Source organism: Rana temporaria, chromosome 11, assembly GCF_905171775.1.
Source record: "Rana temporaria chromosome 11, aRanTem1.1, whole genome shotgun sequence".
Taxonomy (NCBI): Eukaryota; Metazoa; Chordata; class Amphibia; order Anura; family Ranidae; genus Rana; species Rana temporaria.
The window spans coordinates 30,241,439-30,300,356 of NC_053499.1; the positions used below are offsets into that span (position 1 = coordinate 30,241,439).

Consider the following 58,918-nt stretch of genomic DNA (forward strand, 5'->3'; position numbering starts at 1 on the left):
GGATCGGACGTCTCAGATTCCGAATCTTATATAGAAGATGCTGGGGCCACGGCGCCTGACACGGCCGCCAATCCTGCTACACAGGATCAAGTCCTACTGGACGCCCTTGGGGAACCTTTTTTCCACCCGGACGCGATCACCCATCCGCGTTCGGGGGAATGGACACCCCTGCCACATGTGGCACAATACGTGGAATTATGGGCCAGAAAGTCCTTAGACAGGACCGCACGGAACAAGTTGAGGGCGGAATGTCCTAGACCTTCTATACCCAAGAAGGTGGTAGCCACCCCTGAGGTGGACCCGGTCCTCACCAAATATCTCCTAAAGACGGGGAAGTTCCAGAAAAAAGGGATTGAGCGTTCTTTCCGCTCAATACAGGACCGCATTTTGGACCTCATGGGTCCACTTACAAAGATCCTCAATCTGTCCGAGCAAGCCGTCGCTTCCGGACAATCAGTCGATCTCCCACAACTGAGGGGTTGGGCACAAAGAGCCCTATGCCTGGCCGGCACTGCCAACACGGCATGCTCCGTGGAACGGCGCAGATCAATTCTAATGCGCTTAGATCCCCAGCTTTCACATCTGGCGGAATCTGAACCCGGTCCATCAGCGGAGGGTATGCTCTTTGGTGACATGGTCATCAAAGACATAAATAAATTCGTTGGATTATTCACCAGCCTGGACAAGGCTCAGAATTCATTGAGGAAAACAGGAAACAATAAGGTTTTCAACAGGGCTGGCAGAAGTAGAGGCCGTTCTGCCGGCCGTGCCAACTTCTATAGGCCGCAGGGTAGATCCCCTAACCCATATCACTACCAAGCTCCGTCCTACACCACCCCGGTGGCTCAACCGGCACCCTTTTTCCCGCCACGAGGCAGACCCTGGCGCGGACGCGGAGGACGCGGCTACCCTCGATCCAGACCTCCAACTGGTGAGTATGACTTACACCACATTTCATCACATTCCCATAGGGGGCCGTCTCAGGTTTTTTACCCACGCCTGGTCTGCGATTACGGCAGACGCGTGGATTCTAAACTCAGTAGGGGGGTTCGTAATAGACATTCTAACCCCACCACCTTTCAACATCTTTCCTCCCCCTATCCAATTTACAAAACAAAATTGTCTTCTCATAGACAAGGAAATACAAGACCTGGCTACCAAACAGGCAATTGTAGAAGTGGACCCTTCTTCCCCAGGGTTCTTAAGCAATCTTTTTCTAGTGCACAAAAAAGGGGGAGGTTACCGCCCAGTGATCAACCTCAGGGGCCTAAACCAACACGTCCAATACCGTCACTTCAAGATGGAAGGGATTCACTTCCTGCGAGACCTTCTCCACCCTGGAGACTGGCTCGTGAAAATAGATCTGAAGGACGCATACCTTACAGTCCCCATACACCCGGAATCCCAACATCTACTGAGATTCCCTTGGAAGGGCAGGATATGGCAATTTACTTGCCTTCCATTCGGCCTGTCATCAGCCCCATGGTGTTTCACCAAACTGATGAAACCAGTGGTGGCAGCTCTAAGGAGCAGGGGAGTTCGTCTGATTATATATCTCGACGACATTCTCCTCATGGCCTATTCCAAGAGCCAAGCTCTCCTGCACATGTCCTGGACATTATCCCTTATCCAGAAACTAGGCTTCGTGATCAATCACGACAAATCAGTGCTAATCCCATCCCGACAGATGGAATTTTTGGGGTTCACGGTGGACACTACCCTATCCACCCTCAGTCTGCCCAAGACCAAACTCGCGCTTATCCGCAAAGAGATCCGATCAGCATTACGCAAAGGATACCTTTCCCTACGTATGCTAGCTCGACTGGTGGGCCTGCTTGCGGCCTCTATCCAAGCCATTTTTCCGGCCCCATTGCACTACAGAGCCCTGCAGAGGCTCAAGATTATGCACCTGCGACAAGGCCTCAGGTACTCGGACGAGATCCCTCTTTGCCAAGACACCACCGAAGAACTACGATGGTGGCTTCACCATGCCGTCGAGTGGAACGGCAAGACCATCTTCAACCCCAGCCCGGACATCGTCATAGAGTCGGACGCCAGTCGCCTGGGCTGGGGCGCACGATGCGGCGCAGCCTCCACAGGGGGAACCTGGTCCCCTGCGGAGACTTCTCTGCATATCAATGCACTAGAACTGTTGGCAGCCCTGTTCGCTGTCAAGAGTTTCTTACCTCATACTCCCACATGCTGTATTCTCTTTCGCATGGACAATGTGGCGGCGGTGCAGTACGTCAACCGCCTGGGAGGTACCAAGTCCAGAACGTTGGCGTATATTGCAAAAGATTTCTGGCATTTTTGTCTGAATCACGGCATTACCCCCATAGCGGAATACATTCCGGGAGTCTTCAACTCGGTGGCCGATTGGAACTCTCGCTACCTTCGCGACTCCAGCGACTGGAGACTAGATCGGTCGATGTTTCTTCTCTTACAAAAGCTTTGGGGTCCGCTATCTTTCGATCTCTTCGCCTCCAGGCTCAATCATCAACTGCCCCGCTTCTTCAGCTGGAGGCCGGACCCGGAGGCTTATGCGGTGGACGCTCTCCGCCAACCCTGGCCGGAGGGAACACACTACGCATTTCCCCCCTTCCAGTTGATCTCCAGACTACTCCTACGGATATCCAACCTAGGAGCAAATGTAGTTCTGATTACACCGTGGTGGCCGACCCAACCTTGGTTCCCACTACTTCTGGGGATGACTATAGATTTTCCCAGACTGCTCCCGCAGTTTCCCCACCTCCTCACCGGTCCGAACGGGGAACTTCACCCCCTGATTCAAGAGGACAACCTTCCTCTCCTTGCATGGTTAGTCTCAGGAGCACAACCCCTGATAGAATCCTTTCAGAATCGGCTCAGAATCTCCTCGCCCTGGCCTGGGCCCCCGGGACTAGATCGGCATATCGATCAGCCTGGAGACGATGGGTCCATTGGTGTGATCAACGACAGGTTGATCCCATTCAAGCCCCTATTCCATTAGTGGTCAATTACCTGGCAGATTCGTTCGAATCTGGTAGGTCGTATAGCTCTATTAACATATACCGGTCAGCGATCTCGGCATACCACTGCCCTGTAGATTCCTTGCCTATTGGCAGACACCCATTAGTGTGTCGCCTACTGAGAGGAGCAAAGTTTCAACGTCCCCCTAGGCCTAGATACCAAGCGACCTGGGACGTTTCCAAGGTGCTTGATATGTTCGCCGATTGGGGGGATAACGCGGATCTCTCTCTGAGACTGTTATCTATAAAACTAACGGTCCTTCTTTGTCTGATCTCCATCAAGAGAGTGTCCGATGTTAAAGCTCTAGATATCTCCAGGCGTCAGTTCTCACCACAAGGGGTAGAATTTACCATTGTGCGACGAACAAAAACCGGCATTACTTCAGTCTTTTATCCCTCATTCCCGGATCATCCGCTACTTTGCGTAGTCCGGTGCCTTCAGACGTATGAAGCCCGGACCTCTGTTTTACGTCCCGCGGGCTCTGCCCAGCTTCTTGTCTCCTATGTTAAGCCTCACCTCCCTGTCTCGTCTGCCTCGCTGGCACGATGGGTGAGGACCGCCATGGAAATGGCAGGGATTGACGTCAACCTGTTCGGTGCCCACTCCACCAGGGGTGCCATGGCTACCAAGGTGCTCGTTTCAGGAGGCTCACTCTCCGATCTCTTGAGAGCAGCTGACTGGTCTTCGGAAAACACGTTCCGTCAATTTTATTTCAGACCGCAGGATCATATCTCACTGTCAGTTATCTCTTAGATTACTATACACTAGGTTTGTGTGTTTACATGCTTGTTACTGATAGCTTTAAAATTGCATAAGATATGAGCCTCCTGTCTGATATATAATTTGAGATTTTCCTAGCTTGTGACGGAAAATATTGATTATATGAAGACAGGAGGCGAGTATCTTCCCTCCCTACCCTCCCTATTACGATTGTTGTTTCTTCTCCTTCATAGGTTACTGAACCTCGAGATGCGTCTTCCCGACGGATTCTTCGGTTGAGAGGATGAGGGAATTCCTTTTACAAGCTGACAGTTGCTACTTTGAATCCCCTGTTGGGATTGCAAGCTCCTAGACCCCGTTGGGTCACGGTTCGGGGGTTATCCTTACCTCAAGAAGTTGTTGGACAGCGACCGGCCGGTCTGGACTCCAGAGTTGCACTTCTTCCCTACGTTGGTATTATTATTCCTTCCTCTAGACATCATCGCATCAAGAAAGAGGAGGAACCACCACAGACAGTCTCCTTATATAGAGGTCTCCGTAAGGGCGTGGTTAGAGGCTATATGGACTGCTGGGGGTGGTAGTTGTTTTGAAAAAGTTTTTACATTGAAAGTTTTAAAAATACATTCTGCTGTGAGCATTAATAAAGGAAGATTAATGCATAAGATACTCGCCTCCTGTCTTCATATAATCAATATTTTCCGTCACAAGCTAGGAAAATCTCAAATTAAAATGTAATTTTAGTTTTATTCCCAATTTAGTCTTCTGCAGTTGTTTTAATTTTAGTCATATTTAGTCGAAATCTCCAGGACGTTTTAGTCGACTAAGCCTAGGTTCACACTGCTGCGAATTCAAAATCGCGGTAAAATGCGCGATTTTACCGCGATTTCGCGGCCGCGATTTTGTAAATCGCGGCCCGAAATCGCAAAAAGTAGTACAGGAACTACTTTTTGAAATCGCAGATGCGGCGTCGCACTGATTAGGACAGTGCCATTGCCGACAATTGCCGCCGATTTGAGATGCGATTTGACATGTCAAATCGCATCTCAAATCGTTCCAAATCGTACCCAGTGTGAACCAGGGCTAAAACAAATTTTATTCATCTAAAATCCAATGGGTGTAGTTAAATGCTTAAATAATGCATTAGAATTCATCTACAATTTCCAAACTCATTATATGCGTTCCTGTTGAAGACCTGCTTGACTATGTTCCCTCTGGCTACAAATCCTGCTTGCTGTATTCAGGGCAGCCATCAGGAATTATGGGGCCCCTTACACAGCTTCAGGCATGGGCCCCCTGGAGCAGAGAAGCAGGGGGGGGGAGGGGCTGCCGCAAATTGAGAAGCGGGGAGGGGGGCCCTTTACAAAAAAAAAAAGAAGAAATAAAGAAAAATATATAGAAAAAAGGGGGGGGGGTAGCCATCCGGGGCCCTGGGGACCTCTGTGCCCTTTAATAAAAAGTAAATAAATAATCATATATATATATATATATATACACACAATTTTTTTTCTTTTTTTTTATAAAAAGAAATTACAAAAAAGGGGGGTTGCCATCGGGACCTCTGGGCCCTTTAATAATAATAAAAAAAAAAGAAACCTCTGGGCCCTTTAATAAAAAAAATATATATATAAAAAACATTTATAAAAAAAAAGGGGGGGGGGGGGTTGCCATCCAGGGCCCTGGGGACCTCTGGGCCCTTTAATAAAAATAAATAAATAAACATTTATAAAAAATAAAAAAAGGGGGTTGGCCACATGGGGCCCTGGGGACCTCTGAGCCCTTTAATAAAAAAAAATATATATATAAAAAAAGAAATAAAATAATATAAAAAAAACCTGGGGCCTTTTAATAATAATTATATATATATATATATATATATATATATATATATATATATATATATAAAATATATATTAAAAAAAAAAAAAAAATTATAAAAAAAGGGGGGTTGTCATCCGGGGCGCTGGGATTTCCGGGCCCCCCGTACCCCTAAAAAAATATATATATATATTAGAAATGTATTTTTTTTTTTTATAAAAAAAAAAAAAAGGGGGGGGGTTGCCATCCGGGGGGCCCTGGGGGCCTTCGGGCCCCTTACAGGTGTACTGCCTGTACCCCCCCCCCCCCCTGATGGCGGCCCTGGCTGTACTACTACCTTTATCGCTGACTCTTGGACATTGGCTTGGCCGACTACCCGATCCGGTTACAGAACTCTGGCTATGTTTTGACTACGCTTGCTCTGTTTACCTTTTTATTTTTATTATTAAACAAGTGTGATTTAACTGTACTTCTGTCTCGGTCTGATTCATGGTTTCTGACAGTTGTGCAGTACCGCGTTTGGCCTGAGGTGGGGGGACGCCGGAGCTGAATGTAGCCGATCGTAGCTGGTCGGAGCTGTTTGTAAATGCTCGGAAAGACTCGGAAATACTACATTCTCGAGCCTTTCTGAGATTTGCCGAGGTCAGCCGAGCTGCCCTAGGGCCTTTCCGGCTGTTTCCGGTGCTCTCCAGCACCTTCCCCGCCTCTGGCTGCATGCGGTATTGCATGCCATTGAAGCCAATGGGGAACAAATTATTTTAGTTTCCATTGACTTCAATGGGGAAACTTGCTTTGATATGCAAGTACTTTGGATTACGAGCATTCTCCTGGAACGGATCATGCTTGTAATCCGAGGTCCCACTGTATGTTATTATTTATGGTATTGAGGTATGAACATGCACTACAGACCAATTTTAATTTCGACATCGAATTTCTATTTCGTTTTAGTTTTATGCCCCGTACACACGATCGGAATTTCCGATGGCCTAAAATCTGATGGAATTTTTTGTCAGAATTCCGTTCAAGCTGTCTTACATACACACTGTCAGACCAAATTCCGACCGTCCAAAACGAGGTGATGTAAAACACTACGACGAGCCAAGAAAAATTAAAGTTCAATGCTTCCGAGCATGCGCCGACTTGATTCTGAGCATGCGTGGGTTTTTTCTCCGTTGCACACAGACGATAGGAATTTCCTATAGTTTTTTTTTTCCATCGGAAAAAAATAAAACATATTCTATTTCTAAACACCGACAATAACAAGTCCGATAGGGCCACACACGATTGGAATTTCCGATGAAAAAAGTCTATCGGACTTTTTTCATCGGAAATTCCGATCGTGTGTACGTGGCATTAGTCTTTTTTTGACTAAAATGTCATTTTAGTTTTAGTCGTATTTTATTCATTTCAATTGTTTTAGTCGTATTTTAGTCGACTAAAATGGTTTAGTATGTTCTAGTCGACTAAATTAACACTGGTGCCGACGTAAAACAAGTTGACAGGAGGAGAGAGCAGAAGGGGGGAGAAGGGGGGAGAGGGGTAAAGCTCTGGGCGGCGCGGCGCTGGACCGTGGAACAGGTAAGTGTATGTTTATTAACCACTTAAGGACCGCCTCCTGCACATATACGTCGGCAGAATGGCACGGCTGGGCACATGTACGTACAGGTACGTCCTCTTTAAGTGCCCAGCCGTGGGTCGCGGGCGCGCCATCCCCGCTAGAGTCCCGCGATCGGTCCCCGGAGCTGAAGAACGGGGAGAGCTGTGTGTAAACACAGCTTCCCCGTTCTTCACTGTAGCGCCGTCATCGATCGTGTGTTCCCTAATATAGGGAACCACAATCAATGACGTCACACCTACAGCCACACCCCCCTACAGTTAGAAACACAGATGAGGTCACACTTAACCCCTTCAGCGTCCCCTTGTGGTTAACTCCCAAACTGCAATTGTCATTTTCACAGTAAACAATGCATTTTTAATGCATTTTTTGCTGTGAAAATAACAATGGTCCCAAAAATGTGTCAAAATTGTCCGAAGTGTCCGCCATAATGTCGCAGTCACAAAAAAAATCGCTGATCACCGCCATTAGTAGTAAAAAAAATTTTTTTTTAAAAATGCAATAAAACTATGCCCTATTTTGTAAACGCTAACATTTTTTTGCGCAAAACCAAATGATAAACGCTTATTGAGATTTTTTTTTTACCAAAAATAGGTAGAAGAATACTTATCGGCCTAAACTGAGGAAAAAAAATATTTTTTATATATTTTTGGAGGATATTTATTATAGCAAAAAGTAAAAAATATTGCATTTTTTTCAGAATTGTCGCTCTATTTTTGTTTATAGCGCAAAAAATAAAAACCGTAGAGGTGATCAAATACCACCAAAAGAAAGCTCTATTTGTGGAAATAAAAGGACGCCAATTTTGTTTGGGAGCCACGTCGAACGACCGCGCAATTGTCAGTTAAAGCGACGCAGTGCCGAATCTCAAAAACTGGCCAGGTCCTTTACCTGCCTAAAGGTCCGGGTCTTAAGTGGTTAAAAGCCAGCAGCTACACTTTTGTAGCTGCTGACTTTTAATAAACATAAAAATTGGCGGGAACTCCCCTTTAACTGTTTTCCTGAAGTTCAGCTTTAAGAACCGTCATACTTGCTAAATGGTGATTGCCAAAAATAGGTTTAGCTATGCATGTGGCAGAAAACCACGAACATATGTTTCTCCAAATAATAATTCATACAAAAAAAAATAAAAAAAGATGAAAAATAAATTCTGTATATTTGTGGAGTGAGTGCCGAGGCCGCCTGTCTCTGCCATTTATTAAAGAACAAAAACATTCCAGATCATTAGGCAGTTCCGCATGCTGAATAAAGGCGGACAACTCAGCGATACTTTGTAAAAATGTACACCACCTCCTAACTAGCTACAGAATTTCCAACGCTGTCTGGGAGGGAGAGGATAGATTTTGTAACTGTTTAGATAGAATTGAAAAGAAAGTATGTATTAACTCAAAAAAGTCCCTTCTATTGCTCTCAGCCTCCTCCAAATCTCCAAATCCCCTTTTATTGCTGCTGTGATCTGTCTTCTTGCTAAAGGAGAGCTACATTCATTCTCCATAGTCCCACTGTATGTAGAAACATAGCCACTCTCTCTTGCTGTAGACTAATGGACTATGGGATTTTAGTTAGGGTTACCACCTGTAGGAGAATGACCCGGACAGTCCGGGTTTTGACATCCGTGCCCGGGTTTGTAGGGGTGCAGACTGGCGCTGATTGACTTTAGGCAGTCCCAGTGTGTTTGTTCGGGTGGCCCCCCGTTGAGAGAGATTTCAGTACAGGAATAGTAAAGACAGGAACACGGTGTATCTGAAATCATTCTCTGACTTTACTGATAATATTAAGACAGTAGCGGCAATTGATAGGGCACAGTAGCGGCAATTGATGGGGCACACTGGCGGCAATTGATGGGCACACTGGCAGCAATTGATGAGTACAGTAGCTGCGTTTGATGGCACAGTGGCGGCAATTTATGGGCACAGTGGCTGCGTTTGATGAGCACAGTGGCTGCGTTTGATGGGCACAGTGGCTGCGTTTGATGGGCACAGTGGTGGCATTTGATGGTCACAGTCGATGCGTTTGATGGGCACAGTAGCTACAATTTATGTTTTTTTTTCCAGTTGGTTTGCGCCCCCCAAACATTTTGAGCACTAGCTGCCACTGATTTAGACTTTAAGAACATGGTGCCTGATCCACAAAAGGGATACGCCGGCGTATCTACTGGTACGCCATCGTATTCCTGTTTCTATCTATGGAACTGATCCACAAAGCTTTTACGCTTCGTTTTTTCTCCGTAAGTATTAGTTTGCCGTCGCAAAATTAGGGCTGCTTTTACAAGGCCTAAACTGTTTACACCTTGTAAAAGTAGACCCTTCTATCCCGCGTCGCTGTCATTTTTTTTTTTATTTTTTTTTTTCCCGCCGCAACTCGGTTTTTTTTTTTTACGCCCGTCGCGATTCTCAAAACCCGGCGCAACGTAAAACCGCGCAAAGCACGTCGGGAAAATGACGTCGGGAGCATGCGCAGCACGTCCGGCGCGGGAGCGCGCCTAATTTAAATGGGACTCGCCCCATTAAATTAGGAACGCCTTGCGCCGGATGGATTTAAGTTACACCGCTCAAAATTTCTAGGTAAGTGCTTTGTGGATCGGGCACTTAGGTAGAGATTTTGCGGCGGTGTAACTTAAACGGGAAAAATTAAGTTAGGCAGGGTTTTTGTGGATCAGGCCCATGGTGCTGATGATGTGGAGGCTGGCTGGCAGTAGCAACCACCAAAATCAATAGTTACACATGATCGGAATTAATGATGGGATAAAATCCGATGGAATTTTCTGTTGGAATTCCGTTCAAGCTGTCTTGCATACACACTGTCAGACCAAATTCAGACCGTCCAAAACGCGGTGACGTAAAACACGACGTCAAGCCGAGAAAAATTAAGTTCAATGCTTCCGAGCATGCATCGACTTGATTCTGAGCATGTATGTTTTTTTCTCCGACGGTGTTCCACACAGACGATCGGAATTTTCGATGGGATTTTTTTCCATCGGAAAAAAATAAAACATGTTCTATTTCTAAACACCGATGTAAAAAAGTCAGATGAGGCCCACACACAGTCGGAATATCCGGCTTAACAGGCTATTTAAATTACATGCTGCCATTTTTGCTTTCCAGGTGGTATTCTCCCGTGATGAATCCTCAATGTTTTGGAAGGAGTATACACAAAGAAATGAGTCTCATCATTGGACATTTCAAGAGATACAAGGGGCCATATTCCCGTAGATGTCCGGCGGGCGTCGCGTAAGCCATTTACACTACGCCGCCCCAACCTACAGGAGCAAGTGCTGTATTCCCCAAACACTTGCTCCGTAGTTTGGGGCGGCGTAGTGTAAAAGGCCCGGCGTATCCCCGCGTATTTCAAAAGGGGCGGCTTATATTTAAATTAAGCGCGCCCCCGTTTCGATCGAACTGCGCATGCGCCGGGCTAAAAATAGCCCAGTGCGCATGCTCCAGTTCTCGGCGGAAAACGTCAATGACGCTTACGTGTGCGTCATTGACGTAAAGTCGTATTCAAGAACGACTTAGTAAAACTACGTACCCGACGGGAAAAGACGACGCGGACCCGACGCCATACTTAACATGGCATACGTGGGACTGGCGTAAGGTTACCCCTCATATAGCAGGGGTAACTTTACGCTTACGCAAACGACGTTAGCGACGGTTACGCAACGCGATTTCGTTCGGGAATCGGCGTATCAGGCTCATTTGCATAAACAAATGAGACCTGAACGTAAACGCCACCTTGCGGCCGGCGGCGAATTACATTTAGGATCCGACAGTGTAAGTGACTTACACTAGTCGAATCCTAGCCTAAATCCGGCGTATCTTGTTTTGTGAATACAAAATAATGATACGCCGGCGGGAAATTCGATTTACGCCGGTGTATCAGTAGATACACCGGCGTAACTTGTTTGAGAATATGGCCCAAGAAGCTAGTTCATGATAAAACAGATCACTACTTACCTAAAACTGAAATATCAGTTTATTGGTGGACTTGGACAGCAATACAAATTTGGATAATTTACAGTCTTATCATTGCCAAAACCTCATTGGTGTCATTAGTATTGGGATGTCCAATAGGCATAAGATGTGCTACTTACTGTATATATGAATTTTACAGTGGTATAAATAACTAAATTATAGTTGTGATATTTACAATGTACGTTTGTTTTGGGTGAGTTGCTTTTTGCGTGGTCCAAAAAATAATAATAATAATAATAAAAAAAAAAAGGATCAGTAGACGACTATATTGTTTTATAAAATAACCAATCACATAATTTATTGCATATTTACTTAGGCTCATTACAATGACAAAATGATCGAACATAATAATACAAAAACATCTTAGCTAGCAGACCCTTTTCTTGCCAGGGTTTTATTATAGATCCTTATCTCGGGTGCTGTGCATGTAAGTACCCCAGTAGGAGGGCACATAAATCTGTTTTGTAGGCTGTACAAATCTGCTAGTCCTTTGTTTATGTACAATAAGACGGCTGCAGCTTTTGGGTTCTTTTATGTTCTAATTATGTAGACCAATAGCCAGATTCATAGAGAGTTACGCCGGCGTATCAGTAGATATGCCGTCGTAACTCTAAATCTACGCCGGCGTTAATTTAAGCGTATTCTGGAAACCAGATACGCTTAAATTAGGCTAAGATACAAGCGGCGTAAGTCTCCTACGCCGTCGGATCTTAAAGTGTAATTTTTAGGCTGGCCGCTAGGTGGCGCTTCCGTTGAGTTCGGCGTAGAATATGTAAATGACTAGATACGCCGATTCACGAACGTAGGTGCGCCCGTCGCAGTAAAGATACGCTGTTTCCGTAAGAGATACGCCGCGTAAAGATAAAGCTGCCCCCAGGAGGCGTAGCCAATGTTAAGTATGGCCGTCATTCCAGCGTCAAAATTTTAAAATGTTTACGTCGTTTGCGTAAGTCATCCGTGAATAGGGCTGGACGTAATTTACGTTCACATCAAAACCAATACGTCCTTGCGGCGTACTTTGGAGCAATGCACACTGGGATATGTACACGGACGGTGCATGCGCCGTTCGTAAAAAACGTCAATCACGTCGGGTCACGAGTAATTAACATAAAACACACCCCCCTTCCTCATTTGAATTAGGCGTGCTTACGCCGGCCGCATTTACGCTACGCCGCCGTAAGTCAGGAGGCAAGTACTTTGTGAATACAGTACTTGCCTCTCTGACTTAAGGCGGCATAGCGTAAATACGATACGCTACGCCGCCTTAAAGTTGCGGCGGCCTCTATGAATCTAGGTACAAGAATCCTGAATCACCCACATGCTTTTTTTTCCTGCACCCACTTGTCATAGTTACATCAGAAATCTATCTTCCACAATTGGTCCACCACAGATGTGTTACATAGTTATGTAGTAGGTGAGGTTGAAAAAACACACAAGTCCATCAAGTCCAACCTATGTGTGTGATTATATGTCAGTATTACATTGTTTATCCCTGTATGTTTTGGTCAGTCAGGTGCTTATCTAATAGTTTTTGAAAATATTGATGCTCCCCGCTGAAACCACCGCCTGTGGAAGGGAATTCCACATCTTTGCCGCTCTTACAGTAAAGAACCCTCTAAGGTTAAACCTCTTTTCTTCTAATTTTAATGAGTGGCCATGTGTCTTGTTAAACTCCCTTCCGCAAAAAAGTTTTGTGGGGTCAGCGGCAGGGCCGCCATCAGAGGGGTACAGGCATTACACCTGTAAGTGGCCCGAATGTTCCAGGGGCCCAATCGCCCCCCAGAAAGGATAGGAAAGATAACACTGTCATTCTCGGCAGGAGAAGGTGAGACGGCAGCCCTACCACCCCCCCCCGCCGGTTCTCTGCTCCAGGGGGCCCATACCTGAAGCTGTGTAGGGGGCCCCAACAGTTCTGATGGCTGCCCTGGTCACCAGTATGGTATATGTTAATTGAAATCATATCCCCTCTCAAGCGTCTCTTCTCCAGAGAGAATAAGTTCAGTGCTCGCAATCTTTCCTCATAACTAATGTCCTCCAGTCCCTTTATTAGCTTTGTTGCCCTTCTCTGTACTCGCTCCATTTCCGCACATCCTTCCTGAGGACTGGCGCCCAGAACTGGACGGCATACTCTAGGTGCGGCTGGACCAGAGTCTTGTGGAGCGGGAGAATTATCACTTTATCTCTGGAGTTAATCCCCTTTTTAATGCATGCCAATTTTTAGCAGCAGGTTGGCATTGCATGCCATTTCTGAGCCTATCATCTACTAGGACCCCCCAGGTCCTTTTCCATCCTAGATTCCCCAGAGGTTCTTCCCCCAGTGAGGAGAATGCATTCATATTTTTGCCACCCAAATGCATTATTTTACCTTTTTCCACATTAAACCTCATTTGCCATGTAGTTACCCACCCCATTCATTTGTTCAGATCTTCTTGCAAGGTTTCCACATGCTGCGGAGAAGTTATTGCCCTGCTTAGCTTAGTATTGTCCGCAAATACAGAGATTTAACCGTTTACCCCATTCTCCAGGTCGTTTATGAATAATAGCCAGTTTTTAATCTCTCTTATAGAAACCCAGCATACTGAATCCGACAGCTAACGTCTTCATGTCAGTATTGGAAGCTAAGCAGGACTTCCTTCTCCTTTATCATTCTAAAGTATTTTGCAAAATTCACATAACACGCCGCCACAAATGAATGTCATCGGGTTCAAAGGACTTGAGAAGCAGGAATAGACATGGACTTTCTGTAGATCTTTGAGTCAATTACAGCTCCCGGATAAGGAGGTGGTGGAACTTCATTTGGGGTGACCATTGCCACAGCTTGTTCATAGGTTGGTGGTGCATTTTGAATAGGTGGAGCAGTGGGTTGCAGTTGAATAAACTCTTCTCTTCTGGACCTGATGGAGATGCTACGGCATTGATGTTGTTCCTCTTCTGGGCTGTAGTGGTGGAAATAAATAGTTAATTAGTAAGTAATGTAGGAACATTTAAACAAGGGTACATACAAGTGATGTTACCAGGCAGATGAATGATCTTCTTGATAATACAGATAGCTTTGCAACCCATAATGCTAATCCTGAGCTACCTACTGACTTCACCTGTAGCCTTTCAGGCCTCTCATCGGAGCAGCAATAGCTACTGCAGAATCAAGGAAAGTCCTAGAATTCTTCTTGGCTCCAAAAGAGTGGAGGGGGGTGGGGGTGTTATGTACTATTGACCTCCACACTGTGCATTACATACTAATGACCTCTGCACAGTGTGTTAAATGATACTGACCCCTGCATTCTGCATTTCATATTACTGACCCTTCTACTCTGAGTTACATATTACTGATCCTTGTACTCTGTGTTACATATTACTGACCCTTGTACTCTGCGTTACATATTACTGACCCTTGTACTCTGCGTTACATATTACTGACCCTTGTACTCTGCGTTACATATTACTGACCCTTGTACTCTGCGTTACATATTACTGACCCTTGTACTCTGCGTTACATATTATTGACCCTTGTACTCTGCGTTACATATTACTGACCCTTGTACTCTGCGTTTCATATTACTGACCCTTGTACTCTGCGTTACATATTACTGACCCTTGTACTCTGCGTTACATATTACTGACCCCTGTACTCTGCGTTACATATTACTGACCCTTGTACTCTGCGTTACATATTACTGACCCTTGTACTCTGCGTTACATATTACTGACCCTTGTACTCTGCATTACATATTACTGACCCTTGTACTCTGCATTACATATTACTGACCCTTGTACTCTGTGTTACATATTACTATATCCTTGTGTTCTGCGTTACATATAATTGACCCATGTACTCCGCGTTACATACTACTAATCCTTGCACTCTGTGTTACATATTACTGACCCTTGTTTTCTGTGTTGCATATTACCAACCCTTGTGCTCTTTGTTACATTTTACTGATCCTTGTACTCTGCGTTACATAATACTGACCCTTGTACTCTGCGTTACATACAACTGACCCTTGCACTCTGCATTACATATTACTGACCCTTGTGCTCTTCATTACATATTACTGACCCTTGTGCTCTTCGTTACATTTTACTGACCCTTGTGCTCTTCGTTACATTTTACTGACCCTTGTACTCTGAGATACATATTACTGACCATTTTACTCTGCGTTACATACTACTGACCCTTGTACTCTGCGTTACTTACTCCTGACTTCTGCATTATATACTTCTGACCCCTGCACTCTGCATTTCTTTAGGCCCCGTACACACGACCGGATCTATCCGCTGAAACTGGTCCGACGGACCAGTTTCAGGGGACAGATCCGGTCGTGTGTAGGCCCGAGCGGAAACCTGTCCGTCGGACGTGTTCGGTCGTCTGTAAAGACTCACCGAACACGTCCGACCGACCGCCATCCCTTGCATGCGTCGTAATGATTTGACGCATGCGTGGAAGCTTTGAATTCAAGGCCGCCCACGTCGCCGCCCCCCCCCCCCCGCGTATTGTTTACGCGCGGATTTATGTCTGATGGTGTGTACAACCATCAGACAGAAATCCGGCAGCCGGACGCAGCGGACCGTTTTCAGCGGACAGATCCGATGGTGTGTATGGGGCCTTACTCTTGACCCCTGCATTGTAGCATTATCACTGGAAACACCTGAACTCAATCATTTGGGGGGGGGGGGGGGTGTCCACATGACTATGGCTAAACAATGTAAAAGCTTTCATTGGTGACCATGGCCCGGATTCAGAAAGACTTACGACGGGCGTATCAGTAGATACGCCGTCGTAAGTCCGAATCCGCGCCGTCGCAACTTTAAGCGTATGCTAAAACTGAGATACGTTTAAATGTTGCTAAGATACGACCGGCGTAAGTCTCCTACGCCGTCGTATCTTAACTGCATATTTAAGCTGGCCGCTAGGGGCGTGTACGCTGATTCACGCCTAGAATATGTAAATCAGCGAGATACGCCTATTCACGAACATACGCCCGGCCGTCGCAGTAAAGATACGCCGTTTACGTAAGGCATTTTCAGGCGTATAGTTACCCCTGCTATAGGAGGCGCAGCCAATGTGAAGTATGGACGTCGGGACCGTGTCAAATTTTTCACGTTTTACGTCGTTTGCGTAAGTCGTCCGTGAATGGGGCTGGGCGTAATTTAAGTTCACGTCGAAACCAATGAGTCTTTGCGGCGTAATTTGGAGCATGCGCACTGGGATACTTTCACAGACGGCGCATGCGCAGTTCGGAAAAAGCGTCATTTACATGGGGTCACAATAAATTTAAATAAAACACTCCCACATCTTCCACATTTGAATTAGGCGGCCTTACGCCGGCCAATTTACGCTACACCGCCGCAACTTACGGAGCAAGTGCTTTGTGAATACTGCACTTGCCTGTCAAAGTTGCGGAGGCTTAGCTTAAATAGGATACGCTACGCCCGCACACAAATACGCGCTCCCTACCTGAATCTAGCCCCATATGTTTAGAAGACACCCATAAAGTCAAGAATGCACCAAAATACAATAGGATACAAGTTTAATGCATTCTATGTTCCTGATCACAATTATGTATATTATTGGACATTTATATTATATGTTATGTATGTTAAGTTGGAATAACATTTACATTACATGTCATATATGTTAAGTTATAATAACATATTCACTGTGGCACTGTGGAATTGTTTTTTTCACTGTATTTTTACCACTTAGAACTCTTAGGCCCGGTACACACGAGCAAACATATACGGTGAAACCAGTCCGTCGGAGGGCTTCTGTACGATGGTTGTACTAACAGAAGTCCGCGCGTAAACAATACGCGGGGTGTGTCCGCGTCGTCGACGCGGCGATGACGCGGAGACGTGGGCGGGCCTACCATTTAAAGGCTTCCACGCATGCGTCGAAGTCATTCGACGCATGCGAGGGACGGCGGGCGCTCGGACATGTACGGTAGGTCTGTACTGACGACCGTACATGTCCGAGCGGGCAGGATTCCAGCGGACGGTTTTAAAACACGTCCAGGAATATTTGCCCGCTGGGAAAAGGCCCGGCGGGCAAATGTTTGCTGGAATTCGGCCCGCTCGCGCCTACACACGACCGAACATGTATGCTGAAACTGGTCCGCGGACCAGTTTCAGCATACATGTTTGGTCGTGTGTACGGGGCCTTATTATTAAGAGTTCCTGAAATAGGCGCTGCACTTTTGTTTATTTATTTTGCTACAATTATCCTTTTGTTGTGTTGGCTGCCCACTATAGATATTTTTAGGGAAGCGCAGTATTTATTTATTTTATTCTTTAAAAAATGAATAGCTCATTACTAGAGGAAATAACAAAAGCAGATTTTTCTGCAGTAGTCTCTTTTAAAGTGGTTCAAAAGGCAGCAGTTTTTCCCCCCTTTACAGTCACTTTATTCCAGAGGTTCCCCTGCAGTTCTTTCTTCTGCTGATAGATGTCCTCAGTCTCATGGCCAGCATCATTCAACATGCTTCCTCTGAGCCCAGTTTGTCCTGGACCCTCCCCAGCCTGTGACTAGACAGTGAAAGGAGAAGCAGCACAGTGATGAGCTCATCTCTCTGTGTTCTCTGCTCCAATCAGCGAGCTTCTTGCCAGCACATGAACTGATTGGGCTGGATTCACGTACATCGGCGCATCTTTGTGCCGGCGTAGCGCATCTCTTATGCGCTAGGCTGGCGTAACATTGAGAGGCAAGCTGAGTATTCACAAAGCACTCGCTCCCATATTTACGCCAGCGTAACGTAAATTGGCCGGCGTAAGCCCGCCTAATTCAAAGTAGGAAGGTAGTGGGTGTGCTACATGTAAATTAACCGTGACCCCATGCAAATAAGGGGCCTAACGAATGGCGCATGCTCAGAATCACGTCGCATATACTCCCTAAGATACGCCGGCTCAATGCCTACGATGTGAACGTAACCTACGCCCAGCCCCATTCACATACGACTTACGTAAACGATGTAAAATACGACTGCTGTTCCGACGTTTCCGACGTCCATACCTTAACATGACTTACCCCTGCTTTATGAGGGGTAAACTTACGCCGGACGTACGCCTTACGTAAACGGCGTATACTCATGCGACGGGTGCAAGTACGTTTGTGAATCGGCGTATCTTGTTCATTTACATATTCAACGCGTCAATCAATGGAATTGCCCCTTGCAGCCAGCGTAAATATGCGCCCAAGATACGATGGCGTAGGAGACTTACGTCAGTCGTATCAAGCCAAAATTCAGGCGTATCTTGTTCTGTGGGTACGGCGCATAGATACGACGGGGCACATTAAGACTTACGCGGCGTATCTCGAGATACGTCGGCGTAAGTCGTACATGAATCCCGGCCATTGGCTCTTTGTGTGTCTTTATAGTCCAGCCCTGTTATAAGGGGACTTACAAAGGGTAAGACCAGTTTAAATAAGGTACTTATACTTCTTACACGTTAGTTTGCATCTTTCATATCTGCCTAGAATTTAGCATTAATTCTTTTAATTTTAGCCTCATAAGTGTGCGCAGCCTATAGCATTAGGGTGTGCACCCCAAAGCTCAAACACACATGCATGTATGTGTGTGTGCCTACATATATATGACCCAGGCACATTGATCTCCCTCCCCAGTGAACGAGAAACGGCAGAGCCGATAAGAGGGAGATCTTTCCCATCGACCTGCCTGCCCATAGAGTGATAATACTAATGTGCACAAGGTGATTAGGGTGTTCCCAGGCACATCCGGCACACCCTGAGCACATGCCTAGATGTCTAGCCTTCACTTGCAATATGGCATCTGACTGGCTGCTATGTGGAACATGTTCTTCCTGCTGTATAGAATGGCCTTTAGAATGTGGAAATGGAAAAACTTTTGAACTTCTGCTTGCCTCTTGTGCAGTGGCGGCCCGTCCATAGGGACGCACGGGCGCCGCCCCCCCTCCCACAGTCACAAAAAAAAAAAAAAAAAAATAAAAAAAAAAAACGGGTCCTTTAAGAACTTTTATTCGGCTAAAATGTCATTTTGACATTTTAGCCGCAGTTCTGGCGGCCGTCTATAGAGGGCGCTGCAGCGCCACCCCCTCTCGCACATAACACACATTCGTGCATAAATGCACAAATGTATGTTATTGTTGGTTGCCAGCGCTGCCTGGTCTATTCAGATAACTGGATGCGGGACGCCGGTTACCCGAATAGCGGCAGCTGGTTGGCTGAGGGGAACTGCCTATCAAAGCCAGCGGCTCTGATAGGCTTTTCTCCGGCTCTCAGCTGTCTATACTCTGAGCGCAGGCAATCTGCGCTCATTGTATAAGACAAACGGCCGTTTCAGCCAATCAGGTTCCCGGATTCTGGTTATCAGGAACCTGATTGGCTGAAGCTTCACCACAGCGGCAGAAGACATCGAGGGAGCACATGGAATCCTCAGGTAAGTGCTTTTTACAGGGAAAGGGGCACAGTGACATCATGGGGCACAGTGGTGACAAAGGGCACAGAGGTGACAATTGGCACAGTGGCATCATGGGGCACAGTGGTGACAAAGGGCACAGAGGTGACAATGGGCACAGTGGCATCATGGGGCACAGTGGTGACAATGGGCACAGTGGCATCATGGGGCACAGTGGTGACAATGGGCACAGTGGCATCATGGGGCACAGTGGTGACAATTAAAGGGCACAGTGGTGACAATTGGCACAGTGGCAACAGTTGAGGGGCACAGTGGCTGCGTTTGATGGCATGGCACAGTGGTGACAATTGATGGCACAGTGACTGCGTTTGATGGTATGGCACAGTGGTGACAATTGATGGCACAGTGGCTGCGTTTAATGGCATGGCACAGTGGTGACAATTGATGGCACAGTTGCTGTGTTGCATGGCACAGTGGTGACAATTGATGGCACCGTGGCTGCGTTTGATGGCATGGCACAGTGGTGACAATTGATGGCACAGTGGTTGCGTTTGATGGCATGGCACAGTGGTGACAATTGATGGCACAGTGGCTGCGTTTGATGGCATGGCACAGTGGTGACAATTGATGGCACAGTGGCTGCGTTTGATGGCATGGCACAGTGGTGACAATTGTTGGCACAGTTGCTGTTTGGCATGGCACAGTGGTGACAATTGATGGCACAGTGGCTGCATTTGGTGGCATGGCACAGTGGCTGCGTTTGATGGCACAGTGGCTGCATGTGATGGGCACAGTGAGGCTGCATTTTTTTTTTTTTCGTTTGCGCCCCCCCAAAAATTTTGAGCACCAGCCGCCACTGCTCTTGTGTTATCTGTGAGCAAGCAATGGATGACCATAAACTTCCAAAAAAAGGAGGATGAGGAAAATATTAGATATGCAGCTAGATGTCCCGAGCGCTGTAATTACAGGGGGATAATTGCAAGCTTTATGTGTTTTGTCAGCCAGGCAAAGCTATTATTCTGCTGTAATTACACAGTCCTGGGCTGTCTTACTGCAGGAGCTTCAAGACAACAAGAATGTCTGTGGTAAACTGCACTTAAGTGGGATGTGATCACTCCTGTGAGTATGAAAAGTAACTAAATCCGCTGCACATATCATGCTCCCTTGGCCGTGTATCAAATTCAAAAGTCTCTAATGGACAATAACCCAAGTTACTGTCCATAAAATATGAGCTGCTTGGAAAATGCACTGGCAAAGAATGGCCACTAGAGGTGCTATTGAGCTTCAAAAAGGAATGAGCGCACTATCATCCTCTATGCAGGTGTTACCCTTTGAAGGTGAATATAGAAAGGACCATACAGTGATGTTGTATTTATGCATGTTTTTATCAAACCCACTACAGAAGATGTACAGAACCAAAGACATGTTACTTAATCATTTCACTGGGCTGAATCATCCAGCATGTGTGGCCTCGTTTACATGTGCACCTGTTTTTTTACAGCTCAGAAAAGCGATCTGTGATGGATTTTTTTTTAGATCTGGTTGACAGTTTGGTAGTTTTTCTCAGTTTCTGTCATAAAATTTTGTTTTCCCCTTCACTGACGGGCTCTAATGAGGTGGCACTGATGAGGCGACACTGATGAGGTGGCACTGATAAGGTGGCACTGATAGGCACTGATGAGGAAGCACTGATATGTAGAATTGATGGGCACTGATAGGTGGCACTGATATGCTGCACTGATGGGCACTGATAGGCGGCACTGATGGGCACTGATAGGTGGTAGTGATTGTCACTGACAAGTGGCACTGATGGGCAGCACTGATGATGAGGTACTGATGTGTTACTGACAGGTGTCACTGCTGGGCATTGATTGGCACTGTAATGGGCACTGATTGGCACTGTGGTGGGCTCTGATTGGCACTGGCAGAATCAAGGCACTTAATGCTGGGCACTTAATGGCATGTGATTGGCACATCTGTGGGGGCTGTGCTGATAGACAGCACAGACCTCCCCCTCTGACAGGGAGAGCCCCTGATCGGCTCTCCCTGTCAGCGCGAACCGAGGAATGCCATTCACCGGTGATCTGCCGATATGGTTTCGGCTAACGAGAAAGTTCTTTTAAGGACTGTGCAGGCGCAATCCTTGCCGACGGAAATCTCCGAACCTCGGCCGGCATCCAGGGCGACGTGGACTTTGAGGAAAGTGGCCAGTCGGCCTCACATCCTCGCTTCGCTCGGACGGCTTGCTCCGCTCGCTCGGCCTCCTGGCTGTGTTTTTAACATCCTCCAATCCACGGGGATGTTAAAGAATTAACCTGGATGCCGGCCGAGGTTCGGAGATTACCGTCGGCAAGGATTGCGCCTGCACAGTCCTTAAAGGAACTTTCTCGTTAGGAGAACCTTAACGTTAAGTCACCGGCACTTCCTGGTTCATGCGATGATCAGCTGTGATTGGTCACAGCTGATCACGCGGTAAGAAGCCTCTGACAGAGGCTCCTTATCACGATCAGAGATGTGGTGTGTCAGATTGACACGCCACACTCGCGATCGCCGTGCTGTGCACCCATGTTATCCTGCTGGACGTCATATGACGCCCAGTCAGAATACAGGACCACTTCCCGGACGTCAATATGTTATTGACGTGCGGGAAGTGGTTAACTTACCTAAATTATCCAGCCGAACAGCGCCTGCATCCAGCCACATGCAGTCACTGTTCAGATATTCTGACATCCATGGGTTCCTGTGCACCCCTTAAAGTGTTACTAAACCCGGGACCCTGAATTCACTATATCTGGTCCATTTTCTTCCTTCCCGACCAGTAAAAGTGATCATATATGTTAGTCTGATTTTACAATCTTCTTTTAGTTTTACCAATAGCTTTTTACTGCAAGGTCCTAGGCGACTGGTTGTATATTGATTATTTAGGTAGGTCCTATAGATTAGCTGTTTAGAAATCTAAAGGAGAATGTAAAATTTGATTTTATTGTGTGTAACCTGTTTATAGGGCGATTGAAGACTGGTCAGCAATCAGAAGTAGTTACAGAGCCTAGAACAGATCCATGGTCATACTCCTTGAGCTGCACAATAAAAAGCCTGAAATACTGTCAGAGCCATGACAAGGCGGCTTGTGGCAAGGAGGGTGGACCCAGGGGCGGACTGACAACTAATGGGGGCCCTGGCCAATAGGAGATTATGAGGCCACACAGTATACACACACACATACAGTATACATACACAGTATACACACAGACACACAATATACACACACAGGCCCAGATTCACGTAGGAGATATGACGGCGTATCTCCAGATACGCCGTCGTATCTCTGAGTCTGAGGCGTCGTATCTTGGTGCCTGATTCAAAGAATCAGATACGCCAGAATTTGTATAAGATACGACCAGCGTAAGTCTCCTACGCCGTCGTATCTTAACTGCATATTTACGCTGGCCGCTAGAGGCGTGTACGCTGATTTACACCTAGAAATATGTAAATCAGCTAGATACGCCTATTCACGAATGTACGCCCGGCCTTCGCAGTACAGATACGCCGTTTACGTAAGGCTTTTTCCGGCGTAAAGTTACCCCTGCTCTATGAGGCGTAGATGAGGCGTACCAATGTTAGGTATGGACGTCGGAACAGCGTCAAATTTTTCACGTTTTACGTCATTTGCGTAAGTCGTTCGCGAATAGGGCTGGGCGTCATTTACGTTCACGTCAAAAGCATTGGCTTTTTGCGGGTTAATTTGGAGCATGCGCACTGGGATACTTTCACGGACGGTGCATGCGCCGTTCGTAAAAAACGTAATTTACGTGGGGTCACAATAAATTTACATAACACAAGCCCACATCTTCCACATTTGAATTAGGTGGGCTTACGCCGGCCTATTTACGCTACGCCGCCGCAACTTTGGTTTGTGAATACTGCACTTGCCTGTGAAAGTTGGGGAGGCGTAACGTAAATAGGATACGTTGTGCCCGCACAAAGATGCGCTCTCCTACGTGAATCTGGGCCACAGTATACATACACACAGAATACACATACACACACTGAAAAGGTACTGAAGAGGTGGGGCAGCTATAATCTTGGGATTTCTTTTTTTTAAAACACAGATTTTTACATACTGTCCCTGGTTTTACTGAGGCTGGCAACCCTGATGGGTCCCCTAGTGGCATGGGGCCCGAATGGTCAGTCCGCCCCTGGGTGAACCTTCACGTCCACACGCTGCACATATGTGTACATGGGATTTCTGTGGTCAGAGGGAGTTCACTGCGCACTCCCAGCTCATTCACCTAGCTGTCAGTAACAGCTTCCGATCTCTAGTTATGATTGGTGGGATAGGCTCCTGATCATGTGACCACTGTGACAGCCGGTCAGACCTCTCCTCCCTTAAGATCCAGTTAAAGGACCATGGCTGGTAAGTAAAAATTATATATATGACCAGAAGACTCAAATGCCTCCAGAACTGGGCTGCCAAATCTTGACTCTAGAAGCAGGCTGTCAAAACATGCCTTGAGGTGTAGGCTGTAAAACCTTGCCTCCAGAACCAGGCTGTCCAACCTTGCCTCCAGAACCAGGCTGTCCAACCTTGCCTCCAGAACCAGGCTGTCCAACCTTGCCTCCAGAACCAGGCTGTCCAACCTTGCCTCCAGAACCAGGCTGTCCAACCTTGCCTCCAGAACCAGGCTGTCCAACCTTGCCTCCAGAACCAGGCTGGCAAACCTTGCCTCCAGAACCAGGCTGGCAAACCTTGCCTTTTGAGCTAGGTTAGCAAACCGTGCCTCCAGAACCAGGCTGTCAATTGACTATGCTATCAAAGCAAAAACTGCCCACTATGAATCAGGAGCTCTGTGTGCAGATATACAGAACACAGCAGACCAGCAGAAAACCTGACAGTGGATCTATGCTGATTACACTGGAACATTAATGTCTGAACTCTAGACCAGACATTCTCAATCATGGTTCCATGGAACCCCAGGAACCTAGAACCTCCAGAGGTGTCCAGGTGTTCCCTGAGCAGTGGCTGATTGACCTCCCATCTGATGGCGCCTGCAAAGTTCTAGGGCTAACGTTACTTGGCAGAGCTAGCAGCATGGCAGCAATGGCCTTTATATCAACCTCCATAAGGGTTGTAGTCTTCCCACTAACCACCGACAGAAGGGAAAATTGCTTTTAGTAAGGGTTCCCTAAGGCTTGGAAATTATTTTAGGGTAAAAAGGTTGAAAGACTGCTCTAGACCAACAGACATATTTAAAATATAAAATAGCACAAAGAAAAAACATGGTGTAAGTAAGGCACTTACATTTGGCTGTGTCGTCTTGGAAGACAGTAGACGGTATACCAATAATAACCAAGAAGTCCAAATACAACCAGACACGTTCCAGCGCAAATTAGGCCAGTGAGGAGCCCGACCACGTCTATTTTTACCCCTGTTCCAGGGAAAAGAGAATGGATATATCATATCATATCTGGAACACTTCAAGCACACAGGTTAAAGCTGAGCCCCGGGGAAAGTAAAAATCCTCCCTTTTATTGAGGTTGCCCCTACACTGCAAGGGTTAAATACTTTGTACTCATTTACATCTATAAGACTCGGTAAAGTACTTTAACTTAACTGATCCTCCACACCCGCAGGCTCCTTGGCACTGCTAGGCTGGTTCCAGCAGCCTCTCCTCCCCAGTGCTTTGGTGGTTGGATGCCCTGCATTGAACTGGAACAGTCCACTGCTGAAGCATAGGGGAGTACCAGGTCCCAGAGAGCAGAAGATCAGGTAAGTAAAAGTGCTTTTCCCATTGTTGTAAATGAGCATGAAACCCTTGCAGTGTGGGGAACACCCTCACTTTTTTATATTAACCCTATTAAAGCCAAGCTCCAGGCACAAAAAATACAAATTAATGCAAAGCTTTAATCATTAATATGTCATTAAATGTAATTTTAGATGCAAGCAGTTCAGGTTCCCGATGCCCCGTACACACGTACGGGTTTCCCAGCGGACTTTTTACCGCCGGGAAACTCGAGGGGAAAGCCGAGAACCGGCTCGGCAGCTCGGCAGGAAAACTGCCATGAGAGCTTTGGCCAGGGAACCCGTGCGTGTGTATGCTCCACCGTAGTGTTTCCCATAGGAAAACTGCCGGGAAAAAGACCGCCAGGAATCGCGGCAGGAAAAAAATATGTTTTCATTTTTCCCACCGGGATTCCCGGCGGTTTTCCTGTTGGAAAAACTGCCATGGAGTTTACACATGGCCAGTTTTCATGGCCAAAAGCTGTCATGGCAGTTTTCCCAACGGTGATTGATTTGTTTTGCCTGAAATACTGTTATAAAGTGCAACTATAGCAGAATATTCCATCGCTAAATATATTAAATATAAAAGCACCCCTAAAATACTCTTCTTTCCTGGAGACTGGGCTCCCCGGTTGGTGGCACTACAACAGATCTGGCATTAGTCATGTGATAAGTGTCAATGCCCTCAGTGCCTTCGGCTGGGATCACATGACCTATGTCTGATAATGTATCTAGGATTCTATAAAGCTGGCTATACTCTATACGTTCTGATTTTAAAACTTCTGTACGATCTCTTTCAGCTTTACCACAACTTTTGACATCTAAACCATCCACTCGGTTTATATCCAGACAAGCAGGCCCCTTGCACTGCATAGTTGTTTGTACAATCTACCATCAGAATGCATAGTGTATGGCCAGCTTAATGGACCATACATTCAATGATGCTATCAAATTATATTGTTTGATAATCCATAGATCCAATCATATTATCCAATTGTGTGAAGAATTGTTCAATCAGATTGTTATGTGTATGTGCAGCAAAAGTCAGGTAAACATTTCAGAACTCCATTTAACATTAAAGTGATTGTAAAGGTTCAAGGATTATTTTTTTAGATAACAAACATGTCATACTTACCTCCACTGTGCAGCTCGTTTTGCACAGAGTGGCCCCGAAGCTCGTGTTCTGAGGTCCCTCGGTGGCTCTCTCGGTTCCTCCCTACATCAGATAACCACCTCTGGGAAGCACTCTCCCAAGGGGGTTACCTTGCGGGCGTGCTCCCGAGTCCAGCATTTGCGTCCATAGACACGAATGCCGGAATAGGCCCCCCCCCCCCGCATCATTGGATTTAATAGACAGCAGCGCAAGCCAATGGCTACGCTGCTATCAATCTATCTAATGAAGAGCCGAGAAGACCGGGCTGAGAAGAGCCGAGAAGCCAGCGGGACTTTCGAGGGCTCAGGTAAGTAAACGTGGGGCCGGCAACTATCGGATGTTTTTTCACCTTAATGCATAGGATGCATTAAGGTGAAAATACTGGAAGGTTTACAACCCCTTTAACAGCTTAACGACCGCCGCATGTACATATACGTCGGCAGAATGGCACGGACAGGCAGAACGACGTGCCCGCACGTCGCTGCCTAGACGTGGGTTGGGGGTCCGATCGGGACCCCCCTCGGTACATACGGCGGTCGTTAATTGTGTGGGAACGACCTGGGATGAGGGGGCGGCTATTCGTTTCTACCCACCTCCAGCCCTCGCGATCGCTCCCCGGAGCTGAAGAACGGGGAGAGGCGTATGTAAACACGGCTTCCCCGTGCTTCACTGTGGTGGCTGCATCGATCGTGTCATCCCCTTTATAGGAAAACACAATCGATGACGTCAGACCTACAGCCACACCCCCTACAGTTGTAAACACAACTAGGTAAAAAAAATAACTCCTTCAGCGCCCCCTGTGGTCAACTCCCAAACTGCAACTGTCATTTTCACAATAAACAATGCAATTTAAATGCATTTTTTGCTGTGAAAATGACAATGGTCCCAAAAATGTGTCAAAATTGTCCAAAGTGTGCGCCATAATGTCGCAGTCACGAAAAAAAACGCTGATTGCCGCCATTAGTAGTAAAAAAAAAAAAATTTATAAAAATGCAATAAAACTATCCCCTATTTTGTAAACGCTATAAGTTTTGCGCAAACCAACCGATAAATGCTTATTGCGATTTTTTTTACCAAAGATATGTAGAAGAATACGTATCTGCCTAAACCGAGGAAAAAAAATGTTTTTTTATATATTTTTGGGGAATATTTATTATAGAAAAAAGTAAAAAATATTGAATTTTTTTCAAAATTGTCGCTCTATTTTTGTTTATAGCGCAAAAAATAAAAACCGCAGAGGTGATCAAATACCACCAAAAGAAAGCTCTATTTGTGGGAAGAAAAGGATGCAAATTTCGTTTCGGTACAACATTGCATGACCATGCAATTACCAGTTAAAGCAGCGCAGTGCCAAATTGTAAAAACACCTCTGGGCATTTAGCTGCATATTGGTCCGGGGCTTAAGTGGTTAAATTAACAGGTTGAGGAGAACAGAAGAAGAAAGTGCTTTAGCCCTCGTTCACATTGGAGAGACTTGTCTTGTGATTTCACAGGTCAAATCGCATGACAAGTCGCACGCTCTTGTCGGCAATCACACTGTTCAAATTGGTGCAACAACGACTTTGCAGCGCCACATCGATTTGAAAAAGTAGTTCCTGCGCTACTTTTGGTGATTTCGGGTGCTACGTGCATAGACATCAGGGCATGAAGCTGCACAGATGTCTTTCAAGTTGCACCCGAAGTCGCAATGAAATACGGCCTTGAAATCGTGCAATTTCAGATGAAGTTGCACGATTTCAAAGCTGCATCAATGTGAACGAGGGCTTAATAACGATTTGAACTTTATACAGGGCTGGGGACTTTCTCCTCTCCACCTTGTGATGGGGACATAGGTATCTGAGCAGCCAATCACATTGGAGAAAGAGAAGAGAGTAACATGCCCCATACCCAAATATTCATTTTTAATATACATTTGTGACAGAAATACATATATTTTTTCTTGGAAATTTACATTGATTTCACTAATAATAATAATACCAATTCTTACCTTGAGTGAATGGATCTTTGGAGTACTCCTTCCAGAATTTCATCTTTAGAAAACAAATAAAAAAATAATATAAAAATAAAATACTAAATTTCATGTCACAGTACAATAAAAGGGATCTATTTAATTCCATGGTGAAAGACACATTTAAAGGGGTCTATTTATAAAGCAGTGAAGGCAATTTTCAATAAACTTTCTCCGGTGGAGAATCAGGGCTCATTCACACGTGTGTACTGAATGAATGAATGAATGTCTTGTATAGCGCTACACATGCAAACTGAATCGCCTCTAGGTGCTTTTTCCAGCCAGTGTCTGCTTGGCTGGTGCGGTCATTTTACCCCGTAGGATCTCGACACACTTGGGTCATACATATACTGTATATACTGGGCCAATTTGAACAAGATCCAATTTACCTACCAACATGTCTTTGGAGTGTGGCACGACACTCCACACCAGGGAGAAAGCCTTGCATTACTGTGTGGAGTTAGGCCTCGTACACACGGCCGAGGAACTCGACGTGCCAAACACATCGAGTTCCTCGGCCAGTTCAGTCCTGGAGCCACCGAGGACCTCGGCGGGCCGAGTTCTCCCATAGAACAACGAGGAAATAGAGAACATGTTCTCTATTTCCTCGCCGAGGTCCTCGTCGGCTTCCTCGGCCGAAAGTGTACACACGGCCGGGTTTCTCGGCAGAATTCAGCCAGAAACTCGGTCGGAAGCTGAATTCTGCCGAGGAAACTGGTCGTGTGTACGGGGCCTTACAGACAGAAGAACAAGAAGTGAGGATTTCTCAGAAGAAATAAGGACATTTAAAAGCAAAATGAAAGGATGAGGTAAGTGAAGGAGGACTGCACCAAGGTAAAGGAAGATATTTAGGGAAAAAAAATTGTACCTTTACAACCCCTTTAATGGAAAGCGGTCATATTAATGTTATCAGGAATTTCATAGATTCCTATTCTATTACAGTGTTAATTCTCTCCATTAAAAAGACTGGCACGCCACCTAGAGGACATTATCCTTAGCCAAGGAAAGTTAATACAATAAAACCTTGGTTTGAGAGTAACTTGGTTTGAGAGCGTTTTGCAAAATGTTTTAATAAATGTTGCCTTGATATACAAGTGATGTCTTGATATAAGAGTAGCATCATGTCACAACTAAGTATAAAAGAGAAGAGAGGAGCCTCTAAGTGTAGCAATATGGTTACATTTAATGAAGGTACAACATTTAGCAACTTATTGCTAAACTTAGAGAGGTGCCTCTTCTCTTTTATACCCTGTAAACAAAATGTTTTGATATACAAGTGCTTTGGATTACAAGCATGTTTCTGGAACGAATTATGCTCGCAAACCAAGGTTTTACTGTATACTGTTTAGATAGTACTAGTATAGGATGCTCTGCAAGTGAAATTGATACATTAATATTGTATTTATATACTCTTTATATATTCTGTTTGATATCTGAGAATCTTTTTTTACCATAATGCTTTAGGCATTTCTACAAATGGGCAGTTATAGGGGCTAATTTAGGCAGGATGCACAAAAGTGGCCTGATTAATCTACGGCAAACCCCCAAAACCAACACCCGCTTACTTTCTCATGGGCTCATGTCATGTTTTTTTTTTTTTTTTTTTTAGAAGCAAAAAAATAAATAAATAAATCGCTCTGGTGTGAATGGGGCCTGAAAGTAAATTTTTGTCCTCCGATACCCAGATAGCGAGCAATTGTTCTGCAAGTTTGAGAATGACTTACTAAGCTATTTCTAGACTTGTCAGGTTTCACAAGTTTGTTGCACAATTGCAGCAAGTCCACAGTGCATGACTCCAGATCAACTTTCTTTGCAAACATTCTGCAAGTTCTGGATCAGTTATGTTATGCAATAGTCATCCCACCACTGTGGCTGAATTTTCAAACCGTAGACTTGCAGAGCTCTTGCTGTAGACTCACCACTACAACTTTGCTCTTGCTAGAGATTTGCCATGCAAATTTGCTCTGTTAGTGTACAACTTGCCAGTGAAAGTGTGCAGCAAGTTAACAGACTTAGGGCTGGATTCAGGTAGCTGCGCCCCTTCTTACGGCGGCGCAGCGTATCGTATTTACGCTGCGCCGCCGTAAGTTAGAGAGGCAAGTGCTGTATTCACAAAGCACTTGCCTCCTAACTTACGGCGGCGTAGCGTAAATGGGTCCGGCGTAAGCACGCGTCATTCAAATGATGTTGAGGGGGGCGTGTTTTATTTAAATTAGGTTGACCCCGCGCACTTTACGCTTTTTACGAACGGCGCATGCTCGAAATTCCGACGCAAATCGTCATTGCTTACGACGTGAAAGTAAATTACGTCCAGCCCTATTCGCAAACGACTTACGCAAACGACGTAATAAATTCAAATTTCGAAGCGGTAACAACGTCCATACTTAACATTGGCTGCGCCACCTAATAGCAGGAGCAACCTTACGCCGAAAAAGTCTAACGTAAACAACGTAAATAAATTGCGCCGGCCGTACGTACGTTTGTGAATCGGCGTATCTAGGTAATTTGCATATTCTACGCCAAAAACAACGGAATCGCCCCTAGCGGCCAACGTAATATTGCACACAATTATACGCCGCCGCATTCAAGTTACGTCGGCGGAGGAAGCCTATTTTTTTAGTGTATCTGCCTTTGAGAATCGGCGTAACGATACGCCGGCGCAGATTTCAAATTACGGCGGCGTATCTGGAGATACGCCGCCATAAAAGCTACCTGAATCTACCCCTTACAATTCAACACTGCCTCAAATGTGTGGCAAGTTATTCTTGCTATCTGGGTATGTGATTCCCTTGCCCACCACATGATGGCGCTTAGATCATTGGCCACTAAAGCCAGCCATAGACCAAGCAATTTTCTTTCCTGCAACCACAGGTTTCAGGAAAGAAAAATCACTTAAAGCGGTGTTCCGCCCCCCAAAAAAATATTAAAAACCAGCAGCTACACACACTGCAGCTGCTGGCTTTTAATAAATGGACACTTACCTGTCCTAGAGTCTAATGATGTCGGCACCCGCAGCTGTCGTTTCCATCAGCTGTCGGGTGCTGCTGCCGCCATTTCGGGTAAGGGTACCCGGCAGTGTAGCCTTTCCGCTTCACGCCGGGAACCCTACTGCGCATGCGCGAGGCCCGCTCCTCTCTCCTACTGGCTCGGCGGCCAGGGGAGGGAGGAGGAGGGAACCGCGGCCCGGACTCCCGGAAGTGGGAAAGGATACCTGTCAAAGTCAGGTATGCTGTCCCCCTCCCCCGAAAAGGTGCCAATTGTGGCACCGGAAGGGGGGGGATCCAATGAGCGGAAGTTACACTTTTGGGTGGAACTCCACTTTAATTCCCCCATCAACAGAGTCAGTGTTGATGGGGGAATCCCTCCCGAAATGCCTTTGTGTTCTCTCATCTGGGGGGTATATGGTGAGCTGAGTCGGGAGAACACAGTGATTACTGCTAGGGGGCTATATTAGCCGATAGCAATAATTGCATGTAAAATCCAACAGACTGGTTGTACCCAAGCTGCACGATCAATGAACTTGGGTACGTTCAGCCTGCCCATTCATGCTTTGAATCTTGGCCGATCCCTGCTGAACTGGCTGAGATTTGAGTTGTCTATGGCTGGCTTATGGCATCAAGTGCTGCATTGTGTCAGAGGGGTTGAGTTACTAAAGGCAAATAGACTATGCACTTTGCAAGTGCAGTTGCATTCACTTTCCCCACAGCTTAGTAAATGTGGTAAAGCTGTGCTGGTTTCCATCATCCTATCATGCGCAAACAAAAACGCTTTTTAATTTTTTTTTAGACCAGATTGGGTATTGTTGAAGCTTTATCACATTTACTAAGAAAAAAGAATGCAATTGCACTTGGAAAGTGCACAGTCTATTTTCCTTTAGTAAACCCACCCCAATGTGTTCCATACATGAAGCAGGGCTGTCTTTAACACAGGGCAAAAGGGGGCAGCTGCACGGGGCCCAGTCATTGTTGTGGGGCCCAAAGCAGCTGCCCCTTGAGCTCGCGCTGCCCACAAACAGTACATAAGTAAATTCGGGAGGGCCCAAGAAAATGTTTGCCCAGGGTCCAATCAATATTAAATACGGCCCTGACCTGAAGTGTAATTTAAGAATGAATTTATGCACAGCACCTGGTGGGACTGTAGTAATGGATGGTGAAAGGGGTTGGGATTTCTTACCGGTAGGTTGCTTTAGTCTAAGGTGACCAGATTTTTAAAATGAAATCCAGGGACATATTTTTTTTTATTAGTAATGGCGGCAATCAGCGACTCTGCCCGTCGTCGCCGCCGCCCGCCTCACAGCCTGTTAAAGGGGTTGTCCTATCCATCCTATGCATGAAGGTGAAAAAAACACCTTGCAGTGTCCAGCCCCCATTTTACTTACCTGAGCCCCAAATTTCCCTTGGTAGGGACGCGCCATCCCTCTCTCCACGGGGTCCCAGCTCTTTATTGGCTAGATTGATAGCAGCACAGCCATTGGCTCCCGCTGCTGTCAATCAAAACCTATGATGCAGGCATTGGGGTGCGGGCCGAGAAGGGCTCAAGTCCTGCGGGAACGCGTTGGAACGGAGTTCCTGCACTTTTTTCACAGCAGGAACTCAGTTCCCTTTGCAATACTAGAGCAGCCGAGAGCAGCCCAGCCAATCCTTCACTAAGCGGTGATGCCCAGCTTCAGTCACTGTCAGGGGCAGGCGAACCTTAGTAATCCTTTATGTTACTGGCCGCTTCCTGTATATGGAATCATCAGGTAGTGTGCGGGTATTCCGTCACTTCCTCGATGCCGCAATGTCTCCTGGGAGCTTTTGTCATTGTTCCCAGGAGACATTGCAAGTTATCGCGGGATTTAGAAAGAACTTGCTTCTGTAAGGCCTCTTTCACACTGGGCGGATCAGTAATGATCCGCCCCGTGCACCTCCGCTTGCTCAGTGGGGATCGCTCCGTTGATCCCCGCTGAGCCGGCGGATGACAGGGCGGTCCCCGCACACTACCGTATGTCCGTGTTCACCCGATCCGATACACCAGACGGAAGGAAAAGTAGGTTTTTCCTCCGTCACACTTTGGCGAATCGGAGCGGGTCGGATGTCAGCGGGCATGTCACCGCTGACATCCGCGGCTCCATAGAGGAGCACAGAGCGCCCGTACAGGTCCGCAAAAAAAACTGACAGACGGACCTGTACGGCCGCTCAGTGTGAAAGAGCCCTTAGTAACATAAAGAAATACTAAGGTACAGTGTAATGATCCTTTACAATCACTTTAAGATACAAGGGGACAAAACTGGGGACAGACTTGGACCGGGGACAGTGTCCTCAATCCGGGGACTGTCCCTGGAAACCAGGGATGTCTGGTCACCCTACTTTAGTCATTCAGTTTGAAATTTTCTGACAGTAGCCACAGCCAGGATTAAATTGCCCATGCATGGCTTGGATTTGAGCCATGAGTGGCTCTGTTGGCACCACCCAGTTCAACATACTTTGATTGAAATAGCTGGGTAAAAAATTGTCGGCTAAACGGGGCAGCACAGTGGTTAGCACTTTCACCTAGTAGCAAAAGGGTCGCTGGTTTAAATCCCGACCACGACACCATCTGCATGGAGTTTGCATGTTCTCCCTGTTTCTGCGTGGGTTTCCTCCGGATACTCCGGTTTCCTCCCACACTCCAAAGACATGCTGGTAGGTTAATTGGATCTTGTCCAAATTGGCCCAGTATATATATGTGTACGACTGTGTGTCCCAAGCGTGTCGAGATCCTACAGCAGTGTTTCTCAACTCCTCTCCTCGGGACCCACTAACAGGCCAGATTTTAAGTATTACCTTGGGGAGATGCAGACTAGAATGCTGCAATCACTGAGCAGCAAATTTTATTACCTGTGATGTATTTCAGTTATCTTTCAAACCTGGCCTGTTAGTGGATCCTGAGTACAGGAGTTGAGAAGCATAGAGCTGCACAATTAATCGCGGAGAGAATCGCGATCTCGATTCTCCCCACCCGCGATTCTTCTGTTTCACGGCCGGTTCCACGTAACCAGCGTGGAACGCAAATGGCGTCGATATCGGAACCAACGTCAGCAGCCTGCGCCGCTGGATGGATGCCTGGGCTTCTCTTGCAGATCTGTACAACTGTAGTGTGTATCCATGCGCCACCCAGTGGTTGCTGGCGGTACTGCTTCTGATGCATTAATCTTTCTCACAGTTCTGTACAACTGTGTGCATCCATGCGCCACCCAATGGTTGCTAGCGGTACTGCTTCTGATGTATAAAAAAGAGATCAGTGATATGTCTATAATGTTAAAGACCATATAACTCCTATGAAAAAAGAAGAATCAAAGTTTTATTCTGCTTTTTTTATAGGAGTTATATGGTCTTTAACATTATAGACTTATCACTGTTCTGTTTTTTATATATTCATATTTTCAGATAAATCACAGGTTTATTTATTTATTTGGGGGGGGGGGGTTTCTGGCATTCAGTTTTTGAGAATCGTGAGAGAATCGTGATCTTTAGTCTAAGCAAAAGAATCGTGATTCTCATTTTGATCAGAATCGTGCAGCTCTACTGTCCTACGGGGTAAATGACCGCACCAGCCAGGAAGACACTGGCTGCAAAAAGCGCCTAGAGGCGATTCAGTTCGCATGTGTAGCGCTATACAAGTCATTCATTCCTTCATTCATTCAGTGATTAGTGATACCTACCGTTGCGTCGTGATCTTCAAAGATCTCCCTGGCTTCCTCATAGTTGCACTGCTCCTCATAACACTCCCTCTCCAGGTTTCCCGGAATGAACATCTCAAAGTCAAACTGGTTGTAAAGCAAGCGTCGTCCCAGGAAGCTGCTGGCGTCCTCCCCATCTTTGAACACTGAAACAAGGAGAAATAAAATACACTTTGAAATGTCAGAAGGATCATCATTCCTTTTACAGGAAAGTTATTGACCTCACTTGGAAATTCGTCTTTGGATCCGCACAGCTGAGGCGACCTTAGTGATCAGTTCTTACAGAAAAAATGTACAAAGTTCAAGAATGGTGTGCAAAGTACATAAAGCCATAGCAACCTATCAGGTTTCAGTTTACCACCCGCCATAATCTTTTAAGAAGTTAAAACCTTTGTATATTCTTTGTATTGTTAGTGAACTAGACCAAAGGTCTCCAAACTGTGGCCCTATGCTTCCCTTGATCCGGCCTTGGGGCACCATTCTTCCCACAGATACAAGGCACTATTCCTCCCACTAACACTAACAATGGGGCATAATTCCTCCCACTGCCACCAATGATGGGGCACCATTCTTCCCACAGATACAAGGCACTATTCCTCCCACTAACACTAACAATGAAGCATAATTCCTCCCACTGCCACCAATGATGGGGCACCATTCTTCCCACAGATACAAGGCACTATTCCTCCCACTAACACTAACAATGGGGCATTATTCCTCACACTGACACCAAAGTTATGGCACTTTTTCTCCCACTGACACCAACAATGGAGCATAATTCCCCCCACTGACACCAATGATGGGGCACTATTCCTTTCACTGACCCCAATGATGGTGCACGATTCTTCCTACAGATACAAGGTGTTATTCCTCCCACTAACACTAACAATGGGGTATAATTCCTCCCACTGACACCACGGTTTCTCCCACTAACACAAACAATGGGCACTATTCTTCCCACTGATACCAATGATGGGGCACTATTCCTGAGGCCAACTAGTGGCAAAGTAGCTAACTGCACCTGCCTACACACTCCTGCAAACAGTGGTGCTTGAGGAGGGAGAGTGCTGTTAGAGTTTTGTTGATGGGGCATGTCAGACCTCTGAAGAGCCGGGCAGCTGTGCTGTGTGTAAGAGCAGTGGTCTGACTCTCCTGTGTACTGCCAAAATAGCGTATTTTAACCCTTGCTGTAGCACTTAAATAAAAAGGTAAAATAGAAGCATATTTATTACTGTGTATTCTGCCAAACTACATTACAGTAATAAATAAAGCATTGTGAAGTAAGGTTTAACACAAAATATAACAGGTACTGTACACAAGCCATTTTGTAACTCAAAGCCCATTTGTAAAAAAAAAAAAAAGAAGGCAAGCAGAGGGCATAGGACTAGCCAATATTTTCTGTGTTCCCTCCACAGCTGATCTTTAATTCAATAATGACTTGTCATGCCTTGTTCTGCACCATGTCACTGTGTGGCCATCTTAGTGGAGGCAGGGTTTTACATCCCGATGTCAGAACCTCCACCAAGAAGAATACTCCATGACACCACCAAATCTCTTTATTATCCGACAAAACCCTTCCATCACACAATTGTTGTCAGAATATCCGATCGTGTGTACGGGCCTTAATGGCTGGAGGTCAGCTTAACCACTTGCCCACCGGGTTAATTCTGGCACTTCTCTCCTTCATGTGAAAATCACAATTTTTTTGCTAGAAAATTAATCAGAACCCCCAAACATTATATATTTTTTTTAGCAGACATCCTAGGGAATAAAATGGCAGTCATTGCAATACTTTTTGTCACACCGTATTTGCGCAGCGGTCTTACAAGCGCACTTTTTTTGGATAAAAATCACTTTTTTGAATTAAAAAATAAGACAACAATACATTTTGCCCAATTTTTTTATATATTGTGAAAGATAATGTTACGCCGAGTAAAATGATACCCAACATGTCACGCTTAAAAATTGCGCCCGCTCGTGGCATGGCGTCAAACTTTTACCCTTAAAAATCTCGATAGGCGACGTTTAAAAAATTCTACAGGTTGCATTTTTTGAGTTGCAGAGTAGGTCTAGGGCTAGAATTATTGCTCTCACTCTAACGATCGCGGCGATACCTCACTTGTGTGGTTTGAATACCGTTTTTATATGCGGGCGCTACTCGCGTATGCATTTGCTTCTGCGCGCGAGCTCGTCGGGACGGGGCGCTTTAAAAAAAAATTTTTTGGTTTTCTTATTTATTTTTATTTAGTTTTATAATTTTTTACACTGAAATAAAAAAAAAAAAAAAATTGATCACTTTTATTCCTATTACAAGGAATGTAAACATCCCTTGTAATAGAAAAAAGCATGACAGGTCCTCTTAAATATGAGATCTGGGGTCAAAAAGACCTCAGATCTCATAATTAGACTTAAATGCAAAAAAAAAAATAAAAAAAAAAAAGTCATTTTTTCAAATGACAAAAAAAAAAATGTTTCTTTAAGAGGCTGGGCGGGACTGACGTTTTGACGTCACTTCCGCCCAGCAGAGCTATGAGGACGGGTGAAGGAGATTTCTCCTTCAGTCCCGTCCCCGCTCAGCTGCCGGACACATCCGATCCCCTCCGCCGCTACCGACGGCTCCGGTAAGCGGCGGAGGGCGCGGGAGAGCGGCGGGAGGGGGGGGCCCCTCTCCCGCCACCGATAACGGCGATCTCGCGGCGAATCGCCGCGGAGACCGCCGTTATCGTGTACACCACCGCCCCCTGAAAAGATGAATATCTCGGTTGTGGCAGCAGCTGCTGCCGTTATCGAGATATTCAACTTTAAAAAGAGGACGTCTTTTTGACATGGGGCGGTGGTCAAGAGGTTAAGGCAACATGAGACCGTCTGCCTCAGGGGTGTCCAACCAGTGGCCCGGGGGCCACGTGTGGCCCGCGGAGCTCTCTGATGTGGCCCGCGGAGCTCTCTGATGTGGCCCGCGACCTCCTGCTCTGGGATGGAATAAAATACTGTTATTAAAGGTACGTTTATTACTAAAATCAGTGTATATATGGGCATATCAGTCCTGCAGTGGTTACTGGGCTGTTTTCAAACTGATCCGCAGGTGCAGAGCAGCGCACCTGCCGGTTACCTGCACTGAGTCATAGGCCCCTTTCACATGGTCAGTCTGACCCAATTGGACCCTCCATTCACCTCTAAGGAGTAACAGATGGAAATGGAAATGTGTCCGTTTACAAACGCCTACCTCCAATCCGATTAGCAAAAGAAAAAAAGAAAAAAAAAGTAGAATGGGCTGCCATCCACCTGCTCCGCTCATTGTGGCCTGTGACCAGTTACCAAGTCGCTTAAAGCGGGAGTTCACCCGAAAAACAATTTTTAACATTAGATCGAGGCTCATTTTGTCAAGGGGAATCGGGTGTTTTTTTTTAAATCGAAGCAGTACTTACCGTTTTAGAGAGCGATCTTCTCCGCCGCTTCCGGGTATGGTCTTCGGGACTGGGCGTTCCTATTTGATTAACAGGCTTCCGACGGTCGCATACATCGCGTCACGAGTAGCCGAAAGAAGCCGAACGTCAGTGCGGCTCTATACGGCGCCTGCGCACCGACGTTCGGCTACTTTCGGAAAATCGTGACGCGATGTATGCGACCGTCGGAAGCCTGTCGGAAGCCTGTCAATCAAATAGGAACGCCCAGTCCCGCAGCCCATACCCGGAAGCGGCGGAGAAGATCGCTCTTTAAAACGGTAAGTACTGCTTAGATTTAAAAAAAAACACCCGATTCCCCTTGACAAAATGAGCATCAATCTAATGTTAAAAATTCAGATTTTGGGTGAACCTGCACTTTAAGTGGCCCTCACTCTTCAAAAGGTTGGGCACCATTGGTCTACCTGCTATCCAGTTGCAATACATCTTGATTTGCATTATTGGCTAAATGGTTTTCACCTGTTACCTTACTGACCTTGTTTATTTTGTCTGGATCCCACAAAAATTTTCACACAATGGGGAAGTCCAAAAGCCACGGAGATCAGCTGGTAGATGAGGAACAATTGTGGAACCAGAATCTGGTATCTGTGAAACAAAAAGTACATATTACATGACCTAATTGTATAACTGTGTAATGATGAGTATTGTCTATGGGTATTGTCTATGTTGTGATTCATCATGAAATATAAATAATTTCTAGCAGTGGCATGGCGAGTGTTAATAATGAGCAGGAATTTTTTTTTTCTGTATCTGAATGTTTTGGTAAAGAAAATATAATTCAAGGGTCCTCTAAACCAGTGTTTTTCAACCTTTTTTGACCATGGCACCCTTTAAAATCTGGCAAAATCTCGAGGCACACCAACCAAAAATGTAGAATTTTTTTTATGGTTTTTAATTTTATTGGACATCCCTACCAGCCGCTTCTGAAAGCGCTCCAGTGGCTCTATGGTCGCTTGGAACGCTTTTATGAGAAAGCCAGCCGATGGCTGTAAAAAACAGTACAGAGGTTATGGCTGATATCTTCAGCCATAACCCTGGTAAACCTTTTTAAAGCCTCAACGTACATATACGTAGGTATTGTGGTCTTGAAGCGGGGGGGGGGGGGGGGGAACTTACATAACACTTATTACAACAGAGGTTAGATGATATCATACAGTAATGTAAAATAAAAAAAAATATTTCAATTAATAAAATGTATAAGATACAGGGTTGTGCCTCGGTCACGTTGATGCCACTTTTTGGAATGTACAGCTGATAGTAATGATGTAAGCAACACATTTAGATGTTACCTAATATTACCGGTTATGAAATTTAGGTTGTGGTCACCAGACTAAAAGCTTGAACTAAGGCATGATTAATACCATTGTGTAATGTGTAACATCAGTGCCGGGTTCAATTCTGTGGAGGCCCCTGGGCAGTCAAAACCTTGGGCCCCCCCTCGTAGGTTTCTGGAGGTTTTTGGTGCACGTGCTCTAGTGGGATAACATTGAACTAAGCAATGTACGCATCGGCCACTAGATCAAGATGACCACACATTAGGGTGACCACATTTCCAAACTACAATTCAGGGACACCCCCCTTCCCAAAAATCAGCTTGTGCTGTAACGAATCACAGCACAGTGATTGGACACAAGATGCAGGATTTAAGATTTCTCCAATCACAAACAGGGGGTGGGGATTGTGCTCCTCCAGGCATTCCCGGCAAGGACAAGTACTGTCATTGAGTAACACGATGATGTGGCGGCCTTTTTTGGGGGCATCAGATTGGCCCGGGGGGGGGGGGGTGGATGTGTCAGTTTCATTTTGGCACAATGTATTGTCCCGGAATGAAGGTGCCCGGGACAGACCTGCAAAATGCGGGACTGTCCCAGGCAATCCGGGACATGTGGTCACCCTACCATACTTACGCAGGTCGCACCAACATTTTTAAGCTAAAGATAAGCTTTTAAAAGAGGTACGAATCGTACTTACCTAGGTGGATGCAGCATCAGTCCGACAACATACCTCCCAACTTTTTGAGAGCGGAATGAGGGACACCTATCAGCAAAGGTATGCAGGCATAGGACACACCCCTTGCCACACCCCATTAAAGGAGACTTGTACAAAAAAACAAGATTGATTAAACCCTCAAGTGCTTTTTTTTTACTACTACTATTTCTTTATATTGGCTTTTAGAATTTACAAATGCAGCAATTTAGAAATCAGATGAAAGGTTTAGCTCTGGGAAACACTTTTTGATAGATAAAAAGTGCATTTTATATACATCTATATAGATCAGACCAAAATGAGGGACAAATGAGGAGGAATGAGGGACAGAGGGACATTGTTCCAAATCGGGGACAGTCCCTCGAAATCAGGGACCGTTGGGAGCTATGCGACAACCTGGACTGACTTCTGTGACATCAGCAGAAAGCATACTTCAGCCCGTTCTTTGCTGAAAACAGCCCACAGGAGTGCAAAAGGAACTGCTTTGTCTGTACTTCTCCTTTAAGGGACAAACTGTAACGTGAACCTGCTGCCTATGGATTGTGTACTTTAAGGTAAGGTAACCTACCTTACCTTAAAGTACACAATCCATAGACAGCAGGTTCACATTAAAGTTTGTCTCTTAAAGGAGAAGATTAGCCAAAGCCACACCTGTAAGGTTTATTTTTGCCATCTGTGTCCCATTGGGGAGATTTACCTTCACTTTTGAGCTAAGTACACACTTAGATAAACCAGAGCTTAGTATCACTTTAACCCTATAGCAGAATGGCGGCCGGGCAGTGGTTGCGTTATCCATACTGGACGTCATATGACGTCCAGCAGAAAAAAGGCAGCGATCGCGCAGCATGGCGATCGGTGGTGTATCATTGACACACCGCAACTCCGATCGTGGTAAGGAGCCTATGATGTAGGCCCTTTACCACGTAATCAGCTGTGACCAATCACAGCCTGTAACCAGAAAGTGTCGATAAACGACTTTCCTCGGTTCGCACTGTCAGGGAGAGCTGATCAGGCTCTCCTGTCGGGGGGGGGGGGGGGGCTACGGTAATCAGCGCATTAATTACCAGTGCAGCCCCCATCAGAGGTGCCCACCACAGCTGCAAATCAGTGCCCATCAGATGCTAGTCAGTGCCCATAAAAATGCCAGTCAGTCAGTGTACATCAAAGTGCCAATCAGTGCCCATCCGTAACGCCTGTCATTGCCCCAAACAGATGCCAATCAGTACCCATTAAGGTTGCCACCTCATCCCTTTAAACCCGAACACATATTGATTATACAGGTTGTGTGGCTGATTAAGGTGGTAATTCAACTCACTTAGTACCTTATCTGCATTAAATCAGCCTCAGAACCTGTGTAATTCATATGTGTTCGGGTTTAAAGGGATGAGGTGGCAACCCTAGTACCCATTAGTAATGACTTTCAGTACCTCATCATCAGTGCTGCCTATCAGTTCCATCTATTAGTACCCATCAGTGCCGCCTGTCAGTGCCACCTATCAGTGCCCATCAGTGCTGCATATCAGTGCTGCCTATCGGTGCCCATCAGGGCTGAATATCAGTGCCCATCAATTCTACATATTAGTGCCCCCTCATCAGTGCTCAGCAGCGCCGCCTCATCAGTGCCCGTCAATGAAGGAGAAAACAACATTTTATAATGGAAACAAATAAAAACGTTTTGTTTTCAAAAGTGTCAGGCTTTTTATTTTTTTGTGCAACAAATAAAAACCCCAGTGGTGATCAAATACCACCAAAAGAAAGCTCTATTTGTGGGAAGAAAATGATAAAAATTTTGTTTGGGTTCAGTGTTGTATGATCGCACAATTGTCATTCAAAGTGTGACAGCGATGAAAGCTAAAAATTGTCCTGGGCAGGAAGGGGGGAAAGTGCCCGGTACTGAAGTGGTTAAGCCAGAAATGAATGACATCATGAGATGAGTGACTCAGTTCTTTCACTATTCCCATGTTCTCTCACATGTGCACACGGCTCTGCCGTCATGTCCCGTCTGAACCCAGGTGACTATGTAACATCATCCATCACTCATTAATGAGATGCTCATACACACCTTGGAGCTAGGCATTGTGGGTAGGAGTAGAAAAATAGAAGCAAATTGCTCAACTGCTGGAGTGAAACCAGGAAAACACACCCCTTTCCATTCCTAATAAATCTATTTGGGTTAAAGCCTATGGGCCAGATTCACAAAGAGATACGACGGTGTATCTACAGATACACCATTGTATCTCTGACTTACACCGGTCCTATCTATGCGCCTGATTCATAGAATCAGATACGCATAGATAGGGCTAAGATCTGACAGGTGTAACTGTGTTACACTGTCGGATCTTTTTTTCAATTTAAAATTGGCGCCGGGGGCGTTCCCACTGATTTACCTTGAATAATATGTAAATCAGCGAGATACGCAAATTCACGAACGTACGCGGACCCGACGCAGTCTTCTTACGACGTTTCCGTAGCGGCGTACCCGTCGTATACTTACCCCTGCTTTTATCAGGCGCAGCCAATGTTAAGTATAGCCGGCGTTTTCTAACGCCGTTTGCGTACGCCGATTCACAAACACGCACGTCGCAAGTCACGCTCACGTCGAAACCACTGACGTCCTAGTGACGTCAGTGGGAGCAATGCACGCCGGGAAATTCCCCGGAGGGCGCATGCGCATTTAAATCGGCGCGGGAACGCGCCTGATTTAAATAGTACACTCCCCCTAGCCGCGGAATTTGAATTCCGCCGGGGGATTTAGGATCCGCCGCCGCAAGTTTGGAGGTAAGTGTTTTGTGAATTAGCCACTTGCCTCTCAAACTTGCGGGAGCGGATCTTAAATCACGTAGATCGAGCGGATCTATAGATCCGCTGATCTACGTGAATCTGGCCCAAAACTTCTCAATGGCTGATAATAGCAGGTTTTCCTAAGAATTACAATGGAATGAAGACATAGCAAGCTTAGAGGACCACAAACAGCTTTCCATTTGGAGGTATTTGATCGCCTGTGCAGTTTTTCTTTTTTGCTCTATACAAGAGCGACAATTTTGAAAAAAATATGTTTTTACTTTTTGCTACAATAAATATCCAAAATAAAAAAAAGTAAAAAAAAAATGTCTTCATCAGTTGAGGCCAATATGTATTCTTCTACATCTCGCAAAAAGTGCGTATTGATTGGTTTGTGCAAATGTTAAAAAGTTATAGGGCCAGATCCACATAGATCGGCACCGGCGCAGCGTATCAGAGATACGCTACGCCGCCGTAACTTACTTGGCTTTGTTTCAAATCCACAACGAATTCGCGCCGTAAGTTACGGCGGCGTAGTGTATCTCTGGCGTCGGAATTCAAATCGGCGATTAGGGGGTGTGATTCATTTAAATGAAGCGCGTCCCCGCGCCGAATGAACTGCGCATGCTCCGTTTCTAAATTTCCCACCGTGCATTGCGCGAAATGACGTCGCAAGGACGTAATTTTTTAAACTTAGACGTGACTTACGTCCATCCCGATTCACAGACAACTTACGCAAAAAAAAATTAAAATTCAAATTTTGACGCGGGAACGACGGCCATACTTAACATGGCAAGTCTAACTATACGCCACGAAAATAGCAGCTTTAACTATACGCCGGAAAAAGCCGACTAGAGACGACGTAAAAGAATGTGACGGCCACGCGTACGTTCGTGGATCATCAGAAATAGCTAATTTGCATACCCGACACGGAAAACGACGCAAACTCCACCCAGTGGACGCCGAAGTATTGCATCTACGATCCGAAGGCGTACGAAGCCGTACGCCTGTCGGATCAAAGCCAGATGCCGTCGTATCTTGTTTTGAGGATTCAAACTAAAGATACGACGCAGGAAATTTGAAAGTACGCCGGCGTATCAGTAGATACGCCGGGATACTCGCTCTGTGGATCTGCCCCATAGCGTCTACAAAATAGGAAATAGATTTATGGCATTTTTTTTACTAGTAATAGCAGTGATCTGCGATTTTTAGCGATTTTTAGCGGGACGGCAACATTGCGGCGGACAGATCGGAAACTTTTGACACTTTTTTGGGACCATTGACATTTATACAGCGAACAGTGCTATAAAAAATGCACTGATTACTGTGTAAATGTCACTGGCAGGGAAGGGGTTAACAATAGGCGGTGATCAAGGGGTTAAATATATTCCCTGGGAGGTGTTTCTAACTGTGGGAGGGATGGGACTGACAGGAGGAGGAGAGAGATCGCTGTTCCTAATAACTAGGAGCAGCAAATCTCTGTATACTACCCTGTTGCTCTCATTTCCGCAATCTCGGGTCCCCCGCCGTTCATTGGGCGCACGCACCTGCTATGGCTCTTAAAGGAGCCGACGTACAGCTAAAGCGATTCGCGGAAAATAGCCAACCGGCCGCAGTATAATGCCAGCGGCTGGTCGGTAAGTGGTTAAGGTGGGCTTCTGACAATGACGATGCCTGTACTATAAGCATCCGTACAGCCATTTAGGGGTTGGTTTACAAAAACTGGAGAGTGCAAAATCTGGAGCAGCTCTTCATAGAAGCCAATCAGCGTCCTGTTTTTTTTTTTGTCAAAGCTTAATTGAATACTTTGCTCTGTGTTCAATGTTTCAATGTTTCCCTATGAGAACGTCTTGTAGCGTCCTACACAAGTCGGTCCGACTTTGAAAATGCTCCCTGTACTACTTTTGGTCCTACATTGATCCTACTTCAGGCCCATTGAATATCATTGAAGTCGGACCAAAGTAGTATCCTGTTCATGAAAGTAGGATGGATGTAGGACCAATGTAGGATGAATGTAGGACCAATGTAGCAGAGCAAAGTAGGATGAAAGTAGTGTAGTAGTGTGAACCCAGCCTGAGGCTTCATTTCCACTGGCGTTTTTACAGGCACTGTTAGGCTTTTTTACAGCTTAAAAACGCCTGTCCATGTTTATTTTGTAAAAAAAAAAAAAAAAATGTGTTTGTGAGCTGCAGCTTTAAAAATGCCGCGGTCGCGCTTTTGAGCGTTTGAGCGTTTTTTAACGTCTGGCGTTTTTACAGCTCTACTCTGGAGCTTCAGAACGCCCATGTCCTGCGTTTTTTTTACAGCTCAAAAACGCCTATGCCATTTGCAGCTCAAAAACGTCTATGTGGGCATGATGCCATAGAATAACATGGACAGGCGTTTTTAAGCTGTAAAAAACGCTCAGAAAAGTGGCTGTAAAAACGCCAGTGGAAATGAAGCCTATTGTCTCCGCTGGAAGCACATATGACAACACAGAAGAGGCATTGGGTGATTGGGAGAAAGCATTATCAGCATTATCATCCTATAACAGGACGTTCTTGAAATTTGACCTTTGTGGCGGGATAACCAGGTATCCCAATAATGAAAGGTGCATATTTAAAGCTTAAAGCCCAACTGCGAGGCTTTCTCCCTGGTGTGAAGTGTCATGCTCACCCCCCTCCCTTGAACTACAGGAGAGTCAGGACGCCCACTAACACACAGCTCCTTTCTCTATCTGCAACGTAAAGAGTCCTGACTCTCTGTAGTCCAAGGGAGGGGGCGAGCACGACACTTCACACCAGGGAGAAAGCCTCACAGTTGGGCTTTAAGCTTTAAATATGCACCTTTCATTATTGGGATACCTGGTTATCCCGCCACAAAGGTCAAATTTCAAGAACGTCCTGTTATACTGTTATACTCCACACCAGGGAGAAAGCCTTGCATTATTGTGTGTAGTTACAGACAGAAGAACAGGAAGTGAGGATTTCTCAGAAGAAATAAGGACATTTAAAATCTAAATGGAAGGATGAGGTAAGTGAAGGAGGACTGCACTAAGGTAAAGGAAGCTATTTAGGAAAAAAAAAAATTGTACCTTTACAACCCCTTTAAGGCTGGGTACACACTGCATCACTCTCCGACTCAGCAGGAGTCCAGTGCGTCTCCATTCACCGTTTCAGGTCCGATTTTAGCCAAAAATTTTGTCTGAATTCGGACCTGAAACGGACCAAAAGACGCACAGGATTCCTGTACAATTCGCACCGGAGCCGCTGCGGAGATGTGTCTCCATAGAGCGCCGGTCACAATCTCCTGCTATGCAAATTGGATGCAGGGGAAAACCCTCATCCCATTCGTAATAGTGTGAACCCAGCCTTAAATTAATTTTGGTTTCTAGTGCTGCGTGGGCTGCTGAAAGCTCAACAACAGGTAAGAGATGATTAATGAATGGGCAGAAAATGCTGCTTCAATCTGTACACAATGTAATCTAAGCCAGGGCCACCATCAGGAATTATGGGGCCCCTTACACAGCTTCAGGCATGGGCCCCTTGCAGCAGAGAACCGGGGGGGGGGGGGGTGCTGCCGCCTGAAGCGGAGAAGCGGGGGGGGGGGCCCTGAAGAAATAAAGAAAAATTAGGACCTCTGGGCCCTTTAATAATATTTTTTATATATATATATAAATTACATAAAAAAAGGGGGTTGCCATCCAGGGCCCTGGGGACCTCTGGGTCCTTTAATAAAAAAAATAATAATTATAAACAAAAATAAAAAAATAAACATTTATATAAAAAAAAGGGGGTTTGTCACATGAGGCCCTGGAGACCTCTGAGCCCTTTAATAATAAATATATATGAAATAACAAAAAGGGGGGTTGTCATCCGGGGCCCTGGGGATCTCCGGGCCCCTGGGGACCTCTGGAGCCCTAAAAAATAAATTGGCCCTTTAATAAAAAAATAAAATAAAAATATATTAAACATTTATTTTTATTTTTAAAAAAATAAAATAAAAAAAGGGGGGTTGCCATCTGGGCCCCTGGGGACCCCCCGGCCCCTTACAGGTGTACTGCCTGTACCCCCCTGATGGCGGCCCTGATCTAAGCACACATCTGGTAAATTAATGGGAATAGCAGATTGGTTCCCCTTTTGCAAGCCTGGCACTTAAACGTTTGGCCCAAATCAATAGGTCATGGAGCAGACCAACCTTACTCTGGCCAGCCCTGTTGATGCTGCAACTACTATGCAGAAATCTTTAGATTTTTAGTTGCAGATGCTAGGTTGAATTTTCTATGAATAAATGAGAGTGGATATTTAAAGAGCATATTAGCTGCTCTCATATTACTCATAAAGAATATCAAAATTGACTGGATATATTTAGGGATTCAGCATTTTAAATGACACCTATCATAAAAAAGAGAGTAAAGTGAAGTCTATAATTGCTTTAACTGCTGCCTAATAGCAGTTGTATACCCAAATGCAACTGACATTATGTATCATATGCATAACACACGTAGCCTGTGATATTATATACAGTATGTTAACTACTTCAGCCCCGGACCATTTTGCTGGTCAATGACCGAGTCACTTTTTGCGATTCGGCACTGCGTCGCTTTAACTGACAATTGCACGGTCGTGCAACGTGGCTCCCAAACAAAATTGGCGTCCTTTTTCCCCCCACAAATAGAGCTTTCTTTTTGTGGTATTTGATTACCTCTGCGTTTTTTTTTTTTTTGCGCTATAAACAAAAATAGAGTGACAATTTTGAAAAAAAAATGAATATTTTTTACATTTTGCTGTAATAAATATCCTCAAAAAATATATAAAAAAAACGATTTTTTTCCTCAGTTTAGGCCAATACGTATTCTTCTACATATTGCTAGACTTGCCAGGCTTTACAAGTTTGTTTCACAATTGCAGCAAATCAGCATTGCATGGCTCCAGATCAACTTTCTTTGCAAACATTCAGCAAGTCTGTTGCAAGTTCTGGTTCAGTTATGTTGTGCAATAGTCATCCCACCACAGGGGGTCACTGTGACTGAATTTTCATGCTGTAGACTTACAGAGCTCTTGCTGTAGAATCGCCACTGCAACTTTGCTCTTGCTAGAGACTTGCCATGCAAATTTGCTACAAATTGGGAAAGTGTCAACTAGAACTTGTGCTTCAAGTGATTTTCAAGTGTACAAATTGCCAGTAAAAATGTGCAAAAACAATTCAACACTGTTATCCTTGTTACCTGGGATACACTTGGTCCCCAGGGGGACTAAAGTTAACCTTCACTTAAAAGTAAAAGAACCGTTCATATGCCTTTTCCCCTCATTCCCACCTGTAACATATTTTTTTTTTATAGGAGCGGGTACCTTTTTCTGACAGGTACCTGCCCTTTTTGCCTAAGCAAGAATTACATCAGTTCAGCCTGCCTGAAAACTACTTGGATATGTCACAAATCCCAGGAGGCTGTGGGACCATTCTAACAGTAGCACGTGCATGCGCAGTGGGAAGCTGGCTGTAAAACAGCAGGAACTCACAGCCATATCAAAGATGGCAGTGCACGGAATCCAAATAATCGACTCCGTTTCAGGACAGAGCTGGACTCAATTGGCTGTAAGTGTCTGTTTCTTAAAAGTCAGTATCTACAGTATTTGTAGCTGTTGACTTGAATTTTTTTTTAAATCAACTAAAGTTCCTCTTAAAATAGTTTTCTTTAACTGCTTGCCGACCAGCCGCCCGCTGTTTTAACGGCGGCAGGTCGGCTCTGCTGTGCGAGAGCACGTAGCTATACGTCACCTCGCCCAGCAGCCAATAGGAGTGCGCGCACTCCCCTCTTGTCCCTGACTCCCGTGCGCGTGCCCGGCGGGCGCGATCGCCGCTGGGCACCCGTGATTGCTCGTTACAGAGCGAGGACCGGGAGCTGTGTGTGTAAACACACAGCTCCCGGTCCTGTCAGGGGGAGAAATACTGATCTTCTGTTCATACAATGTATGAACAGCGATCAGTCATTTCCCCTAGTGAGGCCACCCCCCCTACAGTTAGAACACACCCAGGGAACATACTTAACCCCTTCCCCGCCCCCTAGTGTTAACCCCTTCCCTGCCAGTGGCATTTTTATAGTAATCAATGCATTTTTATAGCACTGATCGCTATAAAAATGCCAATGGTCCCAAAAATGTGTCAAAAGTGTCCGCCATAATGTCGCAGTACCGGAAAAAAAACAATGATCTCCGCCATTACTAGTAAAAAAAAAAATATTAATAAAAATGCCAAAAAACTAACCCCTATTTTGTAAACGCTATAACTTTTGAGCAAACCAATCAATAAGCGCTTATTGCGATTTTTTTTTTTTTTACGAAAAATATGTAGAAGAATACGTATCGGCCTAAACTGAGGAAAAAAAATCGCTTTTTTATATATTTTTGGGGGATATTTATTACAGCAACAAGTAAAAAATATATATATTTTTTTAAATTGTCGCTCTATTTTTGTTTATAGCGCAAAAACTAAAAACCGCAGAGGTGATCAAATACCACCAAAAGAAAGCTCTATTTGTGGGGAAAAAAAAGGACGCCAATTTTGCTTGGGAGCCACGTCGCACGACCGCGCAATTGTCAGTTAAAGCGACGCAGTGCCGAATCGCAAAAAGTGCTCTGGTCTTTGACCAGCAATATGGTCCGGGGCTGAAGTGGTTAATATTCAGAAACAGCAACAATGTGATAGTTTTTTGCACTGGTTTATTGTTGGACTTTGTACAAATAATATATAAAAAAATCCAATAAATGAATCTATCTCATCTGGATAGCCAAACCTGCTCGTATCTGTTCTAGAAATATCACCATAATAATTCTAGGATCATAGTTTAAAACGACACATTGTGCAATCGGGCTCCATACAGTCAGTCAATGTACACAACTCTGCTAGTGGCAGAAAACCCAAGGCAGTAAAGTGTGATCCTTTCTCCTGTCATGGGTCACCCTGTTCATGGATCACAGGGCCAGATTCACAAATGAGATACGACGGCGTTTCTCCTGATACGCCGTCGTATCTCTGTTTCTATCTATGCGGCTGATTCATAGAACCAGTTACGCATAGATATCCATAAGATCCGACAGGTGTAATTGTTTTACACTGTCGGATCTTAGGATGCAGTACCGCGGCCGCCGCTGGGGGGAGTTTGCGTCATAAACCAGCGTCGGGTATGCAAATTAGGAGTTATGGCGGATCCACGACAGTTTTTCGCGTTCGCTATGTCGCCGCTAGTCAAGTTTCCCGTCGCAAAGTTAGTCTTTTTTTTGGTGCCCTAACTTTAGTCAGCAAGTGTATTGCTGTCTAAAGTATGGCCGTCGTTCCCGCGTCGAAATTCAAAATTTAACGTCGTTTGCGTAAGCCGTCCGGGAATCCGGAAGTACGCTACGCGCGTCGCCGTTCAAAAAAATGACGTCACGGCACGCAAAGCACGGCGGGAGTTAGGAAACGGAGCATGCGCGGGAGCGCGCCTAATTTAAATGGCTCACGCCCATTTGAATTGGCCCGCCTTGCGCCGGAGGCCGCGGGCGTAGTTTTCATCGCAAGTGCTTGGTGAATCAGGCACTTGCGATGAAAAATTGCGGCGGTGTAACCTATCTAGGATACGTTACGCCGCCGCGATTCTACGTGAATCTGGCCCACAGTCTTTAACCACTTATCTACCGGGAAAATATTTTATTCTTTCACATATGTTAAATTCTGTATTTTGTGCTAGAAATTACTTTCAACCCTCAAATATTTATATTTTCAGAAAGCAAAGACCCTGGAGAATAAAATAGCATCACTTGCAATTTTATTTTTCGCACCATATTTGTTCAGCTATTCCTTCAACATAATATTACAATATTTACTAAAATAAAAGATGGTCCTGCATCGAATAAATAGATATGAAACATTTTAAGCTTTAAAATCACGTGAGCCCATGAAATTGCTAAAAACTTTTCCATAGGTGATGCTTTAAAAAACTTTACAGGTTATTACTTTAGAGTTAAAGGAGTTGTAAAGAAAAAAAAAATTTCACCTTAATGCAATCTATGCATTATGGTGAAAAAACATCTGGTGCTGCCGGCCCCCACGAGCCCCCGTTATACTTACCTGACCCCTCGAAAGTCCCGCGCGTGGTCCCGATATCCTCTTCGCCGCTCAGCCTGGCCGCTGATTGGCTAGATCGGATGGATTTAGAGCAGTGCAGCCGTTGGCTGGCGCTACTGTCAATCACATCCAGTGACGAGGCGCGCCGAGGGGCGGGGCCGAGTGATACAGTGAGTGGCTATGGTCGCTCACTGTATCACGGGAGCGCGCCCGCAATTACTGACCACCATGCGAGCTTTCTCGCATGACTGTGGTGAGTAATTGCGGGGAGGACCAGAGACAGCCGCCGAGAGACCCCAGAAGACGTGGATCGGGGCCACTCTGTGCAAAACGAACTGCACAGTGGAGGTAAGTATAACATGTTTGTTATTTTAAATGAAAAAAAAAAATTCCTTTACTAACGCTTTAACCACTTGACCACTGGGCACTTAAACCCCCTTCCTAACCAGACCAATTTTCAGCTTTCGGTGCTCTCACAATTTGAATGACAATTACTCAGTCATACAACATTGTACTCATATGAAATGTTTTTCTTTTTTTTCACACAAATAGAGCTTTCTTTTGGTGGTATTTGATCACCGTTGGGTTTTTTATTTTTTGCGCTATAAAAGAAAAATTCTGTAAAAATAAATACATTTTTCTCGTTTCTGTCATATTTCTCACACACAGCATATGCATAGCACAAATTACACCCCAAAACACATTCTGCTATTCCTCCCAAGTATGGCGATACCACATGTGAGACTTTTACACAGCGTGGCCACATACAGAGGCCCAACATGCAGGGAGCACCATCAGGCTTTCTGGAGCACCCAGGCCAATTCTGACATTCCTCTCCTACATGGAAAAATCATCATTTATTTGCTAGAAAATTACATAGAACCCCAAAACATTATATATGCTTTTTAGCAAAGACCCTAGAGAATACAATGGCGGTCATTACAACTTTTTATCTCGCACGGTATTTGCGCAGCAATTTTTCGAACGCGTTTTAAAAAAAAAAAGTTTTGTGCTTAAAAAAAAAAACACAAAACAGTAAAGTTAGCCCAATGTTTTTGCATAATGTGAAAGATGAAGTTACGCCGAGTAAATAGATACCCAACATGTCACCCTTCAAAATTGCACACGCTCGTGGAATGGCGCCAAACTTTGCTACTTAAAAATCCCCATAGGCGACTCTTTAAATATTTTTACTGGTTATATGTTTTCGGTTACAGAGGCGGTCTAGTGCTCTAACACATGTGAGGTATCTCGCTCTAACGTTCGCAGAGATACCTCACATGTGTAGCTTCAACACTGTTTTCATATGTGGGCGGGACTTACGTGTTCGTTCGCTTCTGCATGCGAGAACACGGGGACAGGGGCGCTTTATGGATATGGATAATTTTATGGAGAGGACTAAGAAGATATAACCATGCCAATGGTATAGCAGACAACATATAGCACAGTGAGGAAGGTTTGTGGTCCAGGCTGTTAGGACAGTCAAAATTAGAAACAGCTTGCATTACACCAACAGTGTAGCACAAGCCAGCGGGGACACTTTCCGTGCTGCCCCCCTGCAAAGTGCTGCCCTAGACCTGGGCCTTGTTGGCCTAGGCCAGGATACAGCGTTGGGTGGAGGACATATTGGCTAGTACAATGCAAATCCACAAACGTTGAACTCTTACCTTAACGTGAGAGCCAGGTAAACATTGTTGAGTAGACTCATCAGTACCTGGAATGCCGAGATCTAATAAGGCGTGTACTCCGTTCCCTAGTTATTCCAGTAGAAGAACAGGTTCCGATCAATAGAGAAAAGTCCAAGTAGTAGTATTCTAAGTTCTGCTCATATAGCTTCCTATGAAAGGCATAGAATCCAAGAAATGGTCAATCCGTATCCTGGGATTCTCGAATAATGTCTCTTCTGTTCCTCTGGACGCAGACTCCCATCCATACCAGGAAGTGAGCAGCCAGGTGATACATCCAGGTGGCTCCTCCTGCCAGAGGTGGAGTGACATAAGATACATGTACCTGTCTTGTCTAGATCTGCAGTACATCTGTGTCACTGAACAGGAATCTACAGAATGAGATTAAGTCCTGCTGTACAGGTTTTGATAATATAATAATTGCCATTGATGAGTGTATTTAGAATAACAGTTTAATAATGCAGCGATGAAAAAATAAATATTGTACAGACAAATGAATGGAGTGCATTATCTATACATGCCAATGTGTACATTTCCCCCTGGTGATGAATATGATTACTTCCTGTCCTACCACATTGCAGCGGGTATAAGTGGGTCAATTCTGCTCCTATGTAGAGAGACAGGAATGAGTTAGAACCCTTTCCCACTGATGGGGGTGTCATTTTGTCACGCTGGAAAGGTGCGTTACAGAGCGGCAATAGCGCATCAAAATTATTTCCCTTTAGAGACTTTTCACATCGCTGCGCTGCGTTTGTGCTGTGGTTTGAAAAGTCCTGGATGCTGCATCTTTGGTGCGCTTTTAAAAAACTCACCAAAGATGCACCTTCAAGTGAAGTCAACGGGAGACCGACCAAAAATGCACCAAAATAGCACCCAGGGTTTGTCTTTAGGTGTGTTTTTGGGGGTCATGTGGCAAAAATATGCTGGTTGTTAAAGAGCGAGCACCCGCCAGCATCCTTAAAGCGGAGTTCCACCCAAAAGTAAAACTTCCGCTTTAAAAAAAAAAAATTTAACATTACATTCAGCCGAGTTGTCCTAATGACAATCGGCTGTTTTTTTTTATTTTATCCCCGTACATACCGTATTTTCACCGCCGCTTCCGGGTATGTCTTCTGCGGGACTGGGTGTTCCTAATTGATTGACAGGCTTCCGACCGTCACATACTGCACGTCACGAGTTGCCGAAAGTCGGTGCGCAGGCGCCGTATAGAGCCGACTCGCAGTCCGGCTTCTTTCGGCAACTCGTGACGCGCTGTATGCGACGGTCGTAAGCCTGTCAATCAATTAGGAACGCCCAGTCCTACATTTTCCGATAGGATTTTTTTCCATCGGAAAAAAATAAAACATGTTCTATTTCTAAACTCCGACGGAAAAAAGTCCGATGGGGCCCACACACGGCCGGAATATCCCATGAAAAAATTCCGTCAGCCTTTTTTTATCGGAAATTCCAATTGTGTGTGCAAGGCATCAGGGGCTATTGATCCCTCATTACAAGAGATCATTAGCGCTTGTGGCTTTAGCCCAGCCAGGGCCTTTCTCTGGGTCCAGAAGGTCTCCCAACACATTCACCCCTTGGTGCCATATAGGATATGGTGATATGAATAGATTGTGCCGTACGCATGCGTTTTTGGATGTTCCTCTTCTATAGAAAATTAAACCAGTTCGTGACAGGGTCTCTTATTTGATAAGAGTTAGGCCCCTTTCACATTGGACCTGTAGCCGCGGTGGCGGTATATCACCGCTAAAAATAGCGCCGCTATACCGCCGAGATTGCCGCGGGAATCGGCCGCTAGCGGTGCGGTATTAACCCTCGCTAGCGGCCGATAAAGGGTTAATACCGCCCGCAATGCGCCTCTATAGAGGCGCATTGCGGGCGGTATTGCCGCGGTTTCCCATTGTTTTCAATGGGAAGGAGCGGTGAAGGAGCGGTATACACGCCGCTCCTCTCACCGCTCCAAAGATGCTGCTGACAGGAGATTTTTTTGTCTCCCACCAGCGCATCGCCTCAGTGTGAAAGCCCTCGGGCTTTCACATTGAGTCTGCAGTGAAGGAGTTTTTCAGGTGGGATAGCAGCGCTATTTTTAGCGCTGTACCGCCTGAAAAACTCCTCAATGTGAAAGGGGCCTTATTGATATCCCAATACAGCTGGATACTGTGGTGATTCACCTCCCCCACTATGGGAGGATAAGGGCGTGGGCTCCATGGTGCAGTCCTGTCACTTCCTGGTTTCTACACCATGGAGACCAGACACTGACCTATCACTGAGCTCCTGTCTTCAGTCATTTACACTGCTGGAAGTGTGTGGTCACCAATAATAAGGCGAGGTTTCTTTTCCATGTTCTAATCCTCCCAAAGTGGGGAAGGTGAATCACCACAGTATCTAGCTGTATTGGGCCACGTGCTACTGATATTATCAATGGCAGTTACCATTCTCGCATCTGTTGACACTTTTTAACCACCTCAATACAGGGCACTTTCACCCCCAAGCCATTTTTCAGCTTTCAGCGCTGTCACACTTTGAATGACAATTGCGCGGTCATGCAACACTGTACCCAAATGAAATTGTAATCATTTTCCCCACAAATAGAGCTTTCTTTTGGTGGTATTTGATCACCTCTGTGGTTTTTATTTTTTGCGCTATAAACAAAAGAATAGCGACAATTTTGAAAAAAAATCGGTATTTTTTTTCCTTTTTGCTATAATAAATATCCCTCAAAAATATAATTTTTCCTCGGTTTTGGCCGATATGTATTCTTCTACATATTTTTGGTAAAAAAAATATTGCAATAAGCGTATATTGGATGGTTTGCGCAAAAGTTATAGCGGCTACAAAGTAGGGGATAGATTTATAGCATGTTTTTTTTTTTTTTACTAGTAATGGCGGCGATCTGTGATTTTTATCGTGACTGTGATATTGTGGTGTACATATCGGACACTTTTGACACTATTTTGGTATTTCACATTTATACAGCGAACAGTGCTATAAATATGCACTGATTACTGTGTAAGGCCCCTTTCAGACTGGGGGCGGGAGCCGCGGTGGCGGTACAGCGGCGCTATACCTTTGGATTTTCCGTGGGATTCGGCCGCTAGCGGTGCGATATTAACCCCCGCTAGCGGCCGATAAAGGGTTAATACCGCCCGCAATGCGCCACTGCAGAGGCGCATTGCGGGCGGTATTGCGGCGGTTCCCATTGTTTTAAATGGGAAGGAGCGGTATACACGCCGCTCCTCTCACCGCTCCAAAGATGCTGCTGACAGGAGATTTTTTTGTCTCCCGCCAGTGCATCGCCTCAGTGTGAAAGCCCTCGGGCTTTCACATTGAGTATGCAGTACAGGAGTTTTTCAGGCGGCATAGCTATTTTTAGCGCTGTACCGCCTGAAAAACTCCTCAGTGTGAAAGGGGCCTAAATGTGACTGACAATCAAGGGGTTATATGTGTACCCTAGTGAGTGATTCTAACTGTAGGGGAAGGGGACTGACTGGGGGAGGTGACCCATCGGTGTCTCTATGTACAAGGGACACACCATTGGTCTCCTCTCCCTGACAGGACGGGGAAACAAGCAAATATGATATACTTTCCTATTTACTAATGCTAGCAGCGATTACTAAGCGACACCGCTGTGGACGAGGGCTAAACCAACTTTTCCCTATATCTGTTTATGACAAGGAACAGTTTCTACGAGAAGGATGTGCACTGGGTGAGATGGAAGGTTAGGCTCTTATCTAATAGGTAATACACTGTATATGCTCTTCATTCTACACTCAGTTTTATAGCTCAACTCCAAATGAAACCGATATTTCAACATTACTCACGTGTCAGCAGTTTGCCCAGAACTGATATTCCACCTGAAGTATTTGGAGTCTCTGACCCTGATCACAAAGCAATAGTCATCATACAGCTAAAACTACAGGTAGATAGGAAATTCCGATTGTCTGTGTGGAACTCCATCGGAGAAAAATCCACGCATGCTCAGAATCAAGTCGCCGCATGCTCAGAAGCATTGAACTTTTTCTCGGCTTGTAGTAATGTTTTACGTCACCACGTTTTGGCACAGTCGGAATTTAGTCTGATATAGCCAGATTCAGGTATAGTTACGCCGGCGTATCAGTAGATACGCCGTCGTAACTCTGAATCCGCGCCGTCCTACATTTAAGCGTATGCTCAAACTGAGATACGCTTAAATGTTGCTAAGATACTAGCGGGGTAAGTCTTCCTACGCCGTCGTATCTTAGCTGTCTATTTACGCTGGCGGCTAGGGGCGTGTACGCTGATTTACGCCTAGAATATGTAAATCAGCGAAATACGCCTATTCACAAACGTACGCTCGCCCATCGCAGTAAAGATACGCCGTTTACGTAAGGCGTTTTCAGGCGTAAAGATAAACCACCAAAAAGATGGCGCAGCCAATGTTAAGTATGGACGTCGGAACCGCCGTCGAATTTCACGTCGTTTGCGTAAGTCGATTCAGAATAGGGCTGGGCGTAGGTTACGTTCACGTTGAAAGCATTGACTATTTGCGACGTGATTTGGAGCATGCGCACTGGGATACGACCGCGGACTGCGCATGCGCCGTTCGTTCAAAGCGTCATTTACGTGGGGTCATGCTTTATTTACATAAAACACGCCCACCTCTTCACAATTTGAATTAGGCGCGCTTACGCCGGCACATTTACGCTACGCCGCCGTAACTTAGGACGCAAGTGCTTTGTGAATACAGCATTTGCCTCTCTAACTTGCGGCGGCGTAACGTAAATTACATAAGCTACGCCCGCACATCTTTAAGCCGCTGTACGTGAATCTGGCCAATATTGTGTATGCAAGACTGATGAAAGTCAGCTTTATCAGATTTCCGACGAAAAAATCCATCGGATTTTAGTCCATCAGAAATGTGATCGTCTGTATGCGGCATTAGTGTCAGATTTGTCTGTCGCAATATCACAGTCCCACTAAAAATCACTGATCGCCGCCATTACTAGTGAAATAATAATAATAACAATACTAAATAGAAATGTAAATCCATAAATCTATCTCATTTTGAAGACACTTTCTTTTTTGCAAACCAATTAATATACGCTTATTGGGATTTATTTTTTCCCATAAATATGTAGCAAAATACACTTTGGCCTAAATCTATGTAGAAATTTGATTTTTTTATATTTTTTTTATTGGATATGTTTTATAGCAGAAAGTAAAAAATATATATATATTTTTTTAATTATTGGTATTTTATTTGTTTATAGCGCAAAAAATAAAAACCGCAGAGGTGATCAAATACCACCAAAAGAAAGCTCTATTTGGGGGGAAAAAATACATAAATGTTATTTGGGTACAGTGTCACGTGACCGCGGAATTATCAGTTAAAATAACGCAGTGCGGTATTGCAAAAAATGACCTGGTCATGAAGAGGGTGAATCTTCCGGAGTTGAAGTGGTTAATGATGAAGATAGCTAAAAAGCGCTTAAAAAGGTGTCCTCCTGAAAAAAGCCTGGGCTCTCAGCACTTCTAGCTGCTGCACCTTCTAGAACACACACACTATATGATATGATCAGACCAGTCTTCCCATGTATGTGTATACACCTAGGACTGAATGCCAATCTATGCAAAAGTCATGTGATTTCTCATCAGCTGCAGTTATTGCCTGGGGCAGTCATGTGGATCTTCTCACTTCTGAGATCATAATGGTGAAACCGCTATAATGACGTCTGTAGTGACTTTAAAATCTAGAGGGAGATTTACTGGTATAAACAGAATCTGGTGCAG

The 58,918-nt window shown here is 45.3% G+C and overlaps 1 protein-coding gene across 2 annotated transcripts; it reads right to left on the reverse strand.

The window, feature by feature from the left end:
* Nucleotides 1-13,591: 13,591 nt before the first annotated feature.
* PRRG4 (proline rich and Gla domain 4) lies at nucleotides 13,592-53,448 on the reverse strand. 2 transcript variants are annotated; one of them, XM_040328304.1, is made up of 6 exons: nucleotides 53,138-53,445; nucleotides 39,097-39,206; nucleotides 35,143-35,306; nucleotides 28,440-28,482; nucleotides 24,820-24,946; nucleotides 13,592-14,066 (listed from the first exon to the last, which is right to left on the reverse strand). In XM_040328304.1, the coding sequence occupies exons 1-6, from the start codon at nucleotides 53,176-53,178 to the stop codon at nucleotides 13,835-13,837; spliced, it is 717 nt and encodes a 238-aa protein (XP_040184238.1). In that variant the 5' UTR covers nucleotides 53,179-53,445; the 3' UTR covers nucleotides 13,592-13,834. The 2 variants fall into 2 exon arrangements, with proteins under 2 accessions (XP_040184238.1, XP_040184239.1); XM_040328305.1 differs by lacking the exon at nucleotides 24,820-24,946 and having other exon boundaries at nucleotides 53,138-53,448.
* Between the last annotated feature and the right edge of the window lie 5,470 nt (nucleotides 53,449-58,918).

Coding starts and splice junctions, on each gene's coding strand:
- PRRG4 (XM_040328304.1), bottom strand. CDS start 53,178: ATGAGTCTACTCAACAATGTTTACCTGGCTCTCACGTTAAG. Junction 39,207..53,137: donor TACCTGGCTCTCACGTTAAG/GTAAGAGTTCAA, acceptor TTTGTTTCACAG/ATACCAGATTCTGGTTCCAC. Junction 35,307..39,096: donor ATCCAGACAAAATAAACAAG/GTCAGTAAGGTA, acceptor TCCTTGTTTCAG/TGTTCAAAGATGGGGAGGAC.